A 72,089-nucleotide genomic window follows, 5' to 3' on the forward strand; every position below is an offset into this window, starting at 1 on the left:
AGGTTCAGGGCAGAGTACGCGCCGGCGGTCGAGCTTCAGCAGCTGGCCAGGGAGTTTCTTGACATGAGGCAGACGACGGAGACTGTGGCGGAGATCACCGCCAAGTTCAGGGAGAGGGCTTTGTTGGTGCCCCAGTATGCCGGTGACGAGGACATGAGGAGGACTCGTTACCATGATATGCTACGAGCTGACATCCGGGAGCATGTTAGCTTTTCGGCTTGCCCTACCCTGGACTCCATGATTGCCAGGGCAAGGGAGAGAGAGATAGATTTGGAGCACATCCGGAAACGGAAACTAGAGGAGGGTCAGGCAGGAGGGGCTTCGGGGAAGAAGCCCAAGGGATCAGATGGTAGGCCGAAAGGTCAGTCAGGACCGAGCCGCTGCAGGAAATGCGGCAGGTCGCATGTGGGGGCATGTAGGATGGGTCCAGTTTCAGCTATTCAGACATCGGAGTTGCTGTGTTTTCACTGCAATCAGAGGGGCCACAAGAAGGCCAATTGCCCCCAGTTGACAGTTTCAGCGCCGGTGAAGGCGCCAGCTCCAGCGACCCTGCGGATCACGGATGGTCGGCAGGGCAAGGCAGAGGTGTTGGATAAGGTGTCTAAGTCCATAACTATTTCGGGCTTGTACTTGACCCGACCCGGCATGGTCCATTTGGGTTGCATGGCACCATGCAATTGGTTAGACTAAATGAGAGAAATAACACTTGGAGATTATTAATATATTATAAGTTCTAATATATTAATAATATTATTTGATTAGTTGATCAAAGAATTAATTTGGAATTAATTAAGTGATCAAAGGATAACTAATTAAATATATGGGTTGATTATGTAAATCATCCATATCTTGTATAGTGGGCTAAGAGGCTCCATGGATTATTAAGTTGGGTTCTACCCATAGGATGCTCCATGGATGCTCCATGGGAGTTACAAACCCATGGGTCATGGAAATGAAGAGTCATGACACATTAGGTTTTACATGGTGTAACCCTAGATGTGTCAACACTATATAAGAAGCATATTCTCCACCAAAATCGGTTACACTAAGAAACAAGAGGGCTTGGCCGATTTTAAGAAGTGTGTGTTATCTCAAGAGTCTTTCCAAGAGCATTTGGTGTTGTGTGAAGCATTTGAGGCATCACACTTGGGGTGCTAGGCTCACAAGGTTTCAAGGAACACAAGCAACAACAAGGTAAGTTATTCTATCTATGATTCAAGTTAAAATTGTTCCCCATGTATGCTAGATAGGAATATAACCTTGGAAATTCAACTTTGCATGATAATTAGACAAACATAGATCCAAGGTTATTAGGGTTGCATGTACACTTAGGAAGTGTTAGAATGCTCAAAACCCTTCAGTGGTATCAGAGCCTAGGCTTGTTTGTTTGTTATTTGTGCTTAAAAGCTGAAGAAAGTCGAAAAGTCTGCTGTCTGACTGATGGACTCGGCGAGTCCATGGGGAGGACTCGTCGAGTTCATGTGTATCTTCAACCTACTCGGCGAGTAGGTTTATGCACTCGGCGAGTAGGGTCGACAGAGTGCAGAATTTCGACTTGAGTTGCTGGAAATGGATTAGAATCATTACCCTAAAATGTTTTGGTACTTGAAAACTTGTTTTAGAAGGTGTAATGTCTTTTCTAACTCATTTACAACAACTAGTTATCAAAATTACAAAGATTAAATGTGATTTTGATTCTTGAAAGTGTTAATATTCATATTCTTGTTCTTATGATGTTTAGATGATCATAGGAATTATTTGTAACCTATGTGGTAGATTAATTCATGATCATAATGTGTTTTAATGGAGTCCATAACTTGTCCTCAAGTTATGGAAAACCAAAAGTCTCTTGGATTAAAAACCATTAAAAGAACACAAGAGTTAGGAAAAATGAAAAGTCCTCATTTTATTACTCTATTAAACTCATAAGTTACAAGAAATGAAAAGTTTTGAAAGTTTACAAAACTTGCCCTCAAGTTTTGGAACAAGTAAAGTTAAGTTAAAACTTTAGTTCCAACCCCTAAAATTTTAAAAGTTAAAATTCAACCCTTATACTTATATTATTATGATTTAATAATTATATATATATATATATATATATATATATATATATATATATATGTATAAGAACAAAGTCGTCTTACCGCTAGTACGCCTCATTCACGAAGCCGGTCTATAAGGTGGGTATAAGGTTGTTGCCTATAAAATGGTGACTTAATGGGTGTCCACTCTCACCCACCGCTTGCTTGATCGGTGGAGGGTCGTTAGCCGAACGGGTAAGACAAGGACTTATTAATTCTCATTCAAAGTATGATGAATATTATAAAGTAACTAAATGTTTTATTAAATTCCCAATCTTAGTTACTTTAGGAAAAATGTGAATAAGGTGCTATTCCATGAAATTACACTTTACACTTTGATTAAGTCGTTGGTGGAGCGTGTGTGGTTAACCGGCACACTAACTTGGACTTAACAAGGTAGGTAAAGGGTGACTTAGGGTTTATTATAGTATCGATGGAGCGTGTGTGGTTAACCGGCACATCGATTGAGTGATAAACTTTAAGGGTACCAAGTGATTTGCATGGTTACTTCACACCTCGTTTTGTGATCCTCGGTATCCCAATCACAAAACTTGGAGGGCACACTCGAGATTGAAACATGCCTTTGAAAAGTTCATTGAATCTCAAAGAATCTAGGAATTTCTAAGAACCATTCAAAACCTAATACTAAAATATTGCGGTTTTCGTGGTGGAAATTGGTGAATCGTCATTCACCTACCTTTCAAATATGATATAGCTTAGATTACGGCATACCTCTTCTAAGTTATATTATATTGTGATTGGATCCTAGCCTTAATATTACATTTGGGTGTTTTATTAAGGACTCTCTTATATCTAAACTAATCTTGTTCTCTTTCTTCAGATGTCTTTCAACAATGCTTCTGGCTCTAATCCTAATGGCTCCTTTACCCTTATGAACTTGTGTGGGAAAGTCACCTTTGATGGATCCAACTTCAATGAGTGGATCAGAAACATCAGGATGATTACCCGCTACGAGGACAAAGAATATGTCCTTGACAAGGAGCTTAAGGAGATTGATGAGTCCACTGCAACTCCTCAGGAGATCGCTGAATTTCGGGCACATGAAAGGGATGCTACGAAAGTGGCTTGCATCATGATGGCCACGATGACAGCGGAACTCCAAAAGTCTTATGAGGATTTCTACCCTTATGAAATGCACCAAGATTTGATGGAAAGATACCATCAAAGTGCAAGACAAGAAAGGTATGAAATCATCTGCTCCATGATAACAACCATGATGAAGGATGGGGAATCCGTCACGAGCCACATGCAGAAAATGCAAAGGTATGTGGATCGTTTGCTGAAGCTTAATGTGAACTTCCCGGAGGATCTTGCAATAGATATTATTTTGCATTCCTTACCATCGTGCTATGATCAATTCCGCATGACATATCACATAAACAAGGAAGAAGTCACCCTCAGCAAACTTCAGGGACTTCTCAAGACCGCAGAATCAGGTCTTAAGGGGAAGTCGGTTGCTATCACTCCTACTCAAAACTCTACTCCGGTTTTGGCAATCGGGAAAAGTCGAGGGAGGAAGAGAAACAGCTCTTCTAAGGGTACCAAGGTTCAGAACCTTGATGGCTCTTCTTCAAGTGGAACCAAGAAAGGTTTCATTACTCCTTCTTCTGACCCAAAAGAGGCTGAATGCTTCTATTGCCATGAAAAAGCTCATTGGAAGCGGAACTGCCCAAAATACCAGCAAGATGTGAAGGATGGGAAAGTTAAACCCAACCATGCAGGTATTTACACTATCATTTCTAATAACTCACCCCATTCTAATTCTTGGGTCCTTGATACCGGGTGTGGTATTCATATTTGTTGTGACTTGCAGGGACTAAGAAGAAGTGAGGATGTGGAGCAAGGAAGGATAAACTTGATCAGGGGGAATAGGAAAGCTATACCTGTTACCAAGATTGGAGTTTATACTTTATCGCTAAGTAGTGGGTTTAGTTTAGATTTGAATAAATGTTGTTACTCGCCAGGAATGGCAAGAAATATTATTTCCTTTCATGCTTTGTACAAACAAGGGTTTACCTTTTCATTTAATAATGAAGTTGGTTCTATTGATGCTTTCTTTAATAATATTCTTTATTTTAAAGCATTACCTTGTGATGGTGTGTATGAAGCTGTATCTGTTGTAGATAACTTAGGAAATAATGTTTTGTGTATTGATTCTACCAATAATAACTTGGATAAAGCATCTTTATGGCATTGTCGTCTTGGACATATAAGCAAGAAACGCATAGGCCAACTCCAAAAGGATGGAGTTTTGGAGTCGTTTGACCTAAAGTCAGATGATAGTTGCGAATCATGCTTACTTGGAAAAATGACAAAGTCACCCTTCACAGGTTCGTGTGAGAGGGGTGAAGGTTTGTTGGACCTTATACACACGGATGTGTGTGGACCATTCAAACATGCCACAAGGGATGCTAATCGTTATTATTTGACTTTTACTGATGATTATAGTAGATATGGATATGTCTACTTGATCAAGCATAAGTCAGAGACTTTCGAGAGGTTTAAGGAATTTAAACAGGAAGTTGAGAATCAATTGGGCAGGAACATTAAGATGCTTCGATCCGATCGTGGTGGTGAGTATCTTAGTTCAGAGTTCCTCGACTATCTAAGGGAATGTGGGATAGTCTCACAATTGACACCTCCCAGGACACCACAGTTGAATGGTGTGGCTGAGAGGCGTAATCGAACCTTGTTAGATATGGTTTGTTCCATGATGAGTCGAGCTACGCTACCAATCTCATTATGGGGGTATGCCTTAGAGACTGCCGCCCATATTCTTAATCTAGTCCCTACAAAGAAAGTTGCCAAAACTCCTCACGAGATGTGGACTGGTAAAGTACCTAAACTAGACCACATCAAGATTTGGGGTTGCGAGGCTTTCGTGAGACGCGAGACTCATGATAAGCTCGAACCTCGAAGCGAGAGGTGTATTTTCATCGGTTACCCACAGCGATCCTTTGGTTACCTCTTCTACAGACCTAGTGACAATGTGGTCTTTGTAGCAAGAAGAGGAGTCTTTCGAGAAAGAGAATTTATAAGCCAAGGAGACAGTGGGAGGCAAATTGATCTTGAAGAAATTCAAGAATCAAGCGGTGAAGGAACTTCAAACTCTAGCCCTCAACTTGAGGAGGAAACTCCTGTTGAGCCAATTGACAAATCTGTACCTCTGAGACGTTCCACGAGAGTTAGGAGTGCACCTGAGCATTACTATGGATTCCATATTACTGCAGAATGTGAGACACTTATTAGTGATGAAACACTAGTAAGTCAAGATGACCCTAACAGCTACGAGGAAGCCATGGCAGGCCCCGAGTCTGCTAAATGGAAAGAGGCTATGGATAGCGAGATACAATCCATGTATGACAATCAAGTTTGGAACTTGGTTGAGAATGTACCAGGTCGTAAGACAGTAGGGTGCAAATGGGTCTTCAAGAAGAAGACCGACATGGATGGTAAAGTACACACTTATAAGGCTAGACTGGTTGCAAAGGGCTTCTCTCAAATTCCTGGAGTGGATTATGATGAGACCTTTTCTCCAGTAGCCAAGATTAAGTCTATTCGGGTTCTGTTAGCCATAGCTGCATTTCATGATTATGAAATATGGCAGATGGATGTCAAAACCGCTTTCCTTAATGGAAAGTTGGCTGAAGATGTTTACATGAGTCAGCCAGAGGGTTTTGTCAGCAACGAGTACCCTAATAGAGTGTGTAAGCTTGAGAAATCCATTTATGGATTGAAGCAAGCACCTCGCAGATGGAATCTTTGCTTTGATGAAAAGGTCAAGGAATTTGGCTTTTCTAGGAGTGAAGATGAATCTTGTGTGTATGTCAAGGCTAGTGGGAGTATAGTTAGCTTTTTGGTATTGTATGTGGATGACATACTACTCATAGGAAACGACATTCCAACTCTGCAGGAAGTAAAGTCTTGGCTTGGGAAGTGTTTCGCTATGAAGGACCTTGGTGAAGCTGCCTATATTCTAGGGATAAGAATCTTGAGAGATCGGAGTAAAAGACTGATTGGACTTAGTCAGAGTACCTACTTGGATAAGGTGCTGAAGAGATTCAGCATGCAGGATTCCAAGAAAGGAGAGTTACCCATCCAGAGTAACACCAGATTGAGTAAGACACAAAGTCCCAGCACTGAGACTGAGATAGCAGAAATGAGTCGAACACCTTACGCTTCGGCTGTAGGATCGATCATGTATGCTATGACGTGTACTCGACCCGATGTAGCTTTTGCCTTGAGCATGGTTAGCAGGTATCAGGCGAACCCTGGCAAGGCACATTGGACTGCGGTAAAGAATATCCTCAAGTACCTACGGAGGACTAAGGACTGGGTTCTTACCCTCGGTGGGAGTGATGACTTGAGAGTTGTAGGGTATAGTGATGCTAGCTTCCAGACTGATAGGGATAATTTCTGCTCTCAGTCGGGCTGGGTCTTTACCCTAAACGGAGGAGCAATTTCTTGGAAGAGTTCCAAGCAAGAGACAGTAGCAGATTCTACTTGTGAATCAGAGTATATTGCAGCTAGCGAGGCAGCAAAGGAGGCGATATGGCTGAAGAACTTCATTGGAGACCTTGGAGTTGTACCAGCTATTAAAGAGCCAATGGAAATTTTCTGTGATAGTGAAAGTGCTGTTGCCTTAGCCAAGGAACCAAGGGATCATGGGAGATCCAGACACATCGACAGAAAATACCATTTCATTAGACATCGGATCGAAGAAGGACACCTCGTGGCAAAGAGGGTATCATCAGATGAGAATCCGACAGATCCCCTCACAAAGGGACTGACTCGGGTTAAGCATCTTCAGCATGCTCGGAGCATAGGGCTGAAGGATGATATTAGATTTAGTAGTTAGATAATCTCGAAATTTGTAAAGTGTAATTGACATTTGATGATGAATAAAAGTGTTTTATTTATGAGTAAAGTGTTGCTATCTCTTGTCGATCGTTTACTATATTTCTTTTGCATGTTTTGACTTCCAGAATAATTTTGTTTGGTATAACATATTATTCAAACCTCCACAGTCGGTCATATGTTGGAAGTAGATATGAATCAAGACTGTCATGTTTGGTTGTAGAGGTCTTGGACAAGGCTACAACAATCATGAGTGCTCATAAGTTCTGAGCATTGGACTCAACCCACGCTCACTGGAATCACTTCATGGAATTCTATCTCGAGTGATCGTGAGACGGTAATATCATATAAGTCTTCAAACCTAGAGATATGATTTGTTACTTACAAGTTGGTTATGCATTGACTGTACGAAACCGCATTGGTAACTCGATGTTATAAAACGTACTTTTGTGTGTAATTCAATGAGTGGTAGAACAAACATATGAGTCGAAGTTTATCTGTTCCTTCTTGGATTAGAAGCTGATATCTGGGCCCCTCGATGATTTTGTTTTGACCCATGTACCGGGCCCGGTCAGAACTAAGTTGATGTGTTCAATTAAGTTCTATGTCAAACAAATCGGAAATCGGGAAACAAATGCTGGACAATAAGCAAGACAATGTTCCATGTATTTTTCCGGCTGATATCTAGAACAGAGGATTATATGATCACTTATCTTAAATGGCGTATCATCATCTTCTCAGTTCCGAGAGACCTTGAAAGAGCTACGATTGCCGGTCAGTTCCTGAAGTACTAGAGATATAGTTATTAGACTTATCCAAGTGGGAGACTGTTGGATAAGGTGTCTAAGTCCATAACTATTTCGGGCTTGTACTTGACCCGACCCGGCATGGTCCATTTGGGTTGCATGGCACCATGCAATTGGTTAGACTAAATGAGAGAAATAACACTTGGAGATTATTAATATATTATAAGTTCTAATATATTAATAATATTATTTGATTAGTTGATCAAAGAATTAATTTGGAATTAATTAAGTGATCAGAGGATAACTAATTAAATATATGGGTTGATTATGTAAATCATCCATATCTTGTATAGTGGGCTAAGAGGCTCCATGGATTATCAAGTTGGGTTCTACCCATAGGATGCTCCATGGATGCTCCATGGGAGTTACAAACCCATGGGTCATGGAAATGAAGAGTCATGACACATTAGGGTTTACATGGTGTAACCCTAGATGTGTCAACACTATATAAGAAGCATATTCTCCACCAAAATCGGTTACACTAAGAAACAAGAGGGCTTGGCCGATTTTGAGAAGTGTGTGTTATCTCAAGAGTCTTTCCAAGAGCATTTGGTGTTGTGTGAAGCATTTGAGGCATCACACTTGGGGTGCTAGGCTCACAAGGTTTCAAGGAACACAAGCAACAACAAGGTAAGTTATTCTATCTATGATTCAAGTTAAAATTGTTCCCCATGTATGCTAGATAGGAATATAACCATGGAAATTCAACTTTGCATGATAATTAGACAAACATAGATCCAAGGTTATTAGGGTTGCATGTACACTTAGGAAGTGTTAGAATGCTCAAAACCCTTCAAGAGGCTCCAGCGGTGAGGAGCCGGGCATTTCAGCTGACTACCGAGGAGGCACGCGCCGCACCCGATGTGGTGACGGGTATGAGTCTTTCCCTCTATCTTATTTTTTATGATGTTATGATATTGATATGTGCTCTGTATGCTTTAGGATCGTTCCATGTGAACGGCATCCCAGCTCAGGTATTGTTTGATTCGGGTGCATCCCGATCGTTTGTTTCTCTTGCGCTTAGCAAGAGGTTTCATGAGACTTCAGGAGAGTTAGATTGTCCGTTAGAGGTAGAGATTGCTGATGATCGTTCGGTGCGAGCATCGATGGTGTTCCGAGATTGTGTTCTGCGGTTGTTCGAGGAGCGTTACTTGGTAGACTTGGTTCCCATACCGTTGCGTGGGAACAAGGTGATTATTGGCATGGATTGGTTGAGCCCTAATGGGGCGGTGATAGATTGCGCGCAGCAGCTAGTGCGGGTCAGGACCCCAAGTGGGGGGGAATTGGTGATTCATGGAGAAAGGCCGCAGTGTGGACCCGCTGTATGTTCAGCAGCGAGGGCTAGGCGCTATCTCCAGCAGGGATGCGCAGGTTATGTCGCGTATGTGATGGATACCCAAAAGGCGGGTAATGCATCGATGAGCGAGGTTCCGGTGGTTCTGGACTTTGTAGACGTCTTCCCAGAGGAGCTTCCTGGGATACCTCCGGAGCGACAGGTGGAGTTCAGGATCGACCTTGTTCCTGGTGCGGCTCCGATAGCCAAGGCACCGTATCGGTTGGCTCCTCCCGAGATGTAGGAGTTGTCTACGCAGCTGCAGGAGCTGCTAGACAAGGGGTTCATTCGTCCGAGCAGTTCGCCCTGGGGAGCCCCGATTCTGTTTGTGAAGAAGAAGGACGGGTCGCATTGGATGTGTATAGATTACCGGGAGCTGAACAAGGTAACGGTGAAGAACCGTTACCCGCTTCCGAGGATTGATGACCTCTTTGACCAGCTTCAGGGCGCATCTTGGTTCTCCAAGATTGATTTGCGTTCGGGTTATCATCGGATGAGGGTCAGGGAGGAGGATATGCAGAAGACCGCGTTTCGGACGCGCTATGGCCATTATGAGTTCGTGGTGATGCCGTTTGGGCTCACCAATGCTCCTGCCGCGTTCATGGACCTCATGAACCGTGTATGCAGACCGATGCTGGACCGGTCTGTGATAGTCTTTATCGATGATATCTTGGTTTATTCCAAGACCCGGGAGGAACATGAGGAGCATCTGAGAGAGGTGTTAGAGACCCTGAGGAGGGAGAGCTTGTATGCCAAGTTCTCCAAGTGTGAGTTTTGGTTGCGCGAGGTGCAATTTCTGGGACACCTCGTCAACCAGAACGGGATTCTGGTCGATCCGGCCAAGGTCGAGGCCGTGATGAGATGGGAGGTTCCGAAGTCTCCATCTGAGATTCGGAGTTTCCTGGGATTGGCAGGCTACTATCGGAGATTTATCCAGGATTTCTCCAAGATAGCCGTGCCCCTGACGCGACTGACGAAGAAAGCCGCGGTCTTTCGGTGGGGACCCGAGCAGCAGGCTGCATTTGAGACGCTGAGACAGAGATTATGTGAGGCGCCGATCTTAGCCCTGCCAGAGGGCGTAGAGGATTTTGTGGTTTATTGTGATGCGTCCATTTCTGGGTTGGGCGCGGTGCTGATGCAGAGGGGGCATGTCATTGCCTACGCTTCGAGGCAGCTCAAGCCTCACGAGGCGAACTACCCGACGCACGATTTGGAGTTGGGGGCGGTGGTATTTGCCCTCAAGATTTGGCGACATTACCTCTATGGGGTTCGGTGTACCATCTTCACGGACCATAAGAGTTTGAGGTACCTCATGGATCAGCCAAATCTGAACATGAGGCAGCGTCGGTGGTTGGATGTGGTGAAGGATTATGATTGCGAGATCCTTTACCACCCGGGGAAGGCCAATGTGGTGGCCGATGCGCTTAGCCGCAAGGCGGCGCCGATCAGGGACGTTTGCATGCGGATGACCGTGGTGACTCCCCTGTTGGAGCAGATTCGGGAGGCTCAACAGGAGGCTATCAAGGAGGAGCATCGGAGGAGCGAGCGTGTAGTAGGTCAGGTTTCCTCCTTCGATTATGATAGCCGAGGGTTATTGACACTACACCATAGGGTGTGGGTGCCGTATCGCGGAGGCGTGCGCCAGATTTTGATGGAGGAGGCGCACAAGTCCCGATTCTCTATTCATCCCGGGGCGACGAAGATGTATAGGGATCTTCGTCTAGACTATTGGTGGCCCTGCATGAAGCGGGATGTGGCATGGTATGTCGAGCGATGTTTGACCTGCAGGAAGGTCAAGGCCGAACATCAGAGACCGCATGGCAAGATGCAGCCGTTGGATATTCCACTGTGGAAATGGGAAGATATCACGATGGATTTTATCACGAAGCTTCCCAGGAACGCACGTGGAGTGGATTCGATTTGGGTCATCGTGGATAGATTGACCAAGAGTGCTCACTTTATTCCGATTCAGGAGAGCATATCGGCCGAGAAATTGGCCGACATCTATATCAGGGAGATTGTGGCACGGCATGGGGTGCCGGTATCGGTGATCTCGGACAGGGATGTGCGTTTTACTTCCAGGTTTTGGAAGAGATTCCATGATGAGTTAGGCACTCGTCTGCATTTTAGCACTGCCTTTCACCCGCAGACGGATGGGCAGAGCGAGCGGACCATCCAGACTCTGGAGGATATGCTGCGGGCGTGCGTGCTAGATTTCGGTGGTAGCTGGGATACCTATCTTCCCCTGGCCGAGTTCTCCTACAACAACAGCTATCACGCGAGTATCGACCGCCCTCCCTTCGAGATGTTGTACGGACGGAGGTGTAGGACCCCGATATGCTGGGGTGAGGTTGGCTAGAGAGTCATGGGAAGCACCGAAGTGGTGCTCAAGAAGACTAAGAGGATCCAGCAGGTCCGGAGCAGGCTTCAGACTGCTCAGAGTCGGCAGAAAAGTTATGCCGACAAGCGTCGATCCGATTTAGAGTTCCAGGTCGGGGATATGGTTCTCCTGAAGGTGTCGCCGTGGAAAGGCGTCATCCGATTCAGGAAGCGGGGCAAGTTGGGCCCGCGATTCATCGGACCGTTCAGGGTCTTAGCCCGGGTGGGCAAGGTAGCATATAGGCTGGATCTGCCAGCCGAGCTTAGCCAGATCCACAGCACTTTCCATGTTTCGCAGTTGCGAAAGTGCCTAGTGGACGATTCTGCAGTAGTACCTTTGGAGGATATTCAGGTTGATGACAGCCTGAACTACATTGAGCGCCCAGTCGCAATCCTCGACAGGAAGTCGAAGGATTTGAGGAACAAGAGGGTGGAGCTAGTGAAGGTGCAATGGCAGCACCGCAAGGGTTCGGAGTGGACTTGGGAGCCGGTAGACGAGATGATGGAGCATTATCCCGAGCTGTTTCAGGATCGAGCAGCAGACTTCGAGGACGAAGTCTAAAATAAGTGGGGGAGATTTGTAGCACCCGGTTCCTGGTACGTAAATGTTATTGAGTATTTCCTTTCTTTTTGCCTTGGACTCGGCGAGTCATAGGTCCGACTCGCCGAGTGGATGCGGGACCCGGGACACGTTTAAGTTGGTGACTCGGCGAGTCCATATCCTGGACTCGGCGAGTCACAGCTGTTGGATGAAACCCTAAGTTTCAGGGGTTTGCACCCTATTTAAAGGACTTATCAGCCCCAAGCCGGCCCCCATTGACCCTTAAAGCCCTGTATCTCTCGTTCTAAGCTATTTCTTTGAGGGTTTGAGGTAAGTGGGTGTGTTTTTGAAGGCTTTGAAAGAGGAAGGAAGTAGATCCAGAAGAAGGGAAGCCATCCAAGCATTATTTGTGTCCTTCCAGCAGTTCCTTTGAGGTATAACCCGTTTTCCCCTTGATTCTATGCTTAAAACTTCATTTGGGTCCTTCTTGGTCATTTCCCCAAGCTTGTATGTGCATTGTATGTTGTAATAAGGTGTTTGGCCTTTGGATCTAGGCAAGATTGAGCTCCAGGGGCTCAGATCTGTTAGCTTTTTGGCCCCATGTTGCTTGTTAGTCCTAGATCTACTCTTTTGAGACATTTTGAGCCCTAAAATCCATATTGGTGAATATCCACACGTAAAGTTGGAAACTTTACGTGTGATTCGTGTCCTAGAAGTCCAGATCTATGAATGGCATGGACTGGAATCGAGCAAATCGGTATATTTAAGGAGTGCATGGCAACGACTCGGCGAGTCGTTCATGTGACTCGGCGAGTCTGCTCGCGAGTCTCCGAGTTTGTCCCCCTTTTTATAGTGTCGAGTGAGCAGTGAGTCACAGAGTGTGACTCAGTGAGTCAGAAGCTTAACCCATCTATGGAGGTACTCGGCGAGTCGATGCCCCGGCTCGGCGAGTTCAAGGCAATCTCCTTAGATCAAGAACAGACTCGACGAGTTGTTCATACAACTCGGCGAGTCTTAGCATGAGTGTTCTTCGGATGAAGATGGACTTGACGAGTTGTTCATACAACTCGGCGAGTAGGATGAAGGACTTGAATATTGGTCATGAAGGCGAACCCGTCGAGTCGTCGCCTAACTCAACGGGTAGGATCGGGATTCAGGGCAGTCGTTTGCGTAGGGACTCGGCGAGTCGGAAAGCCAACTCGGCGAGTCGAGGTCAACTGAAAGTTGACTCTGACTTTGACTTAGGGCAAGGTCAGGGGTAAAATGGTCATTTTACCCAAGGTCAGTGAGCAGTGTTTGATTGAGTATATTGTGGGAATTGCAGCCGGAGGGTTTCCGGAGCAGCAGCAGCAGTAGTAGGTGATCAGTTCCCACACAGACCAGCAGCTATTTCGAGGTGAGTTTCCTTTCCAGTAGGAACGGGTCTAAGGCACCAAGGCCGACCCGTGTAGACGAGATGCTAGTACTACAGTGTGGGCCGAGCCCGTATCTCTGTTGTAGTTAAGTATGATATATGTGTTAACATGATATAATTGCTTATACTTGTTGTCTGTGTGATACTTGTATGTTATGGGTTGGTGGTTGAGTGTGGGCAGGGCCCGTATCTCTCCGAGGTCGGAGTGTGGGCAGGGCCCGTATCTCCCAGATAGCGAAGTGTGGGCAGGGCCCGTATCTTCACAAGTGTGGGCGAGGCCCGTATCTCCCGGCTAGCGAAGTGTGGGAGGGCCCGTATCTTCCCGAGTGTGGGCAAGGCCCATAACTCCTAGCTGAATAATGATTGTTATATGTTGCATGGTATGTGGTATTATGGGGGAAATCACTAAGCCTTGTGCTTACAGTTTTCAGTTTGGTTTCAGGTACCTCCTCAGCTAGGGGAAAGGAGCCGGCGCGGTAGCGGCACGTCACGCACACACTCTCCGATTTCCGCATTTACGAGCTTCACTGGGATTTGTACTCTGATATTTTAATTAAATGTATGAATTGGTTTTTAGACACGGTTCACTGGTGTGATATTTTGATCAGACAATGTTTTAGCCTTTTATATTTTCTAAAAGTAATGTTTTTAAAACGAAATTTTTGGTCATGAAAATTGGGTCATTACAAGTGCAACACATAACACATATATAGCATACAAACACTGCATCACATAACTCTAGTTACCTACTCAAGGTAAAGTATATTGAGAAGACTCACCTCGCATATCTCGATAACTCGTAAATCCCTGAAATCACTCGTGCTCGATCCCCCGAGCTATAATCCTCCTATTATACAAGATATCTCTAATTAACACTTTCACAACTAAGGTTGACTAACCCTATCAAGTCAACAATGGTCGACTCTGGTCAACGGTCAACTTTGACCGGACTCGGCGAGTGCACCAAAGCGACTCGGCGAGTCTATACATGTTCACTGACTCCCTCGGATCCTCTCTTGACACGTCGAGTACTTCCCTAACTCGACGAGTTCCACCTGGCATGAATCGCGGGGCCACCACAACTCAACTCGCCGAGTCTCAAGAACAACTCAGCGAGTTCCGGCTTGACTCAGCCCCATACTGACTCTCCTGACTCACTAGGCCATCCCCCAACCCGACGAGTCTACTCGCTGAACACTTTACGTGAAACCCCAACCCTACTCGCCAAGTCTCAAGAACAACTCGGTGAGTTCATGCCATGCACTAACTCTATTGGCCTTTTGAGGTCAGATCTGCTTTCCCAAACCATAGATTTGGCCTTCCCAAGCATGAATGTCACGTAAAGTTTGAAACTTGATGCTTGTATAACCCCCATAAGGCATCAAAAGGAGATTTGGTCCCAAAAATAACCACCTAGGTCCAATGACTCCATAATAACCCAAAAAGCTCCAAGGGTTAGGGTCTCTGGACCTCTTTGAGTCCAGATCCAAGGCACAAACTCGAAGAGGGACCATTTGCTTCACATAATCACTCTCCAAAGGGGTTATAAAACCCTAACTCTAAAGATCAACCCTAAAACTGAAGGAGATTCGAACCATTACCTCAAAATGAAGCCTCTGGACTCTGGATCTGCTAGAATCCCACCTCCTCCTTGCTCTTGCCACCTTCTTCTTGCTAAACAAGGAATATAAAGGCCCAAAATTGACTTCCTCTCTCCCAAAACAAATTAGCTCTCTTAGGGTTCTCTCAAGGGACTGGTAGCCGCAATGGGAGGCTATAAGTGCCCTTAAATAGGCTCCAAACCCGGGGAATTAGGGTTTCATTAAACAGCGTGGACTCGTCGAGTCCACTCCTTGGACTCGCCGAGTCCACACGCGAACCCGCGTCCAAAACCGCGATCCTACTCGGCGAGTTTGAGCTCCAACTCGCCGAGTCTCCTCACAAAATACCAAAAAAATATAAGAATGAATAATACCTGGGAATCCGGGCTGTTACACAAGCTATATTATGGAAGAAGGTAGATATTGTTTTCTTCTTCCTAACAACATACATTCACACCTCTCAACACCACCATAGGCTTTGATCATTTCCTTTATTATCCACCTCTCTGTTAAGCTCCACTAAAGGCATGTCAACATCACCACTAACACGCCAACCTCTTTCGTCGATATCAACAACGGTCACTGCTACGCCATCTCTGACTCAACATGGTCTTCACCAAAACCAAACTTTTCGACCCCAATCACCTTCTCCATGTTTTCAATCGATCGATTCATCAAATTGATACTACTCAAACCCTAAAATCTTTCTTTATTCTCACTACGCTTCTCTGTAACTCCAGTTAGTCAAGACATGATAGTATTATGTTGTGGAAAATGATTAGAACCAAGGTTCTAAAAGGCGTGAGGTGTGGGGTAGCGGCAAGGCCGAGCCTCAAACTTAACGAGTTATGGCGAGCCATGGCGTTTTTCAAGGCGTGATGTAAGGAGGCGATTTTGTATTAATTTATAATTATATTACCACATATATATATATATATATATATATATATATATATAGATTTATATCAAATATAACTAGTTTTTAGAAGTGTTACATCAACAAATAATAACCAAAAGTTAACAAAAACACAATACTTGTATGTCCGATTAGAAAAGGTATAAAAAAAGAGCAAAAAAAGTGTCTCAAACGAAAAAACATGCGACATAACACGATCTTTGGTGTTGGGCACTTGATGGCCATGTAAGATCATAAAATTGGAAACTTTATGGTCAACGACATCATTTTGGACTTAGATTTTGAAATTGGACTTAAGGGCTTAAGGATTAAGCTCTTAATGAGTAGATTGGCAGTCAGTTGCGTACGTTGGGCGTACAAGGCGTACGACGTGCGTACACAATCAACAAGCATGTACCTGGTCAACCATCGAGTACGCTGGACATACAGATGAGTACGCTGGGCATACTCAGTTGGGTTGACTTAGTCGACTTTTTGGAATTTTGAGTTTTACCTGAATTTGAACAAGTTTGATCTAAGGGTATTTGGGTATTTTGGATTGTGTTTAAGAATTGGTCATTCGGATGGATAGGTGACCTATAGAGGGGTGTTCTCAACCAACCTTGGGCTTTGACTTTTGTTGACTCCGTTGACCACCGACTTTTGACCAAGTTTGACTTTAGGTCAAACTTGAGGGTTTTAACTGGTGAATAAGATTTTATATGGTTCTGATGTTAGTGGATCTGCGGGAGCAAGCAGTGTATCAGGGAGCGTATCACAATGTTCTCCGGTTCCTTCATTTCAGGTGAGTTTCACCTCATTGTACCGTAGGTCGAAGGCACCAATGTCAGCCCACTAGTTATGGTTATATGTTAATAGAAGGATGCCTTACGGACTGTATATAGTCATGTAGGATAGACTGAGGACTCTTGGTCTAGGCTCTCTCACATGTTCCTTGTTTCGTTGTGGTTCTAGAGTAGGACCACATGTCCGGGTGGCTATCTTACCTCTGAGTATATATGGTTATCTATTCTTGGTGCGGTAATATTTAGTATGTTGCTATGTTGTAGTGACCTGCTAGATCTGTATCCTTGTATCGAGTATGTTACTATACTGTAGTGATCTGTTAGATCTATATCTTGGTGTGTAGGATGTTGTTATGTTGTAGTGATATGTTAGATCTGTATCCTAGTATGTAGGATGTTCCTATGCTGAAGTGATCTGTTAAATTGGTATCCTGGTATGTAAGATGCTGCTATGCTATAGTGATCTGTTAGATCTATATCCTGATATATATATGATGTTGTTATGCTGAAGTGATCTGCTCGTTTGCTATGCTAAAAGACTATTATTTAAATAGGAAAAAATGGTGAGGTAGGTAAGGTAAGGTGAGGGGGTGGGGTGGGGTGGGGTTGGGGTGTATTTATTTAAGTAAATAAAAAAATCAATGGCAAAATAGTCTTTTTAGGTAAGACATGGATCAAACACGTAAAAAAAACAAACAGCAGGGACCTTTCGAGCTAAAAAACAAGTTAGGGACCAAACACGCAAATTACCCTAAACCATAGGGACCATTGGTGTAATTTACTCTAAAATTAATTTTCGGTGATTTTCGATTCGATCTTCAACGATAGATGATTTTAGTAGCTTGAGACATTCTGAAAGTAATTATGAATATGATATCTTTAATATACATTATAAACATAAGATTACACACAATTGGTCCTTAATACATAGCAGTTCGTGGTGGTTTGACCATCGAACACCGACTAATTGTTACCAATTGTTACAACAGCTGCCACACAGTGGCAACCCTTGCCCACGTCGTGGCGGTCCAATAAAATATACGTGCTTTTATTTAATCCCACGTTGTGGGCATCCTTGCACCATGTCGTGCCACAGGTTTTCCCCCAAAACTCCATCTTTACCTCCTAAAAATATAAAGCTAAACTAGTCTTGAACACAGGTGTTATAAAGGTCATCATTTCTGATCAATATACTTACACAACACTCATAGATGGGCTATCCAAAGCAAAGAGATTGGAAGATTCAAATATGGTTTTAGAAGATATGTATATTACTTTTTTTTTTGTGGCAAATTTTTGTGATGATTAGGAAATTTGTGAGGTAGTGCTGGTTGTGATCGTGGCAAAAAGAGCAATACGATGGTGGTGTATGGCTACATGATGGGGATTCAGAGACCCTAAAAGCGTTTTAGGTAGCTTCTATTTAAATATTCAATGAACCAGATAACTGTCTTATTTGAAATAATATTATTTTATGTTCAAATCATGGTTTCTACATGTCTCCTACTCAACTATAAATAGAACCTTATACTTTGGAATTTTCAAGTACTCTTTTTTTAGATACTAGATCCAAAAATTGATCCTCTCTCGCCTCTCTCCTAATCTTTCTATGGTTCTTGTGTTGTGGTGTGAACCATTAGAGGCTCGCACACAAATAGAGCTTGTTTTCAAAGATAATTCTAGATTGCTTTGTTGGAATCAAAGATTTGTTTACAATAACAAATAAAAGGTATGCAATTTTGTGAATTTTGCTTTCCATTAGTGTTTAGAAGATTTGATGTTCAATAATATGTTGCTTAAATAGTGTTATGACATAGATCAAAGTAGGTTGCACGTACCCTTAAGAATATAATGATTTTTCCGTATTATTACATGTAAAACCTATCAATATCTTATATATGTTAACAATGACAAAAATATGATTAAAGTCACCAGATAAATTCCTCGTTTGATATGGTCCTCAAACATAAGATTTCATGAATATAGCATATAATATCCTAAAAGGAAACCTATTATAACTTTTCAGATGGTAAAAGTAATATGATTATTTGTTACATGTTTTTTATTCATTTGGTGATGATATTACTAGCTTATTAAAAAAATCTATTATCACAATGTTTTTTCAATCTTATTCATACAACAAGGAACAATGCCCAAATTATTCGTAAATAAATTTCATTAAAGTATATTTCTGGTATACCGGAAAATACCCAACCCGAATCATCAACCCGGATACCCGAACTATAAGACCCGAATTGTAAATAGTTTAGGTTTCGGTTCATATTATTTTATGAAAAAACTCGAATTACCCGAAGCTCGAAAATTACCCAATCAACAGACCTAATTAGCAGTAGTGATTAGTAGTAGATAATAAGCAATAAAGAAAAGATAAAACTAGGGAAAATTAGTCCTATGCTAAAAGCATAACATCTAAACGGTTAGATTTTACAATCCTTCTCCATTTATATTGATAGATAAGCACTCTAACATTGTTTCTTGAAGACACCATTCTTTTTCAATTATATTGGATTCAGAGTCTGAATTCCAGTTTTGATCCCCAGACACTTCAAATACTCTTTCTTTTACTTTCCCTGAAAACATCTCCTGCTTACACTTTTTTCCTTTGAGGTTGTGAATGTTCTTCATTTTGCTTTCCTTATTTTATAAATGTAGTAATGCTTTGTTGACAATCACTTTCTTCGAACCAAACACCACCACACTATGTGCTCTGGACCAATGGGATCACCCTCAAAATTTAATAGTAAACTTAAAAATGCCTTTTCAACTTATATTTGAGACAGGATGAATGAGAGTTATTTTGATCTCGATGATGATAAGAATGTGATTCAGGTCATGAAAGGTGTTGATCTTGAATATACAACAACTTGGGATATAGTGTTTAACATGGACCTTTCAAGCAATAAACTTGTGGGAGAAATACCGGTTGAGCTATCTGCACTTTCCATGTTGGTGGGTCTGAATCTGTCTAATAATCATCTGAGAGGGGGTATTCCAGAGAGCATTGGAAAGATGATGAATTTGGAAACTCTTGATTTCTCAAAAAACGAGTTGAGCGGGAGGATCCCTTCAAGCATGGCGGCTTTGACTTTTTTGAGCCATTTGAATTTGTCACACAACAACTTGTCGGGTCAAATTCCAACAGGAAATCAACTGCAGACGCTTACCGATGATCCATCAATATATGCTGGGAACAAACATCTATGTGGACCTCCATTGCCAAACACTTGCTCAAATCATCAAGATTCAACAACAACAACAAGCAAGAAGAAACACAAAGCAGCTGATGAGAAGATGGAGGTATGGTTGTTTTATGTGGATATAACGAGTGGTTTTGGAACAGGGTTTTGGGGTGTTATTGGAGTTCTGATGTTCAAGAAGCAGTGGAGACACAAACTTTTCATGTTTGCTGAGGAAACCATGGATAAGATATACGTTGCAGTTGTGGTAAGAGTTGCCAAGTTCAAGAGAGGAAGAGAATAGCTGCATAGATCATTTGGAATGCAAGTAGTTCTTGAATGCATGTTATCAGTGATGGTTTTGCTTTTGAGATATGCTTATTCTAATGTATTACTATTTGGATTTTGTATTTGTATGGCCTTTGTGATATCAGTGTTGTTTAGAGGTGCTAATTTACAAAAGTTCTTTTGGATTTGGTATTTATACATGATCAAGTTGTAGATTTAGATTACTATGTATTTGAGTTGTAGATTTTTTTTTCTTTTTAATTCTCGACCTTCTGCTGCTGCTCTCACTCCCAACATGCGGTTGCATCCCTCAGTTTTCCTCTACATTGGTCCAAGTAAGTAAGAAACATGTAATTGACTCGTTATTTATTTCTTCATTTGTAAAATTTCTAGTTTTTTCATGTATAGAAAGAGGATCTTTGGGTGAAAGGTGGAGTTTTGTTTTTTGTTGGATTTGGTATTTAGATAAGACTATGGTCTAGTATGAATCTGCAATGGGAGTGATCTTGGTTGATTGTTTGATTATATTCTTATGAGTCTGCAAGTTATGAGATTAGATTAGGGTTAATCTCATATTTTTGTGTTTGTTTGTATGGTGTTCAGTCTATTCAGACAATCACTCTGACTAACATGAAGTTGTATTGTATGTATTTGTTGCATTAAACTGGTGGTCCATTTTACCCTTCCTGAAGAGTAAGATGGTTTTGGATAGGATAGGATAGCTATGTTTTTCTCATCATCATTTATGTTATGTAATCCTCAACAAGGCATATCATCATTGACAATAGATGTAAAGAGGGTCATAAAGTCACTTCTGATACTATATTATTTCTAAGTTTATGATATTTTGTCAGTTTTTTTCATTTTGGATTTTTCTTGACCCATCCCCCTTTCTACTTATGTGTTTTAAGTTTTTCATATACTGTATCATGAGTAACCTTGTTCTTTACTTTATAAATTTTGTTTCTTAATTTAGATCATTTTGAGTGCATCATCGCATGGCTCTTCATGATTGCTCCTCTCCTCCATTAAACCATGTTAATTACTGGTGAGTTTTGTTGTGTACTTTGAATTGCTTCAAGTGGATAAAATATTTTGCCTGAATCATATAATTTGAAAACACATTGTCTAATATATACCACAGCCTGATTAAATAATAAACACAAACAAATAAATAAAATGAATGTTGCATTCAGTTAAGGGAGCCCATGGTTTAAGGCTTAATACAATGTAAAAAAATGATAATAGAACAAATAGGTGAACTTTGGAGGCTACTTTATCGACTTCAAATTCATAGGTGAGGGCTACCGTGAAATTAATTAGACTTCTTATGAATAGATTTAACTAGTTATCCTCAAAAAAGCATTTTTGTTCCAAAGCAATAAAAAAATTTGTTGCAATTTTGGTGGTTATTTTGATGTTTTATAGCAATTTTGGTCATGTTCCAAGTAATTTAGTTGCTACCTACAGTCAAAGTCAAACCATTCTTGTTCCATTCATATATGTTTTTTTACAGTTAAGTTTCATCATGTGCATTGTAGCAATTATTCTAATAAACGTTTATGGGTTGTGTTCTTTAATGGTTGCAGATCTCGAAGTGGTGGTTCGAGGGACTCACAAAGTGGGAAACGAAAGGAAGAACAAACGAAGAGACCGATAAGGGTAACAAAGTGGGTGTGATAAACTCATTAGGACATCGCTTTATTTATATAAGGGGGTGTCCAATCTTGGGGAACAAGGGTTGACTGTGGACCAGAGTCAATTGCCACATAAGTTGTGACTAGGCAGCCACCTCACCGTTTTTTTACTGATTTGTCATGGAAACTTTTTATTACAGGTCAAGGGATCATTTCAACCGGTCAATTTATATGTCGTTCCCTTAATGAACAAAAAAGATTAATTGGGTGACCTTTTAAAACAAACTCGACAAGTTCTTTAGGATAACATGACATTTTCCCTTTTCCTATTAACAAATCCACATGTTCGTGTATCTCATTTCCGACTTAGATATATCGAAATCATAATATCGGTATTTAAATTTACAATTTCGTGTATCATTTCAAGAGATTGTAAGTATTAGATTACACTTTGGATAAGTTTCAACGTGCTCCCAACCTGTTTCTTTCTTTGTCACTTTAGCCCAACCAATTTATCACTTTTATTTTAAAAATTTTGTCATCTTATTATTATTATTATTATTATTATTATTATTATTATTATTATTATTATTATTTTGCATATGAAGGGAACCAACTTGTGTTTTACCGGCTAATTAAGGTAACAAACCCATTATAACCGGTTAGGTTTGTTATTTGGCTTTTTTATTTGGCTAGAAAGTGTTGACATGTAGCTTCGTCATTCTAATTTCTTCCCATCTGTCAAACTTTCATCTACATATCAATCATATGGCGGTTGGTTTAGTGATAAACTGATAACAATTATAAAGTCTTCCCATATGTGGAGATAAAGGCAAGAGAAAGGCACGCACACACACACATACATATTGCTCAGTTTCATCCCCTGCCTCCCCCATTACCAAAACTCTAGTGTACACAGAGAAGATCAATGGAGAAGTACTTAGGAAACACGTACACAGGAGACGCATGTGTTCATACACATCTCTTACCTTTTCAATTTTAGTTATTTCTAACATTTTCCTCAATTTCTCGATGCCTTCCTTCGATTGTGTGTTTTGTCCGTTTAGTTTCTCATCGAACATAATCACTCTATTTCTATTTTAGGTATAAACAAATTGAGATTTTCTATTAGGGATTCTGATCATCAAATTTTATAGAAATTGTTTTCGTTCCATGTTTTGGAGTCCCATGGAAATTTAACTTGAAGTTCAATATACAAAAAGAATCGCTAGATATAAATTTTGTGTTCTTTTTGCTCGTTAGTTTTCAGGATGAATTTGGGAATGGTTTCTGGTCAGTGGTCAGCCAACATCAGGAAAATTGATTATCATGTTCAGAACCATCAAAGCTCCTCCCATGTGTGTTACCTGAAGGAGGTCAATGTTGTCCAAACACTGTGGCGATTGAGTTGAGTTACACACAACGGTGATAAACGACCCCTACAAAGAATCTGGTAACTCCACCTTTTACTAGGCTTTTGTAATCGTAGGAGGCGGTGGTTAGATCAGAGGGCGACATCAATGGGGGTTGTTGGAGATGATAACAAGGAGACATTGATTTTTGAGAAGATTGATCACCAGCAAAGCAATTTCGAGTAGTCGATGATCTACAACGAGTATTTTGGTCTCAGAGTGTGTGAGAACGGTTGTTGACAGTGCAGAGGACATATCTGGTCATCAGAACAGCAAAATAAAGTTCTTACATCATCGGAACATTTGGTGTCAACGTTGCTACCTGCAGTGGCAGCCAGGATACAAAGAATCATTGTGGTGCTCGTGTAAAGAACAATATGCAGAGGAGTAAGATGTTGGTGATTTTAGTGTCACTATGTCATTTTATATAACTTGAATTAGCATGTGAGCTAAGGGGCTTCTTAATTTGTTTTCTAATATGTGTACGGGTTGGTACGGAGTGCACGCATGTATAAGATCAAATTAGTAGCCAGTTCGACGACTAGTCGGGGGTCTGGGGGCAGCGCCCTTGGGTCCGGGGTTTCTAAAGGGGCAGCGCCCCTGGGGTCCCGCTAGTGTGATATTTCGATTCTTGAGGGTGATTATGGTAAAACTAACGAAACTCGTTAGTTTTGGTAACCCTAAATCCCCATTAAAATCTGGATTACCCTAACTTGCTTCTAAAGGAATCCATAGCGGCCCAACCCTAATGAAACCCTAATATTGTTTATTATATAAACGACTCTTCTTTTCAGAAAAATAGGATGATCTTAAGAACTCGTTTTCATCATAGTTTCAAAAATCCTCTAGCATATTGGCTTACGATTTCTGTGCCTAGAATCGTAAGTGTCCACTATGATTATCCTAGGATGAATTTCTTGTAACTCAGGCATAGGGTAGAAATATTAGTTCGGAAAGTGATATTATGATCCAAGTTGGTATCTAGATCTCCACCATAAACCCTAAATTTCCCAACATTCAAACTGATATTTACTATTCTTGGAGATGGGTGACTCATTCTGCGAGATGACCACTAAGTTTGCAAAGCTGGAGAAGTTCGAAGGTGTCGACTTCAGGAGCTGGAAGAAGAAGATGCACTTCATGCTGACTAATCTGAAAGCAGCATACGTGCTGAATACTCCAAGACTAGCGGAGCCAGATGAAGGTGTTGTTGAGACTATTGAAAAGATAAGAAGGAGACAGAAGTAGGACAACGATGACTACATCTGCAAAGGTCACATTCTGAACGGTATGTCTAATGCTTTATTTGATATCCACAATGAAGCCTTGTGTGCCAAGGAGTTGTGGGACACCCTTAAGTTGAAGTATATCACCGAGGATGCTTCTAGCAAGAAGTTTCTGGTCAGTGACTTTAACAATTATAAGATGGATGACTCAAGGTCTGTTACTGAACAATTCAATGAACTCCTTGGCATATACGGTCGGTTTAAACTGCACCATATGAATATGGATGAGTCCATTGTTGTGTCAACTATCATTGACAAATTGCATCCATCCTGGAAAGACTTCAAACACAAGTTGAAACATCAAAAGGAGGAACTGTCTTTGGCTCAACTTGCTAGTCACATTCGTGTTGAAGAATCTCTTTGTGCGAAGGAAAGTGACAAATCTGAAAAACCCAAAGGAAAAGTTGAGCCTGGACAGCCCTCAGTTCATATGGATGAAAACAAACCAAGGAACCAGAACCACAAAGGACATGGCATACGTAAGCAGGAACATGTCCCAAGCAACTCCAACAAAAAGAGAAAGGATCTGGTTTGTTGGAGGTGCAATCAGGTTGGGCATTGCAAGCATGACTGTCGTGTAAATTTGGGCAACAATGGTGCTGGAAACAGTGGAGTCAATGGGAAAGTGAATGGGTCTTCGGCCCAAGTTAAAGGAGGTCAGTTTTTGACTAACTTTGATATTTCTAATCAAAATTATGTTTATTATGTTTCATTTATCCCTGAATCATTCTATGTGTAGGATGATGATGTTGCTTGGTGGATCGACTCCGGAGCAAAGAACCATGTATGCAAGGATAAACGGATGTTTGAATCATTAACTCTGCTTGAAGATGGCTTGGTGCTGAAAATGGTAGACGATTCTTTTATTCCTATTTGTGGTTTAGGTGTCGTGTGTCTTGAATTTACGTCTGGAAATACAATTAATTTATTTTATGTTTTGTTTGTTCCCAAGATTCACATGAATCTTGTTAGTTCTAGTTGTTTGAATTATGCTGATTTTAAACAAGTTATTGAGTCGGATAAGTTTGTTTTGTCTAAGGGTGGAATGTTTATTGGCTTTGGATGTTTAAATAATATAATGTTTCATTTAAATCTTGTTGACAAATCATTACCTGTTCAAAATTTTGCATTTTTGTATCTTTTGTTTCTAATGTTGATAAATCTATGTTTTGGCATGTAAGATTAGGTTATGTCAACTTTAGAAGGATGCATGAGATGTAAAACTTGCATGCTTACAAAAGTGACAAAACATCCCTTTCCTAGTGTCACTAAAAATCCAGCTATTTTGGAACTTATACATAGTAACCTGTGTGATTTTCACTCCACTCCTTCTTTGGGAAATAAAAAGTATGTAGTCACTTTTATTGATGACTACACTCAGTTTTGCTACGTGTATTTGTTACATTCCAAGTATGAAGACTTAGATAAATTCAAAATATACAAAACCGAGGTGGAATTGCAGTTGGACATTCCAGTTAAATGTCTCAGGACTGATAGGGGAGGTGAATATATGGATCCCATATACTTCCAATCAGTGGGTATCATTCATGAGACCACGACACCTTACACGACCCAACAGAATGGTATTGCTGAACGTAAAAATCGAGTTTTAAAGGAAATGATAAACTCGATGTTGTCTTACTCGAGATTGAGTGAAGGATTATAGTGAGAGGCCATGTTAACGGCCTGCTATTTATTAAATAGGGTTCCAAATAAAAAGAACAAAACAGTCCCATTTGAACTTTGGTTCAAGAAAAATCCGAATCTAAGTTATTTTCGGGTTTGGGGATGCCGGGTAGTTGTAAAACTCACTGAGCCCAAAAAGAAGAATTTGGGAGAACGTGGAATTGATTGTATATACATTGGATATGCTGAACATTCTAAGGCATATAGGTTTTATGCAATAGAACCTGATGATTCGGTTTCGGTTAACACTATTATCGAATCACGAGATGCAATTTTTGATGAGATGCGGTTTACATCGATTCAAAGACCTAAGGATCTGACTTTTGGTGCTCATAAAGAGCAAAATTCAGAAAGTCAAGATGGTGGTAATGTGCAAGAACCACAAGAGCTTCGTAGAAGCAAAAAAGGCCATATTGCGAAAAATTTCGGATTTGACTTCCAACTGTATTTGGTGGAAGGTTCAAGGGATGAAATTAATCTTGAATACTCTTATTGCTATAGTATTGAAGATGATCCTAAGACTTATCAAGAGGCCATGGAGTCTCGTGATAGTGCCTTTTGGAAGGAAGCAATTGATGATGAAATGTCATCAATTCTTGAGAACAACACATGGGTGTTGTCTGATTTGCCTCCAGGTTCTAAACCATTTGGTTGCAAATGGAATCTCAAAAAGAAAATGAATGTTAATGGGACTATTGACAAGTTCAAAGCCCGGTTAGTCATTCAAGTTTTTAGACAAATACTCGGTATTAACTATTTTGATACGTATGCTCCGATTGCACGTATTGCTACTATTAGATTGTTGATTGCTTTGGCAAGTATCCATAACCTGGTTATTCACCAAATGGATGTGAAAACAGCCTTTTTAAATGGTAATTTTGACGAGGAAGTTTACATGAAACAACCTGAAGGTTTTATTATGTACGGTAAAGAGCATATGGTTTGTAAACTTGTCAAATCTTTATATGGGCTGAAACAAGCGCCTAAACAATGGCATCAGAAATTTGATGAAGTTATTTTGTCCTCTGGTTTCAAGACAAACCAATGTGAAAAATGTGTTTATAGTAGATTTGATGATGCTACAAAAGTTGGGGTGATCCTTTGCTTATATGTAGATGACATGTTGATTTTTGGTACCGACCAAAATCAAGTAGATGAAACAAAGAAATTGTTATCATCTAAGTTTTCCATGAAAGATTTGGGAGAGGCTGATGTAATTCTTGGAATAAGAATTAAAAGGATGAACAAAGGTTTCGTGATGACTTAAAGTCATTATATTGTGAAAATTTCCAAGCGGTTTAATTTTACCGATTGTTTTCCTGTGAGTACTCCTATGGACCAAAGTGTGAAATTAATGCCAAATAATGGCGCTCCCATTTCACAATTGGAATACTCTAAGGCTATTGGTTGCTTGATGTAAGTACAAGACCTGATATTGCTTTTGTTGTGGGTAAGTTGAGCAGGTACACTAGTAATCCTAGTGCTTAAGATTGGCAAGCAGTGAATAGAGTGTTTAAGTATCTCAAAGGAACCATGAATTATGGTTTGAGTTACTTGGGTAGTCCTTCAGTTTTAGAATGTCATTTAGATGCAAGTTGGATAACCAACATGGAGGACCATTCCTCAACTTCTGGTTGGGTATTCTTGCTTGGGGGAGGTGCCATTTCTTGGGCTTCCAAGAAGCAATCTTGCATTACAAACCCGACAATGGAATATGAGTTTGTTGTGTTAGCAACTACTGGTAAAGAAACAGAGTGACTAAGGAATTTAGTCTATAAGATTCCTTTGTGGTCTAAACTGATAACACCTATTTCTATTCTTTGTGATAGTGTAGCCGCTTTGGCTAAGGCATATAGCCAGGTTTATAATGGGAAGTGTAGACACCTAAGTGTTAGACATAGTATGATTAGAGAACTAATCATGAATGGTGTTATTTCGGTTGAGTTTGTGAAATCGCAACAAAATTTGGCAGATCACTTGACTAAAGGTCTGACAAGAGACTTAGTGCACAAGTCTGTAATCGGGATAAGATTAAAGTCCATTTAATTTTGTAATGATGAGACACCCAATTCCCTCCTAATATAATGTTAGGAGTTGAATTCAATGTGGAAAGCTCATACTTATAGATTGGAACATATGAAGTATTTGTTGGATTAGTGTCTAAGTCCATAACTATTTTGGTGTGTACTTGACCCGATGGTGCATGGTCCTTTTGGGTTGCCTTCACCAAAGCAACTTGATAGGATGAATTATGGAGAGAAAGGATTAATTATGATTTATTAATATATTATGAGAATAATATATTAAAGGAAAAATCATATTGTTTAATTAATATTAGTCAATGATTAATTAGGAATTAATTTTGTGGCTAAAAGACATTTATTAAACTTAAGGGACTAGAACTGTCAATTGTATGATAGTTGAATATTGAGCTAATGGACTCCATATTAGAGGGGTGGACGAATTATATGGGGAAACCCATTAGAAATCATCCTAGGCCTTTAAGGAAGGAGTCTATGGGTTGCTTAGGGCCTAAGCATCCAAATTAGGGTTTCCTTGTTAGATAACCCTAATAGCCTCACTATTTAAAGATCCCTAGAGCACCAAAAACGTGTGGAAGTAACTCCTTAGGGATTTGGACGGTTTTGGGCAGCCTCCTCTCTCCTTGTTCTTCATCCTCTTGCTATTGGTGTTTGTGAGCCATTACAGGAGTGACAATTGTGACTCTAAGCTTTCTAAAGTCATTACAAGGAGGAATTGAGATTGTTATTGCTACATAACAATCAAAGGTAATTCTCGAAACCCTAATTTCAGTTTATAATATGTTAGATTTAAGATTGTAAGTCTTGGATACATTGCATGTACAATAGAGAAACCTAGATCCAAGCATTAGGGTTTGCATGAGCACATAGGATGTTCTTATGGCTAAACCCATCAGTGGTATCAGAGCCTTCATTGGTTTCTGTTGTATGTGATGCTATGTTGAATTATTTACTGAAAATCGATTTTTTTTGGCCTCTGCCCGACTTGACTTGGCGAGTCAGTGGATGAACTCGGAGAGTCTGTCTGACTCGGCGAGTCTAGTCCCTGACTCGGCGAGTCCAAGGGTCAGACAGAGGGAATATCGGGATTTCTTGCTGTTTTGCAGAAGGATTAATACCAAAAACGTATTTTTATGATAAAATCCGATTTTTATTATATTTGGGTGATTATCCTTCATAAAACAAAAGATAATTTCAAATCTTTTGAATAATAGTTTCCTTATATGATAAATATGGATTATTTAATTTATTTGGTAATTATCTTATGAGATTAGGTCAAATATAGATAATGACAAAATTAATTGTTTAATTTCTATTATTTGTTATTTGATCCTTGTGTTGTGAAAAAGTTTCAATTATGCCCATGTAAGTTTTATAGTTTAAATTTAAACTCAAAAGTTTTTTTTTGTAAATAAGTTAAACTCTAATGTTTTGAAATGTTTCAAAACTTGCCCTCAAGTTTTGGAATTTAAAAGTTGATTAAAAGTTTAATTTAGAAATGTTAGATTCTAAAACCCTAGTATAGTTTTGAAAAGTTCAAATCACACCCTTATGGTTTTATTAATTAATTAAAGTGTATAATTAAAAGAGATTTAGTAAATCCATAAAGTTTTGGTTTACAATTTAATTAAATTAAAGGTATGATTATTAAATTAGAACACCTAGTATTTTAAAAGTGTAAAATACACCCTATACTATACATAACATTAAAAGTCTAATAGTATATATATGTATGAGTAAAAGTCAGTCTTACCGTTAGTAGGCCTCATTCACGAAGCTGGTCTATAAGGGGTGTTTAAGGAAATTGCCTATAAAATGGCGATTGAATGGGTATCCACTCTTACTCACCGCACTCTTGACTAGTGGAGGGTCGTTAGCCGAACGGGTAGGATAGGATAGAAACCTTCCATTATAAGTATAATGAAATACAAAAGTAACTAAATGCTTTTATAAAATCCCCAATCTTAGTTACTTTAGGCAAAAGTGAATTGATGCAATCCCATGAAATTACACTTTGTGCCCTTGCGAAGACGTTAGTGGAGCGTGTGTGGTTAACCGACACACTAAATGGTTCTAAGCAAAGGTAGCAAAGGGTGACTCAATGTTTGTCATAGTTCGGTGGAGCGTGTGTGGTTAACCGGCACATCGAATAGGTGACTGTAACATGTGGGGAACCATGTAAGTTTGCATGGTTATTCGCACCCGCTTTGTGATCCTCGGTATCCCAGTCACAAACTAGAGGGGCATATCGAGATTTAAACATGCCATTGAAATGTTCAATGAATCTCAAAATATCTAGGAATTTTCAATAGATTTAAAACTTAAATTTCTTTTTCGTTTTTCATGGTGGAAATTGGTAAATCGTCATTTACCTACCTTCAAATATTCTGCAACTAGATTACGGCATACCTTTTCTAGGTTGTAGTGTATTGTGTTGGATCCTAGCCTCGATGTTTCATTTGGGTGTCACATCGAGGATTCTAATCAACTAACTTGAATTTGTTTTCTCCCGTTTTGTATATGTCAAAGTATGACAACTATGGTATTCCCAAATCCCGTGGAACAAGCTTTCCACATGAAGATGATATTCCACGATTCGATCGAGGAACAAGAGATCATGCTTCACTTCCTCCACCTCCTCCAATTATTCTCCCTAACCCACAAGTTTGAAGGCTTGAAAAGTTCAAGCTCACTCAAGCCCTTTTGGCAAGTAAACATGGAAAAGGAAAGTCAGTGTGTGCATACATCCTAGAGATGAAGTCATACATTGATAGGTTAAGAATGTTGGGATCAGTTGTCTGTGAGGAGCTGGCTGTTGACTGGGTTCTTCAGTCACTTCCGGACTCATATAGTGAGTTCGTAAGAGAGTACTATATGATGAACCACGATGTGACCGTCATCGATCTCACCAATATGCTTGTTGCTGATGAATCAACAATGGTTTGGCGCACAGGAAAAGCAAAGTTGATTGGTGAATCTACCTTCCAGACCTCTATGGATATATGCAATGGCAACGAAAGGCATGCCATGATCGAAAAGTTTGATCATAAAAGAAAGGCAAAGTCAGAAGTAGTTTCGTGTGCTGTTCCAAAAGAGTCAATTTGCTTTTATTGCCAAGAGAAGGGGCATTGGAAACGAAGCTGCCCTATTTACCTAAGAGATCTAAGAGATGAGAGAGTCAAAACGTATGGATCTGCTTTAGGTAAAATCCATTAACTAACTCTTTTAAGTTCCTATTCTAGATTCTTAATACATGATGTGATAAGATTACATTTTGATGTTTTGTAGGATCAAAGAAAAGAGAGGAAGCTTAAGGGAAGAAGTGAGCGGAATCTAATCGTGAAGAAATGGATTACGATCGCATTACTTGAAGATTAGAATCTTAAGCTACTACTTGGAGTTAGAATAGATTGCTAAGAAATATGTATTAACATAGGTTTTCAATGAATTTCATTGTAAGGACTAATTTTTCCGCAATAAAAAAATTGATTTTGTTTATTTATCCTTGCAATGGCGTGTATGAAAAATTGATGTTTGAATTTTATTATTAGCAATAATGGATTTGATTCTTAATTATGTTATTTGTGGAAAGGTCAAGAATTTACCAAATAGGGAAAGTTTCTCATCGCCCAAGTTTCAATTAGATAGAAACTTGAAATCATGCAACGTGTATGATGAATGAAAAACTTCCACATTTGGAAATTAGACTAATTCGTTGACAAAGTGTCAAGTGAAAGACTAAGAGATCGAGTACACAAAGTTGTGTGTTCATCAAGTCCACCACAAGAGTAACAAAGATATTCGTCATGATTTACTAAAAGTTTTAGTAAATATGATTATATTTATAAGATTAAGTGTAATTCTGAATTGATTAAAAGAGTTTAAATCAATAGCAGAACGAATAAGAAGGATCAAGTAGGCAGAAAGATAAAAGTTTCTCTATTCTAAGAAGAAGGGAGAGTACTTTTTATTATGCTTTATGATATGTCTTAATGATTAAGAACCATGTCTCAATTGATCCTCTAAGTGAATCTTAGTACAATTGTATGTCTGAGAAGAGGGATCAAGAATTGAAGAAATGGTTAAATCAAGAAGTCAATCATACTTTGTTCCAAAACAAGTCTTAGAGTTAAATTGTGACATTGAGTGACAAGTCTTAAGAAGGTAGAATTTGGAAAAAGGTTTTCTTATTCTTGCACATTTGAAATTGGTAAGTTGTGATGTCTTGGATTAGACAAAGACCAACGAGGACCAATTTTGTGAAGTGTTTTGTCTTGATAAAAGCTACACTAACTCTTGAATATTTGTTTGTCAAGAAATGTTTATTGACAAGAGAATCTTATATGTCAAGGAGTCAGTGGGAGTCTTAATGGTCTTGAAAGGGTTCAAGATAAAATCAAAATAAACCTTATCGAACATCACTAGCACACGACTTGAGGTTTACAACCTATCGTGTTGACACTATCTTATTTCTGTGCCGTTCCAATCGAGTTAATTATGCATATGAGCTCTATGAGTTCTCATTTCAACACATAAAAGGCAAGCACCTTGATCAATGAAAACTACATTGATAGGAAAATGTGAGCTGCTTAACTACTTGGAAGACATGGTGAGCACTCGTGTTATCATAAGGCAAGAAATCAAGATTGAGAAGGTTCGGTCCATATGAGTTTGAATTTGTCGTAAACTTTGGTTTTGACAAATTCACATGGATAGGAACACATACACCATTAAAATCTAAGTGTCATAAGATTCCTTCCTTCATAAAAATGACTGTGAGGAAATGCTTTCACTAAGAGAGATTTTAAGAAGATAGTGATTGTGAAAATTGGATTCTCGAATTCGATTATGGTTACGGTATCCCTTTCCATGATTCGAATTGTGAAATTTGGCAATTAGTCTGAATTGTTTAGACACATATATGAGTTATCTAAGGCAAAGGTGTATAAGTTTAAGAAGCTTAGATAAAGGATTATCATGTCAAAGCTAGTGGGAGCATAAATGTTATGCATGTATGATTATTAAAACAAATATTGCAAATTAGTAATATTAATTATAGAAAACAAGAGTTATCCTTTGCAAAGTCGTAAGGATTGAAAAGCTCTTTTGCTATAATTAAGGGAGAGAATGTTATGCTTCATTTCAAATCTAAAGGCTTAGGTTGTGGAATGTTAATAAATTTAGTCAAGGATACATAGTGCGTTCTTAAATTTCAATTATGATCATAGAATCCCTCTTCATAGTTCGAATTGTGAGAACGTGACACATAAAATATTATGGCAAAAGATTGATAAAGTATCATATCTTTATGTAAGACATTATGCATCGTGTCCCATACGCTTCGGGTATAGGATCGATTGCAAATGCTATAATATTTGACCATTCTAAAATTTTCCAAATGTCTAGCGCATTTAGAGGGAAAAAGGAAAAGAATCGGTTTTGACTAAGATAATTAAACAACTATCAAAGGACGATCCAAAGCTCGCTGAGGATTGGTCGCTTGTGAGTAGTTGGAAGTATGATATTGGATGGATCATATCGACATTATTATGAATAGATAAGATTCTATTAAGAATGATTTGTCATATGGCAAATATGGAAATGTTTCCATATTGGGAGTTGGATATTGAGAGTCTATGTCTAGATTAGAAAATTTTATGCAAAAGGATGTTTAAAGGAATGTACTTTGAGTGAGAGACATCATGTCTATAGAATTGTATTGTAACAATCTCAGATAGAGGACTTTGTAATTTCATTGGCAATAGTCATTGTGACTTTTGTACTATGACATTGTGAAAGGATCATTGCATAAAATGTTAGAATCTAGCATATTCTATAAGTAGCAAGAATTTGATATTCTTATACTTATGATAAGGATTGGGAGTTGTGAAATGAGTATGATTGGAAATGTGTTCATTTGATCTATTTCACAAAGTAAGGACCGTAGGTAAACATTGTGTGCATGCTGAGAGCATGGGACAAGTGTTGTTATAATTCAAGTAAGAAGTTGATTACCCGAAACAACAAATAATGAGTAATTGATATGGTGATAAATAAAAGATGTTTTATTTATACTCAAAGGTTTGAGGCCATATGGGATTAGTATTATTCTTGTGTTTCACTTTGCATGTTTTGACTTCCTAAATAATTTAATTTGTTCAGAACAGTCAAATTATTCGAACGGACCACGGTCGTTCATATGTTGGAAGTAGCTATGAATGAAGACTGTCGTGAATTGGTGTGTGGATTGTCTAAAGTGTATTAGACATAAGCAATTGTTTGCTGCAACGTTCACGAGTGCTTATGAATATGATTTGAGCATTGGATTAAACCCACGCTCACTTGGATCACTTCATGGATTTTATCACAAGTGATTGGTGAGACGATAACATCTTATATTCTTGAAACTGAGATGTGTGAGTTGTATCTTGCGATTCGGTTGCACATTGATAATATGTAAACGCACCAGTAACTTGGTGTTATATAACATATTGTTGTGTGTAATTAGGTAAGTGAGTGTAAGCAAGCATTGAGTCAAAGTTTATCCGTTCCTTTTATCCAAGGTAGGATAAAAGCGATATCTTTGGGCCCCTCGATGATTTAGTGATGGCACCTGAGCACTTGGCCGAGCCGGGACTAATTTGATGTGATCAATTGTAATCTGTTGTCAGTCGTCATAAATCAGAAGTCGGGAAATAGTATAGAGGGAATGATTAAGTTCATGTCTCATATCTATACGATATCTAGAATGGAGGAATATATGATCCCTTATCTAAAGGACACGCGTATCTGATAAGATCAGAGTTGACAGCGGCTTTGGAAAGCTACGATTGCAGATCAGGATCTGAAGTCATACGCATAATAGTTTTTAGACTTATCCAAGTGGGAGACTGTTGGATTAGTGTCTAAGTCCATAACTATTTTGGTGTGTACTTGACCCGATGGTGCATGGTCCTTTTGGGTTGCCTTCACCAAAGCAACTTGATAGGATGAATTATGGAGAGAAAGGATTAATTATGATTTATTAATATATTATGAGAATAATATATTAAAGGAAAAATCCTATTGTTTAATTAATATTAGTCAATGATTAATTAGGAATTAATTTTGTGGCTAAAAGACATTTATTAAACTTAAGGGACTAGAACTGTCAATTGTATGATAGTTGAATATTGAGCTAATGGACTCCATATTAGAGGGGTGGACGAATTCTATGGGGAAACCCATTAGAAATCATCCTAGGCCTTTAAGGAAGGAGTCTATGGGTTGCTTAGGGCCTAAGCATCCAAATTAGGGTTTCCTTGTTAGATAACCCTAATAGCCTCACTATTTAAAGATCCCTAGAGCACCAAAAACGTGTGGAAGTAACTCCTTAGGGTTTTGGATGGTTTTGGTCAGCCTCCTCTCTCCTTGTTCTTCATCCTCTTGCTATTGGTGTTTGTGAGCCATTAGAGGAGTGACAACTGTGACTCTAAGCTTTCTAAAGTCATTACAAGGAGGAATTGAGATTGTTATTGCTACATAACAATCAAAGGTAATTCTCTAAACCCTAATTTCAGTTTATAATATGTTAGATCTAATATTGTAAGTCTTGGATACATTGCATGTACAATAGAGAAACCTAGATCCAAGCATTAGGGTTTGCATGAGCACATAGGATGTTCTTATGGCTAAAACCCATTAGTATTCATCCCAGGTATGTGTTCGGTTCTGCATGTTAACCAGGTTGAAGTTTAACTTCTTAATAATTCATTTGATAAATGTATGTGCAGATACATGGAAAGGAGTTACCTATGTCATTGTGAAGTGTAGCTGCATTTCAAGAGGTTGTGGATTTGACCTTGATACGATCATGAGAGAATTGGGATACACGACTTTATAGAAGTGCCAAGTTATAATTTGCTAGAAATTCAATAAACTAGTATGTATTTTACTTTCTAGTATTCAAATGGGTTGATGGGTTCAATTCTTAGAACACCCTGATTCTCGAGTATTTGCAAATGTATGATACTAATTGGAAATTCAATCGTTTCGATATTTTTTTTATGTACTAGTTTGGATTGTTTGATAAAGTTATGTCTATTCAAGGGTTACACTAAAATGGGGGAGGATTATTGGTGATTTTAGTGTCACAATCTCATTTTATGTAACCGGAATTAGCATGTGAGGTAAGGGGATGCTTAATTTTTTTTCTAATATGTGTACGGGTTGGTACGAAGTGCACGTATGTATAAGATCAAATTAGTAGTCGGTTCGACGACTAGTCGGGGGTCCGGGGGCAGCGCCCGGGGTCTAGGGTTTCCAAAGGGGCAGCGCCCCTAGCGGGGTTCAAGGGGCAGAGCCCCTGGCTAGGTCCCGCTAGTGGGATATTTCGATTCTTGAGGGTGATTATGGTAAAACTAATGAAACTCATTAGTTTTGGTAACCCTAAATCCCCATTAAAATCTGGATTACCCTGACTTGCTTCCAAAGGAATCCATAGCGGCCCAATCCTAATGAAACCCTGATATCGTTTATTATATAAACAACTGTTCTTTTCAGAAAAATGGGACGATATTAAGCTCTCGTTTTCATCATACTTTCACAGAATCCTCTAGCATATTGGCTTACGATTTCTGTGCCTAGAATCGTAAGTGTCCACTTGGATTATCCTAGGCTGAATTTCTTGTAATCCAGGCATAGGTTAGAAATATCAATTCGGAAAGTGATATCACGATCCAAGTTGGTATCCAGATCTCCACCATAAACCCTAAATTTCCCAACATAAGATAGTGATGAAGTGTGACAAGTATAGAAAGTTTGACTGGGTTTTCCGGTAATAGGTTAACAAATTAAAAAATAAGGACCTTTTAAAACTTAAAAATCAAGTTTACACCCTTAGGATGCAAAGAAAGAAAGAAAGAATGAAAGACGAGGGACCTTTTAAAACAAAAAAAATGATAGTTTGTTGGGCTAGAGTGACATTAATCATTTCATTAGAAAGACAAGGGACCTTTTAAAACAAAAAGTGATAGTTGACGAGGGACCTTTTAAAACAAAAGGCAATAGTTTTTTGGGCTAGAGTGACATTAATCCTTTCATTTTTAGTCAAGTTTAGATTTTACCCATTAGGTCTAGGATGGACCTGCTCGCTCTGATACCATGAAACAAAAGATGAAAAACTTTTCAGTCTATTTCACAACTATTTATATACATGAAAAAATAACATAAAATAGGAAAGAGATAATCTACTATAATTACAGAATTAAGGTCTTAAAATACATCTAATATAATGGCAATTACAGAGTTAATTTAGGCCAATATACAACTCTTAAATATAGCAGTCAACAACTGTAATATTTCCAACATATATATATATATATATATATATATATATATATATATATATATATATATATATATTATTTAATACTTTCGTTGGTGTTTTGTAGGAAAATAGCCACACTTTTCCAACAGAATATGTAGGGTATCTATTCTAGTAGGTACTTTGTTGGAATTTTGTTGCATTTCACTTTTGTTGCAAGTTTGTAGGAAATTAGATGGATATTTCCAACAACATTTTTTGGTAGGAAATATTTGGAAGGTAAAACCAAATTTTCTAGTAGTGCTAGTAGCCACACCACCTCTAAATTTTTCCGCCTTATTCATGGAGTATAAATGGTAATTCGATTGAAACCGGTAAATGATTGCTCAACTTCTGAACCAGAGGTAAGAAAAGGGAATTACTCTATTCTTTTTTCATCTTTTTGATTTCTTGGTTCTCTCTTAGTCTTTGGGTATAAATTATGAATCGATTGAGTGATTGCTGAAGTAGATGACCAGAACCATTTCCAGAACAAGTAAATCCGAGTTCAAAGTTCAAACATTTTTGAATTTTCAGACTTCAGGTAATTTTTTTTTATTAATTTTTCAATATTTTGGCATTCTAGTGTATGTGATTACTAAACTCTGGGGTTCTAGGTGATTTGATAAAATCGTATATTCTAGAAAACTAGGATTCTCCACATTGTATGCTATGTTATTGGTATAAGCATATGTTTTTGTTTTACTCCAGTGAAGTATATAATAACTCTTAAAAGTTATATTGCCCTTCCTGATATGAGTAAGATGATAGTAAAACAATGTAATATCAATGTTTCCACTTATACTACTTTAAAGAATGTTTTTTTTACTAAAGTATGAAAAGCACATCTATGCAACTTTCCTTTTGTATGTGATGTATTTTTCTTTGCTTGAAAAAGTTTCTTTATTTGCTCACAAAAGCTCCTGTTAATTTAGTAACTTCGGCCATCTTACATATATATTTGATCACCTTATATGTAGTTATTGTTGTAGCTCTGGACAATGTAGGTTTCACATAGGGCTGAATCATCAAGAAAACATGTGAGAGCTCTTCATAACCAATTTTGCAAGGTCCGTGATCTTTATTGTTTCAATTGTAATAATTTAAGCAGTTATCAACAGTTGGGTTAATAATCAGTTTTTTTTCTTTGAATCAGAGGGTTAATCATACTCAGTTACAGAACCACCCTGATGAACTTTGGGAAGATGAAGTACGTGACTACATAACTTACGCCTCAAGAATTTTGGTAATGATCCAAATTTATATCAAGTCTGCAATTTATATATTATTAAAACTCTAGTCTAGTCTTTCTTTGTTGTTTCAACATTTTGTACTTATTATATTTTTTTTATTATCAAAACTCACACTTTTTTAGATGGTACATTGACATTTGACCATTCTGATAAGAATGTGATTCAGTTCATGAAAGGTGTTGATCTTGAATATACAACAACTTGGGAGAATGGTTTATAACATGGACCTTTCAAGCAATAAACTTGAGGGAGAAATACCAGTTGAGCTAACTGCACTTTCTAAGTTGGTGGGTCTGAATCTGTCTAAGAATCATTTGAGTGGTGGTATTCCAGAAAGCATTGGTAAAATGACTCAAATATTTTCTCTTGATTTCTCAAAAAACAAGTTGAGCGGGAGGATCCCTTCAAGCATGGCAGCTTTGAACTTTTTGAGCCATTTTAATTTGTCAGACAGCAACTTGTCGGGACAAATTCCAATAGGAAAGCAACTACAGACACTTACTGATCCATCAATATATGCTGGGAACAAACATCTTTGTGGACCTCCATTGCCAAATTGTTCCTTATATCATCAAGATATAACAACAAGAAGAAGCAAGAAGAAACACAAAGCAACTGATGAGAAGACCAAGGTATGGTTATTTTATGTGGACATAATGAGTGGTTTTGCAACAGGGTTTTGGGGTGTTATTGGAGTTCTGTTGTTCAAGAAGAAGTGGAGACAAAAGCTTTTCATGTTTGCTGAGGAAACCATGGACAAAATAAGATATATGTTACAGTCATGGTAAGAGTTGCCAAGACGAAGGGAGGAAGAGAAGCCGCATAGATCATGTGGAATGCAAGTAATATATGTTATCAATGATTGTTTTTCTTTTTAGAAATGCTATTGTGCTTATTTGCGTATATTACTACTTGTATTTTGAATTTGTACGACTTCTGTAATATGGATGTTTTGTTCAAAGGTGCCGATTTATGAGATTTCTATTGGATTTGGTATTTGTACATGATCAAGTTGTAGATTAGATTACTATGGATTTGAGTTGTAGGCCTTTTTTTCCCTTTTATTACCAATTTCTTGCTTTCAACCTTCTGCTGCTGTTGCATCCATTGGCTTTCATAAGATTAGTATTCGGCTATATGCTTCGGCAGAGAGAATCATTATGATTCTTCTTTGAATGTCTTGTTTATCCATTTGAATGAAGAGATTTGTTTCTTAGTTACTATCCTCCTGTTAAATCCATTTATCTGTGCAAACTAGTATCTCCATTCTTATCAATGTACTATGAATATCTACCAAAGGGAACCTTGAATCTGCAATTTCCTATTCAAGATTTCAAGCCACCAATTTCTTCAACTTCAAACTAGATTCCAAAAATCAAAAATCAAAAACTCAAAATGAATGGTATTCTTCTTGATGATGAACAAGAGGACAAGGTAAGACCAGATTTCATCCTGAAATTGTTCCTAAATCTACAATAGAGAAGAAATTGGCATGATGTTGTTTTTCTACATAAAATAAAGAAAGGTATTGAACTTTATTTCCATATCTTAAGCTCTCTATAGGCTCCCAGCTGTCTTCACCCTTTCACAGGATCAATCAAACAAAGAAAAAACAACAGAGTCAGATCACCAAAACACCCTCAACTAGCTAGTATTAGTTATGATAAAAACATCAAGTGTAGACAAACAAACTGTACCTCTAAATCTTTAACATGCATATTAATAAAAATTAGCAACCACTATTTAGGATTTGGTCTTACAAAATCTAAAAGCTCTCAGGAGCTCGAATGATAAACATGAAACAATACTTACTTAAGGTAACATGCTTTATATATAGAAGACCCAAAGCAAAGAAGCAACCAGTCCAGACCCAAGTTTCTATTTGATCCGTAAACAAACATATAGTTATGAGAAATGGATCAACATCTATTCTTTCAAGTACATACCCATGTATACTGATACTATCCTCTTTTATTGGACACATGTTCAACAACTTGGCATTCTCAAGTATTCATATAAGAATGAGATGAACACTAGTACTAATACTAATATAAAATTTATCATTAGTTAGATCACAGGGCTTCACAGGGCTTCTATACTACATCATTGAGTTCTCAGTGAACAAGATTTCACTCTGGCATTTCATCAAACACATAATTATTCGCATATAAATCTACCAAACAAGGCCTCCTTCATCTTCAACCATTATACACAAACAAGACACTCAAATCGAATATTGTTGTGACAAAATATGGATAACAGAGTGCTAACCTAATAATATTTTGGGCTTTATTTTGTATTGGGTTTTATGATTGGGCCTTTTCGCTAGGAAACCCTAATTAACTTGTCTATATATTATGTATTTCCTTTTCATTGTATTTGTACTTCTCTTTGATAATAATATGAAACCCTAGCCGTTATATGTATTTCATTTGTTAGTTTTCACGGTATCAGAGCTCGGTTGATTATCTGTAGTTTTTTCGTTTTTTTTTGGGCGAGTACTGTTCATCGGGACGATTATTGTTCATCGGAGTTACTGTCCATCGACATTGTTCATCGCGATTACTGTTCATCGACACTGTTCATCGCGATTACTGGTCATTGAGTTACTGTTCATCGCCACTGTTCACCGACGAGTACTGTTCACGGTTACTATTCATCGGTACTATTCACGTGTACTGTTCATTTTCACCATTTGCAATTTTGGGGTATGCCTTTTTTGCTCGTTTATGTATTTGGTTTGGTTTGATTTGTTCGTTTGTCGGTTTTGAGGGTTTCGTTTTCGTCTAGCTTTGTTGATTTCGAGATCTTGATCATTTTTTGCTGCTACTCGTATTTACTATTTGACTGATATTGAAATATGGCCCCAAGAGATGATTCTCTTCAGTCCATTAGTATTCAACTTGATGGCAAAAACTATGCCTATTGGAGTTATGTTATGAAAAATTTCTTGCGGGGCAAGACTATGTGGGGGATTGTTACAGGTGATAAGAAGAAACCAACAGACGAGAAGGCCGCTAATTATGAAACCTTACAGGATTCATGGGAGACTGATAACTCCAAGATCATTACTTGGATTAATAATTCTGTCATCCAGTCTATTGGTACTCAGTTGGTGAAGTATGACACGGCAAAGGAGGTTTGGGATCACTTGGCTAGGTTGTATACTTAGTCTAACTTTGCAAAGCAGTATCAGTTAGAGTTTGATATTCGATCCCTCCAACAGAACAATCTTAGTGTTCAAGAATTTTATGAAACTATGTCGGATTTGTGGGATCAGTTAGCTCTTACAGAACCTGATGTGTTGAAGGCTTTTAAGCCTTATATTGATAGAAGGGAAGAGCAATGTTTGGTTCAGTTCTTGATGGCATTATGTTCAGATTTTGAAGGTCTGCGTGGATCAATCTTGCATCGTACACCTCTTCCCACTGTTGATTCGGTTGTTCACGAGTTGATTGCTGAAGAAACTCGTATCAAGTCCTATGCTAACAAAGCTCCCAAGACAGCCACTCCTGCTGTCTTTGCTGTTTCACAACGACCCCAATCTTCAAACCAAAATCGTCCCAGAGTTGCATTTGATGAGTGTGCTTTCTGTAAGAAGAAAAACCATTGGAAGGCAAATTGTCCTTTACTGACAAGCAAGAGAAATCAACAACAACAACAAACAAGATCACCAGCACACTCTCAGTCTTCACAGCAGAACAAGTCTTCTGGATAGTCATGTCCCTCTTTTTCATCTTTTAGGCCAGCACAGTACGCTGCTGCTACACCTTCAGTTGAGAATGAAACAGATTTCACACCACCATCAGCCTTGGATCCACAGATTGTTGAGCAGTTCAGATAGTTCTTAGCTACCAATCCAACTGCCATGTCAGCTTCCATGTCTCATTCAGGTCTGTCATCATCCAACACGTCAGGTATTCCTTCATCCTTGTGGATATTGGATTCTGGTGCATCTCATCACATGTCACCACATTTTTCATCTTTTCCTTCATTATCTTCTCGTACACCTGTATCTGTTATGTCTGCTAGTGCTACACCCATGTCAGTAGAGGGTGTTGGTTCTATTGTCACTCCTTATATATCTTTAACATATGTGTATTACATTCCTACACTTGCTTTGAATCTTGCATCGGTCAGTCAGTTGTGTAAATCTGGTTGTTAGGTCTTCTTTTCTGATTCATTCTGCTGTGTACAGGACATTCAGTCTCGGAGGGTGATTGGGATAGGCCATAGACTTGGGGAGCTTTATGTCTTGGAGCAGCTACATGTTGCTGATGTTGCTGCATCTAGTTTCGATTTGTCATCTTTTCGTTTAAACCCTTCATCGTCTCCTTTTTATCTTTGGCATTCTCGTTTGGGACATGTTTCAGCGTCTCGTTTATAGTTTTTGGTTTCCACTGGTGTGTTAGGCTCTTTGAAATTTGATGATATTTCTGATTGTTGTGGTTGTAAACTGGGAAAATTTTCTGCTTTACCGTTTAATAAAAGTGTCACTCGTTTTGTTGCTCCCTTTGATATTGTCCATTCTGATGTGTGGGGTCCCTCTCCGATAACCTCCAATTCAGGAGCTAACTATTATGTTTCATTCATTGATTATTACACTCGTTATACGTGGGTTTATTTTATGAAGCGGATGTCTGACTTTTTCACCATATATAGTGAATTCAGAGCTATTCTCAAGACTCAACACTCTGCTATCATAAAATGTTTTCGGTGTGATCTGGGAGGAGAATTTACCTCCAATGATTTTAAACAATTATTGGCATCTGATGGCACTATACATCAATCATCTTGTACAGACACTCCTCAGCAGAATGGTGTTGCAGAAAGAAAACATCGACATCTCCTAGAAACTGCTAGATCCTTACTACTCTCTGCTCAAGTTCCCAATATGTTTTGGGGAGAAGCTGTTTATACCGTTACTTATGTTATTAATCGCATTCCTACTGCGTACACTTCGGGGAAGTCTCCTTATGAAATGTTGTTTGGACAACTCCTAGATTATTCTTCATTACGAGTGTTTGGGTGTACATGTTTTGTCTTGAAGCCTCATGTAGAGAGAGATAAGTTGTCATCAAAATCAGCTCTTTGTGTTTTTCTGGGATATGGTATTTGTCAGAAAGGTTATCGGTGCTATGATCCTTCAAATCAGAAACTGTATGTATCTCGCAATGTCACCTTTTTGGAGCATATTCCATTCTATAGCATTCATGTTCAGTCACATGATGCAACCCGAGAGGAGCTCTGTACTATTGATCCGTTTAGCATTGACATTGATGATCCACAACATGTCACTGATCCACCACTTGCTGCTGATCCACCACATGTGGCTGATCCAGCACCTATCGTTGATCCTCTGCCTACAAATCATCAAGACCCCCCTCCATCGAGACCTTATCGTAATAAGAAGTCCACAAAGCTTCCTAAATTTATCTATTCCTCTTACTCACCGGCTTTTGCCTCGTTTATTGCTAATGTACATCGTCTCTCTGAGCCAACATCCTATAAAAAGGCCATTTCTGATCCCCTTTGGCAGACCGCTATGGCTGAGGAACTTGTAGCTCTTTATCAGACTCATACATGGGATCTAGTTCCGGTTCCACCTGGAAAACACACGATTGGTTGTTGTTGGGTTTATAAAATCAAAACAAAGTCTGATGGATCCGTTGAGCGTTATAAAGCCAGACTTGTTGCGAAAGGGTACGCGCAAAAGTATGGTATGGATTATGAGGAGACGTTTGCTCCTGTTGCAAAAATGACGACTGTTCGCACCTTGATTGCAGTTTCTTCCATTCGTCAATGGAAGATTTATCAAATGGATGTCAAGAATGCTTTCTTGAATGGCGATCTTCATGAAGAAGTATACATGTCTCCTCCCCCTGGTATTGCTCACCGACCAGGTGAAGTTTGTCGACTTCGGAAGGCTCTATATGGCCTCAAACAAGCCCCTCATGCTTGGTTTGAGAAATTTTCTACGGTGATTACTTCTCTTGGTTTTCAACCAAGTAACCATGATTCGGCTCTATTTATTCGATGTACGAATGCAGGGCGGATTATTCTTTCCTTGTATGTCGATGACATTATTATTACTGGTGATGATCATGATGGTATAGAGTCTTTAAAGCGTGATTTGGCTCACGGTTTTGCTATGAAAGACTTGGGATTACTTCGTTATTTCTTGGGGATTGAAGTTGCTCAATCTCCAAAGGGTTATCTTTTATCTCAAACGAAGTATATTTCAGATTTGTTTGAACGTGCACGACTCACGGATAATCGAACAGTTGATACGCCTATAGAGAGTAATGCAAAGTACTCTCCAACTGATGGTGTCCCATTATCAGATCCAAGTCTTTATCGTACCATTGTTGGGAGTTTGGTTTACCTGACTGTCACTAGACCGGATATTGCTCATGCAGTTCATGTGGTTAGCCAGTTTGTCACTGCTCCTACTACTGTTCATTGGGGAGCTGTTCTTCGTATTTTGAGATATTTACGTGGTACTTAGTTCCGCACTCTTATGTTTCCTTCTTCATCCTCTCTTGAGTTGCGTGCCTATAGTGATGCAAATTGGGATAGTGATAGTTATGATCGTAAGTCCACTACTGGGTATTGTGTTTTTCTTGGAGATTCATTGATATCATGGAAAAGCAAGAAACAAGATGTTGTTTCTCGATCTTCTACAGAATTTGAGTATCGAGCCATAGCTATCGCCACTTGTGAGATTGTTTGGTTGAGATGGCTTCTTGCAGATATGGGCGTTCACATCTCTCAGCCTACCCCTTTGTATTGTGATAACGAGAGTGCGATAATGATTGCCAAGAATGCAGTGTTTCATGAGCGCACAAAGCACATTGAGATTGCCTATTATTTCACACGTCATCATCTCCAGAAGGGCACTATCTCCCTTCCTTATGTTCCTTCCTCTTTGTAGATTGTTGATATTCTTACGAAGCCGTTGACTGCTCATCGATTCCATTTTCTGTCTGACAAACTCTCAATGCTTATTGCTGTTGCATTGTGAGTTTGAAGGGGGATGTTAACCTAAAAATATTTTGGGCTTTATTTTGTATTGAGTTTTATGATTGGGCCTTTTCGCTAGGAAACCCTAATTAGTTTGTCTATATATTATGTCTTTCATTTTCATTGTATTTGTACTTCTCTTTGATAATAATATGAAACCCTAGCCGTTATATGTATTTCATTTGTTAGTTTTCACAGAGTAGAGAACACAATACAATATGTACCTTCGATTAAAAACAAGGCTGAGTTTGGTTTTTTACACCAGTTTTATCAAGCTGGTTTGCAATCCATGCGTAGACTATACCCAGTTTGGCCTTTTGGAAAAAAAAAATCTAACAAATTTCAGTGTAAATGGGTCCAACTTGTCACCTCTAATCAATCCGCAATGCATTTCACAAGACCATTATTTTTTTACACTAAAGATAGGAAGAAAACTTTATTTCGAATTACATACATTATTTATTGACATATCAACCTTGTTAAGTCATATAATAAAAAAATTAAAAAAAAAAATCTTATTCTGCGAGAAATGAAATGTAAACCCATTTCCAAGTAAATGAGTCAATATTTATTATCCTTTACATCCAATAATAATAATAAAACAACTTATTTTCTTATAATAAGTTTGTAAATCAATAAACATCAAAATCAAATTTGAAATTTGTAACTATCACTTACAAAAGTTTTTAAATTATATTTGATTTCTCGATAATGGTACTTGTCAAATACTGTTTTTTATTCTATTCATATTTTGTTATAGAATCGTTGTTAAATACAAATAACAGTGCCATGGGGAATAGACTTGGTCATAAACAACTTTTTTGACCACAAGAATATGAGTCGGTGGATACAAATTCTCCATTGACTTCCAAGTCTTCTAATATTTTATCAAGCTATTCTTCACTTATGACTTTATAAATCTACTAATTACTTTGATCATAAGAATCCATCAATTCATCATAACAAACCATCTTTCCACTTCAACTTTCTTCTAAACTAAACAGAGTTAAGGTTGTTAATGGGTAATTGGAGGGGTTTGGGGTTTCATTTTATTTTTGTATGTGTTTTTTTAATTACAACAAAATATACTTGTTTGGGTATTGGAAATGTTAGTGTCGTTTGCTCTGAGCATGAGCGACTTACCCTTCTCAACTTCAAACTAAGTGTCCACGATCCTTATGGAGTGTTGTCATCATGGGTTGGAAATGAGTGTTGCCTGTGGGAAGGAATCCAGTGTGACGCTGTCACAGGAAATGTTCAACGCCTTCATCTCATAGCATCTAACGCCTACAACTACTTAGTTGGTAATACAGTGAGCTCGTCTTTGGCAGAGTTGAGGCATCTCAAATACCTCGACTTGAGTGGGAATAGTTTTCATGGAAGTCAGATACCTGAGTTCATTGGATCCTTGAAACATCTAAGCTACCTCAATCTCTCTTATGCTGGTTTTCAAGGTATTATTCCTCCTCACATTGGAAATCTTTCTAACTTAAGGGTTCTTGATCTTTCGAACAATGAGCTGAAGGCATATGATATGGCATGGGCTTTTGGCCTTTCATCACTCGAGCTTCTCTACTTGAATTCAGTGAATCTTAGTGGAACACAGAATTGGAACATGGTGCTTCACATGACTCCCTCGTTAAAAGAGTTAAGTTTGTCAGGTTGTAGTCTTTCCAATGTAAATCTTGGTCCTTTTCTTAATTCGAGTAGAATACTTCCCAACATCCAACACCTCAATCTTGGCTACAATTCTTTCAAAGGCCCACTCCCTGGCCTTTTTCAAAATATGTCATCCCTAACTTTCCTCGATCTTTCTGGATTTAATCTTAGTTTGGCATGGAACTTTCCAAACCTACTAAGCATGATCCCTTCTTTATCAGAGATTCATTTGTCAGGTTGTGGGCTCCATAAGACATGTCTATCTTCCCCTCTTCTTAATTTCAGTACACTTTCTAACATCCAGCACCTCGATCTTGGCAATAATCCACTTGGAGGAATATTTCCATCCTTTTTGACTAACATGAGTTCCCTAAGAGTCCTTGAGCTTTCAAACACAATGTTGAATTCATCGCTTCCTATTCTGCCTAAACTTCTAGTACTTCATCTTTCTAGTAACAAGTTTAAGCAAATTGAGCATGTTGGTATCTGGAGACAGTGCCACCTGAAACAATTAAGTGTAACAGATAATGAGTTTGATATGGAAATGACTGACCCACCAAAAAACGCATCAGAATGCTCCCAATATGCTTTGGAGTTTCTGGAATTAAGTTGGAGTTTAAAAGGTAGAATTCCAGAAACACTTGGAAGACTGACGAATTTAAGAGACCTTGACCTATCGGATAACGGAGTGACTGGTACAATCCCTGAATCTCTAGGAAGATTAAGTTTTTTAGAAGTACTTGATCTATCTCAAAACCAATTGACTGGTCTCATTCCAGAATCCCTTGGAAAATTGGCAGCTTTAACAGATATGGATCTATCTAATTTGTTAAATGGGACTATTCCAGTTTCAATTGGGCAACTTGCCAAACTTCGTTCACTCTATATCTCTAGAAATTATTTAGAAGGAGCAATTATTGAAGCCCATTTTGCTAACCTTTCGATGTTAGAGCATTTGGATACTTCTTCTAACAGTAAGTTGACTTTCAATGTTTCACGTGGGTGGATACCTCCATTCCAGTTGATATCTCTTTATCTCGGTTCTTGCAATATTGCGAATGGATTTCCACGGTGGCTTCGAAATCAAAGGAAACTTCATATGTTAGATCTGTCCAATTCCACAATTTCGGGACCTCTGCCCACATGGTTGCAGGAGATGCCCATCATTCCTTGGTTAGATCTCTCTCACAACAGACTCAGCGGACCTTTGACAAACCTTCCTAATGGGGGAAATGATAATGTTTTTATATTTTGGTCTTACCCCGTATTATTTCTAGAATATAACCTTTTCAAAGGATCGATTCCGAGGTCATTGTGCAGAAGGATATATTTGCAAGAACTTGATCTTTCCAGAAATATGTTAAGTGGGAAAATTCCCAACTGTGTCGGGAATCTGCAGAGTTTGACAACCATGAGATTAAGCTCAAATTGGCTCTCTGGTGTCATTCCACGTTCATTACCTCTTATTCCATCATTATTTTGGTTAAGTTTGAACAATAATGACTTTATTGGTGAACTTCCTCAAGAATTAGGGAATCTACAAGGTTTGGAAGTCTTAGATTTGGGTGATAATAAGTTCTCTGGAAATATACCCAAATGGATCGGGAAAAACCTTACATCTTTGTTAGTTTTGAGGTTACGCAAAAATAACTTCACAGGTAGAATTCCTCCATCTCTATGCAAAACTTCAACTCTTCAAATTTTGGATCTTGCATACAACAACTTAATGGGAACCATCCCTCGTTGTGTAGGAAAGTTAAATGGCATGATTGAGAGTCACTCAAGAATTGTGTATCCTTTCGATATCGATAATGATAAGAATGTGATTCAGTTCATGAAAGATGTTGATATTGAATATACAACAACTTGGAGAATTGTTTTTAACATCGATCTTTCAAGCAATAAACTCATGGGAGAAGTACCAGTCGAGATAACTACACTTTCTATGTTGTTGGGTCTGAATTTGTCTAACAATCATCTCAGTGGGGGTATTCCAGAGAGCATTGGAAACATGACACAATTATTTTCTCTTGATTTGTCAAAAAACAAGTTGAGCGGGAGGATCCCTTCAAGCATGGCATCTTTGAACTTTTTGAGCCATTTGAATTTGTCACACAACAACTTGTCGGGACAAATTCCAACAGGAAATCAACTGCAAACACTTACTGATCCATCAATATATGCTGGGAACAAACATCTATGTGGACCTCCATTGAGAAGCAGCTGCTCAAATCATCAAGATCCAACAACAACAAGAAGCAAGAAGAAACACAAAGCATCTGACAAGTGGATGAAGGTATGGTTGTTTTATGTGGATATAATTTGTGGTTTTGGAACAGGGTTTTGGGGTGTTATTGGAGTTTTGTTGTTCAAGAAGAAATGGAGACAGATGCTTTTCATGTTTGCTGAGGGATCCATGGACAAAATATATGTTGCAGTCGTGGTACGAATTTCCAAAATCAAGAGAGGAAGAGAAGCTGCATAGATCCTCTGGAATGCAAGTAATTCTCGAATTTACGTTATTAATGAATGTTTTCCTTTTTAGAAATGCTATTGTGCTTATTTATGTATATTACTATTTGGATTTTGTATTTGTATGACCTTTGTAATACTGGTGTTGTTTAGAGATGTCGATTTACAAAATTCTATTGAATTTGGTATTCATACATGATCAAGTTGTAGATTAGATTACTACGGATTTGAGTTGTTTCGATTCTTTTTCTTTTTAATTCTGCTCTCTTGCTTTCAACCTTCTGCTGCTGCTTTCGGTCCCACCATACTGTTTGCATCCATCGACTTTCATCTACATTGGTCCAAGTAAGAACCATGTAATGGAGTCATTTATTCTTCATTTGTAATTTGAAGTTTTTCATGTAAAGCACGAGGATGGTTAGATGAAAGGTAGAATTTTTTAGTTGGATTTGGTATTAAGATAAGTTTGTGGTCTTATGAATCTGCTAGTGGTCTTCGTTGATTATTTGGTTCTACTCTCATGAGTTTTCAAAGGAGATCCATTACTAGATTGTTTGACAAATTGGAACATAATTTCTTGACTTTGTTCCCTTATAGCACGAAAACATGTTGTTTATTGCTTAAAATTCCGTAGATGCAGTTATTTTTGTGAAAACATCATGTGCAGTTATGCTTTCGTAACGTGGATGAAAGATCATATGTTAAACTTCGTTGTATCTTGGATTTGGGAAATGAGACCCCTTTCTTGCAGTTAAATTCTACAACGGTTATCATTTTTATTAACAACAAAACTGCAAATTTAGTCCTTGTGGTTTTCAAAAACCTTTGGATGGGGTCCAAAAAGTATCCAACTTGCATCGAAGATCCAAAATCAAGGTTTTTTTTTGGGTTTTTGGTCCCAGATACACTTGAAAAGATGATTTTACCCTTTTCAGTTTATTTTTCTATTTTATTTATTTATTTTTGTATTTAAATAATTAAAATAAAATAAAATATCTCTCTCTCTCTCTCTCCCCTCTGGTTTGCATCTTACGATACAAATACTACCCCTCCTCCTTCTTCTTCATTCACAGCCAAGAAAATCCACCGCAGGTGGAGCCGTTTTTCCGACCACCAAGACAACAACAACCCAAACACCCCCTCCTTTGTATCTCCTGCCCTACTCCGACCTTCTGTCACCTTCCCATATACGCCTCTCGTCATTCTTGTCAAGCAGAAACCCGGATACAACAACAGGAGGCTGCCAGAGCAGCTTCTGCCACCCACAGCCGCCACTGCTTGTGGTCGTCATTACCCTCCTACCACCACATTTTTTGACCACCACCAAACTCTCCCCTCCTCCCTCGTCTTCCCCGTCGTGTGCTGCCAGACGCAAAGGGAACGAGGCAGTGGAGCTGCTATCGCTAGCCACCCGTCGCCAACCACCACATCGTTGTTGCCACTGCTGTGAACCATCGCCACCTCCGAATGCTGCTTCTGTCGACCCTCTTTGTCCAGCCATCACCCTAATTTAAAGGTGATTGCCTTCCCCCTCGTATTTGCTTCGTCCGATCGACACAAGAGACTCACTTGTGAATCTCCATTTTTGTTTAAGAAAACCTACAAGTCGATGTGGACTCAATCCTATTGATGAGATTGTTTCCAATCGATGTGGGTGCTTTGCATTAGAATGTGCGTGTTTGTGTGTTTGGGCTTCAATTTCTTTCTATTGCTTGATTTTGGCTTTTGTTCATCAATTTGGGGATATCAAAAGATGAATTCCATGAGAGAGAGAGAGAGAGAGAGAGAATAGTGGGTGGGGTGGGGGATACTTTTTTCTTTTTTCTTTATTTTTTAATTAAAACATCATTACAATAATTATAAAAAATACAAAAAATAAAAAATAAAAGGGCATAATCGTCTTTTTAAGTTTTTTTTGGACCAAAAACCTAGAAAAATATTGATTTTTAACCTTCCATGCAAGTTGGAAACTTTTTGGACCCCATCCAAAGGTTTTTGAAAACCACAAGGACCAAATTTGCAGTTTTGTCTTTATTAACCTTCAACCAAGATCCTAATGATGCTGTTGAATATTATGCCTTCTCACTATTGGTGATTTGACATTTCTGATATTAAGGTTAGTAAATCTGTTTATTTTTGATTAAATGTATTCTATAAGTATTGAAAGACCACTACCATTGCAAATTAATACAAGCAGACCATAATCATATCTAAATACCAAATCCAACAAAAAAAACTTCAAGCTTTCACCCAAACATCCTCTAACTCCCCATTATCAGCCCTAACTCTAGTTTAGTTTAGAAGAAAGTTGAAGTAGAAATATGGGTTGTGATGATGAAGTGATGTTTATTATGATGAAGTAATGCATTTATAAAGCCATGAATGAAAAAATAACATGTTGCGATATGGGAAGAGTTGAATGACAATGGAGAATTTGTATCAACCAACTCAGATTCGTGTGGTCAAAAATTTGTTTATGATCGAGTCTATTCCCTGTGCCACTTTCATGACAGTATTTCACAAAGATTCATTAACAAAATATGAATTGAATAAAAAACGATATTTGACAACAAGTTCCATCTTCTAGAAATCAAAGATAATTTATAAAATTTTGTAATATGATTGAAATCAGAATATATCAGTGTATGTTTGACCATGATCTAGAAAACCACAGAGAAAGTAAAGCTGGCTCTTCCAGCTCTCGTATCCGGGAAGCTGGTTCACCTTCTCTCCTCCGTTACAACATAGGTCGTTCATCGGTCGGCGGCAGCTATGCCAAGAAGGACATCGTATTTAGTGGTTGGCAGCACGTCCATCTCAATTTCTTCAGTCTCCGATTCCAACACTTCCTCCATGGCAGATGTTGTGAAACTTTTTTTAATGATTCCTTGGGGAAAGAACAACGGCTTCTGGCATTAACAGGTTCTGTATCATCTGCTTTGGATTAAGAATTATGCGTTTCAAAGCTTTGTCATGTCTTACTCTTCCAAATGGTAGCTGAAGACCAGCGCAAGTCGTGGCGGTGGCCAAGTAGTGGTGGCGGCTGAGGAGTGACATCCAATATATAAAAAACGAGATATTAAATATCCTCCTACATATCCTCCTACCCATCTTAAATGATGACATGTGTCATCATTTAATGAAAATAATAATATTTTAATATATTTGTATGGCACATGTAACCATTTAAGATGGGTAGGAGGATATGTAGGAAGAAAACGTAGGAAGATATTTAATTTCTCATAAAAAAATCAAAGAAAAAAAATATAATAGAAAGGAAGGTGTTCTAAAAGATTGTTATGGTTTAGCGACATGTATCATAGCTCTAAAGCTTGTAGGCTTGTATTTGATACACCTAATATTAACTTGAGAAATAGTGTAACGCCCGTAGATCCGGGCTAGTCAATTTAGAGGCAATAGAGGTCGAAAACGACTTTTCGACAAAAGATTATTTAGAATAAATAATCTTAACCAAGTTGTAGAATATGTCACAAGGTTTCCGTACATATAAAAAACGCCGAAATCCGAGTTATAACGAAGAAGTTATGACCCGTCGAAGTTTCGCGTCGGAACCGGCACGGCACCGGAAAGCGTAAATAGTGAATTTACGATAGAGCGAGATTTAGCCTTAGCGCTCTAAATGAAATTCTTATAATATGTTAAACTAAGAACATCGATAAAAAGAACGCCCAAATCTGACTTCGTATGAAGAAGTTATGATTTTTCTAAGATTCGGCTTAGCAGTGCACGGCCCGAAACTCGAATTTTAGTTCGAGCGGTTTTTGGCTTACGCGACCTAAATGAGAGTTGAATATCTCATTAATAGGAACTCAATGGTAAAAATATGGACGAAAACGGAGTTCGTATGAAGGAGTTACAAATTCTTCGCGGTCATTTAACAGTCTAAACGCCTCCTACTATTAAATTTGATATCGGTCGAGAATTAGCCGATGGAGTCTAAACAAAAGTTGTAGATCTTGATTTTACCTACGCGTGGATATAAAGAACGTCGAAAACGGAGCTCGTAAACGAGAGTTATGATTTTTCTAAGTTTGAAGGCTGATACGCGATAGGGGGTGATGTGGCACCACCAGAATTGGACACGTGGCACCACCAGAAGGTTGCCACATGCACCAACTCGGCGAGTAGGTCAGTCAGCACCCCTATAAATAGAGGTGTCGGGCATTCACTTCTCTTCACACCTCCCAAACTCACTTTCTCTCTCTAGTTTCTCTCTCTAGCCTCCCTAACCCCCCTAAAAGCCTAGGTAAACCCCCTAGCACCCGAAGGAAGCCCCGAGGCTCCCGTAGCCCCGAGAAAAAGGGTCTTTCGGCTCGGAAACGCTGCTCCAGCGAAGCCCGGTTTTCGAGAAAACCCTTGTAAGTGAGCTACGCCTACCCTATCTTTAGCGTAGCTTATGTTTCGATATAGTAATGTTATTAGGTCTTTAAAATAATTATTTGGACTATTATTATGAGTTATATTGAGTGTTATTTAATGCTTATATAATAATAATAATAGCTAGACTATTAATTAGTCGCGGTTATCGTTAGACTAAACCCTAGTGGTGTTGATACTAGGTTCTATCGAAGGAAATTGTTTTGAGAGTATCGAAGCACTGTCCGAGTGCTGAGTCACCACCTTTCAGGTGAGTGCATGGTCCCTTTCATCTTACACATAGATATGAAGTATTTTACACAAATTACGTGCTATGTGTGCATATTATATGAATACTTGTTGTCTATGCTGGATGAATGATTTTATACATGTTTTAAATGATTTAAACTGTATATTTATTTTATATATACAAATATATTGGGATAAAACATGGGTAGATGAAATAGTTGGTGTGTGATGAAATAAAATAATGAGAGATAGGTGATGATAATTAGGTGAGGATAGATAGGTGATGATGAATCGGTGATGTAGGATACTACAACCTTGTCCGACAATTTGGAGATGTAGTCATCTACCAGAGTATAGATGGCGACCACGGACTATTATAGACAACCCCGTGGAAACACCAGCAGACTCATAACTTGTAGGTGATGAATTACGAGTTCAAGCGATGTTGTAACTACATATTCATGCGATGATACTCTAACCCCTTACTATGAATTACGAGTTCAGGCGATGTTGTAACTACGTATTCATGCGATGATACCTTAACCCTTGTTGGGCACGTATTGAGGGAGTAATCCCTGAATCAATATTGTCTATGCGACGTAGGCGACGATCCTTAGGGAGAGTCCTTAGGAACAAACATATAAGGAAATGCAATGTAAGGAGATGAGAGGTAAATATGATGTAGGAGACGACCCTTAGGATAAGTCCTTAGGGAAGGTACTTAGAAATAAAGAAGATAATGGGGATGGGTGATTGGGTTAATTGTTTGATGATTGAACATAATAATTATATTATTGTGGGTTGAAAACCCTATGTACTCATCATGTTTCCCAACCTGACCCACTCAGTTTATTTATATCACAGGTGACGATATGAAGTGACATTACACTGAGAGATTTAAAGAGATGTAGATCACTAGTGTAAATAATTGTAAGTTCTGTTTATGCTTATGTTTCTGTATTAACGATGACATCCCAAACGTTGTAAAATTAAATAAATACGTTTCTTCGAAAATGTTTTAATAACGTATTTATCATGTTTTTCTGGGAACAAATTCTACAACATTTTTATTAAAAGAAGTACTCTGATTTTTATAAAGCATAAACAAAAATCGGTCTTTTCTGGCCGTGAAAAATGGGGATGTCACAAATAGCAAACCTAGAAAAATATTATTAGGTCATTCGATATACAATAAATTGTACATTACGGTGGCGTATGTGGCGTTGCAATGTGCGGTGCACACAACACCGACCCCTTCAAGTGCACTGCGGTCTCACCGCTGGAAGAAGCTTTATCGTGCCTTCTTCTTGCCTTTTGTGACTGTTGAGCCTCAACCGATATTTATTTATTTATTTATTATGTTTTTAAACTTCACTATAAATATAAACAGTTATTTCTCGTTTTACATCACAAAACAAACACCAAATTAACTCTATATACAACTTCTTTTTTATTTAAAAATGTCTTCATCATTGTCGTCCACTTCATCGGATACATTGACTTTGCTGGAATTTGGGTTTATCGGAAACGTTATGCGAACAACACCAACATATCTACAAGAAAATAAAGCTGAAAGTTTGCAACCGAAACTTAGAAATCCTCATTTACGGAGAAATCATGAAGTCAGGCACAGTCAACCTGTTAATGACTACTTTGTCATGTTAATGACTACTTTGTCAATGATGCAATGTATGCCATAAAATTAAGACGTCGGTTCTGGATGATGAATGAATTATTTTTACACATTGTTGACGACATCAAAAATTGATTTCCATATTTTCAGCAACAGGTTAATGGAAGAGGTCAGAAAGGTTTCTCCTCAATTAAAAAATGTATCGCTGCAATTTGTCAACTAGCATTCGGCATGAGACCGGACTCATGGGATGAGTATTTGAGAATGTCATAGCGAACAATGAAGGAATATGTATACAAGTTTGCTAGAGTTGTGATTATTCTCGAATGTGGTAGCTATTTGCATAAGCCTACAATAAGCGACATCCGCCAACTATATACAACACATGAAAACAAGCATGGGTTCCCTAGAATGTTTGATAGTATTGATTATAGAATGCTTGATAGTATTGATTGTATGCATTGGGTATAGTCAATGTGCCCTAATGTGTGGCACGGTCAATTTACACGAGGTGATAAAAAGATGTCAACAATAATTTTAGATGCAATAGCGTCGTATGATATTTGGATATGGCATGCCTTTTTTAGTTCTACGGGTTGCACAACGACATCAGTGTTTTAGACCAATCGTCAATATTCAACGACATCTACCTTGGGAAATCGTATGATGTGTCGTTTAAGGCAAATGTGACATCGTACAAGCATGGATATTACCTTACGGATAGGATATATCATGAGTTAACTACGTTTGTGAAATCATTCTCATGTCTAAATGATGAAAAGCGAATAAAGTTTAAGTTGGCCTAAGAATATGCTAGGAAGGATATCGAGATACTCGCAGCACCCGCACGATCTATGGTGCGCAAATGAATAAGTAGTCTTATATATGCATGTATTATATTGCATAATATGATTATAAAAGATGATGAGAACGTAATTCGCCACTACAATGAAAAATTATTTGGATCAAACCTTCGTGCGAATTTGGTGGAACACATCTTCAATGCTCGAGTGAATTTCAGTGTTGACAATTTTGATGAAGACAATTTGTTCGACTCTACCGATGATGAGTTGGAAATATTTGAAGGAGATTCGGATGTGATTATGATGATGTGGCTAGTGACAATGATTAGATAATGTTTTTTTCGATGTTTTGAGTATGTTTCTTTATTTACGTTTTTAATGTAGTTTGTATATTTTTTAATAATGAAGTATTTTCTTTTTATTAATTTTATATAATTATATTTTATTCCCTTAAAAAAGTGTGGTATGGTACCAATCAGTTTTGTGGATGAGGAGAAAAATGATGTTGTGATGACATGACACTACAATAGTGTGATGAGTATGGTATGACATCCTATGACCTTATAAATGAACACTGCACTTTGCATTTCATATTTTTTTATGGTTGTCACAAAAGTTTTGAATATTTACATATTTAGTTTTTATAATTTTTAGTATACAGAAAAATTCACTATCAGGTTTGTTTATTTTTTTATAAAAACAATTCATATGTTTAAGATTTTCGTATCTTGGCAGGTTTGCCCATGTGTATGCAGATGAACAATACATTTTTACACTTCATATTTTTGTCAGTTGCCACAAACGTTTTGGATAATGGTAGATTTAATCCCTATAAATTTTTAATTTACAAAAAAGGTCCATGTAAAGTTTTTGTTTATAGAAACAATCCGTATGTTTAAGATTTACATATGTTAGCAGGTTTGGCTCCTGTGTAGAAAATAAATCACAAAAATTTTCCCCGTAATTTACAGAAAAAGCCCTTGTGTAGTTTTTTTTTACAAAAATGGTTTATGTGTTTAAAAAATTACAAAATAGTCCCCACCTAATTGAAAACTTTTAGGCTACCCCACATGCCCCTTGTAATATATTGTCTATTTCATCCTTGCACTTTTTTGGTTTCACAACTTGGCAACATGACTTTAGTATATGTTTGTTTCATATGCTTTCGTAGTTACGCAAGGTTGTTCATGTAACATCTCGACTTCCAGGTATGAGATTTATCCCTTAAAAGGAAAATTCTCCTTGGAACTCGTCAAGTTGATGGCCTCAACTCGACGTGTTAGAAGCTTTTGGGTTGTTCATATTTTTTGTAACACTCGAATTCCCAGGTATATTATTTTATTCCTTTATTTTTGGAGGTTGGGAGGGGACTCGGCGAGTTGGTGTTTAAACTCGCCGAGTATGGTCGCGGATTCTTATCCGGGTTCACAGCTGGACTCGACGAGTTCATGAGTGGACTCGGCGAGTCCACGCTGTTTTATGAAACCCTAATTTCTTGGGTTTGCGAACTATTTAAAGGCCCTTAGGGCCGTCATTTGCGGCTACCAAACCCCAGAGAGAAACCCTAAGAGATCTAGAGCGTTTGTGAGGAAGGAGAGGCCATTCTTGATCATTTTGTTGGTGTAATTGCAAGAAGGAGGTGACCAAGGCAAAAGGAGGCTAAAGGAGATGCGATTCTGGTGACTTCAGAGTTCAAAGACTTCATCTTGAGGTATTTATTCGGACCTTCTTCAGATTTGGTGTTGATTCTTAGAGTTAGGGTTTTCTAACCCCTTTGGAGGATGGATATGTAGAGCAATTGGTCCCTTCTTAATTTTATGCTTTGGATCTGGACTCAAAGAGGTCCAGAGACCTTAACCCTTGGAGCTTTATGAGTTATTTTGGGAGCCATGAGCTTAGGATGTTATTTTTGGGGCTAAATCACCAAGTGAGACCATCTAGATGTTATATAAGTGTCAAGGTCTGAACTTTACGTGATTATCATGCTTGGGAAGGTCAGATCTATGGATTTAAGGAACAGATCTGACCTCAGGAGGTCAAAGGAGTTTGTGCATGGCATGAACTCGCCGAGTCTGAAGAACAACTCGACGAGTAGGGTTAGGGTTTCCCGTAAATCACTCAGTGAGTAGACTTTCCGAGTTAGGGAAATAACTCAGTGAGTCAGAGGGGGATTAAGGGACTGGAGTTCAAGTCGGAACTCGCCGAGTTGTTCTTGAGACTCGGCGAGTTGAGTCGGGGTGGCCCCGCGATTCATGCCAGGTGTGACTCGTCGAGCAAGGGGAGGAACTCGACGTGCCAAGCGGGACTAAAGAGTTAGTGGACATGTGTAGACTCGCCGAGTCGCCCAAGTGCACTCGATGAGTCGGGTCAAAGTTTGACCGTTGACTTTTGTTGACTTTTAGGGTTTGGTCAACAATGTGGCCTTTAAGTCAAGAGAGGGGTAAAATGGTCTTTTACCCTTCTGAGGGTGCTAAGATAGGGTTGAGTATAGTATATTTATGAGAGTATTTACTTTATGTGATTAGGCGGAGGCTAGATCGTATTTCTACCGAGTCAGAGATTTATCGAGACATCTGAGGTGAGTCTTCTCACTATACTTTACCTAGTGTGGTAACAGAATTATGTGGCAGAGTATTTTAGAGTTATATGCTAGTGTATTTGCATGTTACTATGTGTTGTGATTTATTGTGATATGTGATATGCATGATTCAGAGTTTACAGAGTTAGGACCAGTGGGTCCACAGAGTTATGGGACCAAGAGGGTCCCACGGAGATATTCGACCAGAGGGTCAACAGAGTTACAGTCTTGAGTGGCTGATATGTGTTTATGTAGTATTTTGGGGAACTCACTAAACAATTATGCTTACAGTGTTATGTGTGGTGTTTCAGGTACCAGCGATGATCGCGGGAAGGCGCCGGCATGACTCGTACACACGCACACTGGAGTTCATATGTTTGATCTTGGGGTTTTGTATTGGGATGAAGTTGATACAATGTTTTGAAAAATGAATGTGAATGATGCTCTATGTTTTCTTTTAAAAAAAAGGGTGAATAAAATTGTTAAATTTTACGGTGTTACATTTTTGGACCAACTTGATGGTTTGTTGGGGAAAACTCGACGAGTTGGTGGCTGATTAAAAAACCTTAATTTTTAGGGTGTTGCACCCTATTTAAAGGCCTGATATCCTTTGGGTGGCCTCCTTATCCGCCCCCTCCGTCTAGAAAAACCCTAGTTCATGCATTCTCTCCTATTTTTGTGTGTGTGTGAGCTTGAAGAGTGATTCTTTGTGTTCTTTTTGAAGGAGCTTGAAGTTTGAAGTGGTTTGATTGAAAGGAAGGCTATAGATCCAAAATCTTCTCTTTTGTTGCAGTCATTTTTATGTATAAAGTCAACACATTGCTTATCTATTGCTTAGATCTCTTTCTTGGAAGTTTATTGTCATATTTGGCTCATTTCTGGGTTTATTCATGGGTTGGGTATTTCATGAAGTTATCACTTCAAATCTGGATGTTTTATGGCCTCATTGGACTTAAAGTTGCAAGCTTTAGCAAGTTCTAGGCCTCCTTCATGCTTTAGGTCCCTTATTAAGCCTTTCTTGAGTCTTGGAGCCTCTTTGTGGCATGCATAGACGTAAAGTTAGCAACTTTATGTGGTATTTCAGCTCTTGGGTATCAGATCTATAGTTTAAGGTATTAGATTTGATAAGAATGGGCTGAATATGTTAAGACTGGGAAAACTCGAAGAGTTGTCCTCATAACTCGACGAGTTGGCTCGGCTTTTCCCGCTTTTCTGGATACTGTAAGAACTCGACGAGTTATCCTAACAACTCGACGAGTTTGTTTGGGTTTTCCCTGCTTCTCTGAGTACTGTAGTAACTCGACAAGTTAGTATGTGCACTCGATGAGTTGGGTCAACATGGACTGTTGACCTTGACTATTGACTTTGAATTTGACCATGGTTGACCAAGTTTGACTTTGAGGGAATTTTGAGTATTTCGTGCTTTTGATAGAAATGGTCACATGGTGGTTGTAGGCATTTGAGTCTGGAGCTGAGTTTTGGAGTTGGATTTTACCAATTCAGCACTACTTGTGATGTGAGTGTTCCTCACTGTACTTGTTGGTCGAAGGCACCAAGGTCAACCCTTCGGATTGCTATCCTGATTATCGTATAATTGAGTATTGTAGTAATCGGTTAAATCTGAATCCTGGTAGATAGGATGATGTTATGCTTATTGATATGTATGATTTGTGCTTACTTGTTGATTGATTATGTGTTCATGAGTGATGTATATGTCGACATATGTGTGTGGGTGGTTGGGTTGAAGCGGTTCTGCTTTGTGCTGAAGGCTAATAGACCCAGGGCGAGCCAGATAGACTGAAGGCCTACGAGGCGGTCCAGTCAGGTTGAAGGCCCGATGAGCGGTCCGGATAGGCTGTAGGCCCTACGAGGAGATCTAGTCTTGCCGAAAGCTCGGGGGCGATCCAGATAGGTTGAAGGCCCTGCGAGGTGGTCCAGTTAGGCTGAAGGCTCATTTATGCATGATGTTGTCTGTTATGTTTATGTGGTGGTATTTTGAGGAAGACTCATTAAGTTCTAGGCTTACAGTTTTTGGTTATGTTCAGGTACCTTAAATGATCGCGGGAAGATGAATGTTTGATCGTGCACCGCCTCGTATTTTGTGTTATGATTTCTGTGAAAACTTTGATGTGAAACCTATTTTGAAACCAATATGTAATAAATGATGGTTTTTAGATTTATGTAAAATTTTTAAAATTTTATGGATGTTACAGTTCCCCCCCCCCCCCCCCCCTCCCCTCTCGAGAAGTGAAAATAGCAACTTATTAGTTTAAACTAAAAAAATAAGAAGCGTCATTAAATATAACATGAATAGTATGTGTTTTTTTTTGGGAAATATGTTTAATTGAGTTTCGATTAGGTGAATCAGTTCAATGTATTATTTTATAAGGAGATTTTTATATATATCCTTATTAGACATCAAAATATTATATTTATCCGGTCAAAAATCTAAATATAATATTTATTCTTCATAACTTCAAAATATCATATTTTCTCAAATCATTTTTTAATTATTTTTTTAACATTTTATAATAAATTTGGATATTTGATTTTAGTAATGGAATATTATACCTTTTATAAATTCGACAATAATAACTAATTGAACTTCAAAATCTCATCTAAAAGAAAGTTGGGTTAGATCATTTATGGAACAAAATCTAAGTTACAAAACTAGCTAAATCGCTAGCTTCTTGCTTTAAATATTTGGAACAAGATCAAAAGTGCATAATGTCTGGTGAATTCAATCCCTCTTAAATTGGTTCTTAAAATCCATTACTTGTCAAAGTTGGCTTTTTCATCCCTAGATACTTTACCTGGTTCAATAACAAATTCATTTTTAAACCCATTTTATAATTTTCTTCCTCACACCTAAAACCTTAAAAGAATTGTCGGTTTATATATATATATATATATATATATATATATATATATATATATATATATATATATATATATATATATATATGCAGAGATCTCAAACAAAAAAGAACCATTATTCTTGTTCCAAAAATCATTTCAATCAACTTTCTTTTAGATGAGTGTTTGAAGTTGAATTGGAAATTTATGAACATGATATAATAGTAAATTGATAAATATAAGGATTTAAAAAAAGATTATAATTTAAAAATATATATATATTTAAAAAAAGATTTGGAAAAATATGATATTTTGAATTTTATAAATGGTAAATATGATGTTTAGATTAATTTGTAGTCGGATAAATATGATATTTTGATATTTAAAAAGACATACGAAAAAATTTCTTTTTATTTTTATCTTTAAGTACGAACTTGGTTCAAACATAAACATCTAATTTTACATGACTACTAACCTACATTTCCATAAGTTATAAAAGAAATTCTCGTAAATACTAAAATACCGCATCTATCTTGATATTTTTTTCTTCAAAAAGAACAATCTTGGTAAAGAGCTTCCCATACAAGTAATTTTACAATTCTATGTTTAAAATAATCCAAATTTCTGGTTTGACGGCGTTAAAGGTTTTCATTCAATAATAATAATATTAATAATATCAATGGAAGTAATAAGATTATCCGTATTCACACTCCCAACTCAACACAATTTTTCTTAAAAACTATTTTTTTCTTTCTTCCATCTATACAACCCAACTAAATCCAAATTTTCATACCCATTAACAACTTAACCAAAAACTATTTTTTTTAAATAAATAAAATTTATAATTTTTTTATTATAATAACTTTTTTTCAAAACACCTAACCTGTTTATTTAAGATACAAACATATTAAAAATAGACATAAAAATATATAACATTTATCTAGATATAATTTCTTGGTTTTCTAAACTTAAATTGTATTGAAAAATGATATTTTTTATTTCTATTCTAAAACTATATACAAAAGTAACAAAGCAATTTTCAATAAAAAAAATAGGCCAAATGATGTTTGAGATGGAGTAGCATACTCGGTAGTATTTTGAGGACTTTTGTTTATTATAATATTTATATACCAACCAACCCATTCATTTATTCATGAATGGGGATGGTCCGCATCATCGTCCTCTTTGTCTAAGTCATCAAGGGTTGAGACCAAGAAACTAGCAAATTGATTTAATTCAGAAGGTAAAAAAAGATCTGGTTTTTTTATGAAATTACATAACCTTTTTTTTTTTAATTATAATTGTTTCTTAAAAAACATGACAATATATAGTTCTCTTCTTCAGATCATGAAAATAACATTCATACTACATGCATCACAATAAAAAGTAATAAAAGCCATCCCATGAAAAAGGAATAACTAAGAAAACACACGCCTAGAAAAGCTTCAAATACAACATTAAAAAGCTTAAAAACATAGGTAGCGAGTCACTAACGACTTCGTACTAAAAGTCTGAGAACACCCTTTGTCGAGCTAATTAATTATGGTTGATGGACATCGCGACTATCAATAATACTTCCTATACACGTCGCTAGTTTTAGCAACAAATGCAGGTCGTGCATAACGCTTCTGTGGTTCTGTTGGTTGTGCACGTGTGGAAAGCTCATCAAGTACTCCTTTTTGCCTTGGATCTGAACGTGGAGAATGCTTCATGGATTCCAATAAGCCCAAAGCCTCGTTAATATTATCAATCTTAGTTGAAAGAGCATGATGTGTCGTAGGTGGACTCTGTACAGATTTGTACTTATTTGGGCTTGAAGGAAGATATTTATTTGGGCTCGAAGTGTCTCTATTTTTCATGGGCCAATTTCCTTCATTGTGGAATTTGGGTGGGCTTGAGTTCTCATAGTTGAACCCAGTGTTCGGGTTGAAACCTATATTTGGAGATTTTGGACTACTAGACATGGTTGGGGAATGAACGTATTCATTTAGGAGCTCCATTTTTGAAGGGGAACCAACAAAATCGGTGACCCCAACACCCGGGGCACGAACCCGCTCAATGGTCTTGGTCTGAACTGCATACTGGTTGACCGGGTTTCTTGGCCCGTGATCATAACCACCCCGGGTCGGAATGTCAGTGTAGGTCGAGTAGCCTTTGGTCACATAGGATTTACCTGCCATTCTTGGTTGGATGATAAGATTGTGTGTTTGTTTTGTTTGATTTTGCTATGTTTGAGGATCGATATATGTTGTTCAGATGTTGTGTCTTATATAGTACAACTACACAAGAGAAAGATATTTCCAAGTGTTAGATATTTCCATGTGTTGCACTGTTTCAAGATTTGGATTCTTTTGGATGGTTTGAAGATCGGATTCTAGTCAAGATATTTTGTTACAAGTCGAACATATTCCTACTTAATGGGTTTATGGGGAATTCGAATTTTACAGAAAATAACACGTCTGATGTTTTGGTTGAACTGTTTGAGATAATTTCGTATAAGTTAAGTAAGTTATTTTGCGTCAGGAATAAGATTATAGATTATCTAGGTTTTGGAATCTAACATGTGTATTTATATGTATGCATGTTCTTTGAGATAGGTTGGGGTGGAATGTTTATCAATATAGTATCATGTAAAGAATATTACATTTTTATATACATACATATAAGTATACATTTTTCTGAGATATGTCGGAATGTTTATCTATTTTTTAAAGATGTTTATTCTTTTGAATGGAATGTTTTTTTTTTTTTTGCTAGGGGTGAGCATAATAACTAAAAAACCGAACTATAACCAAATTAATCGATATAGCTGAACTAATAAAATCGAACCATTGCTGAAAATGATGCAGCGGTTTTTTTAATGGTTCGGTTTTGTGTTTTCTATGAAACCGAACCATATATAACTGAACCAAACCTATGAAAAATATTTTATATATTATAGAGTTGGTAATTATATTAATTATTTAGAGAAATAAATCAGTTGGAGGTGTTTATTCTTGAATGAGATATACAGTTAGCTAATTAGGTACACAACGATTAATCAAGTCAACAAAGAGTGTGATTACAGATTTTAATACTCAATTACACATTAGTGTTTGAATAAAGTTTGTGATTCTCAATTAATCGACTATTGCACACAATAAATAAGGTACGCTCTCAAATCAAATCTTCAGTCTCCGTATTTTTTGAAAACCATTGTTCTCCGGTTTAAAGCTTGATTAAATTTTTTTATTCTTAATTACACATGAATGTTTGATTAATGTTTTTGATTGTCAAATGAAGTTTTCTTGCCATATTTGTTGGAAATCATTGTTCTGGGGAGTTTTGTTTCAAGGTATGATAGTTTTTAAAAATAATTACCAAATCATAGTAGTTGAAAATTTAATTACCAAAACATTATAGATCACCCTTCTATTGATTTTGTTGTCCTTTTTAAAAATTATATATGTATCTTTTAACATAACCACAACCACCGCCATTGTTCCCGTCAAAACTCAAAACCATTTTTTATATTTTGGACGTGTTTGGCATGGAGCTTTTCGAAGCGTTTGGGAGCTTTTAGCTTTTAGCTTTTGACAAAACGCTTTAGTTTAAACAAAAAGCTTCGTTTGGCAGTACGAGCGTTTAGCTTTTAGTTTTAATAAAACGCTCCAATTTTAAAAGCTACTTCATGTAGCGTTTAACAAAACACTCCTGAGTTTTTGAAATCAATTTCCATAATTACCCTTAAAAATATATTTATATATTTATTTATTTTTAATCAATTGTCATTTTATATAATTTTATATATTTCAAAAGCTTCCAGCTATTTTTGTCAAACATTCATATAACAAATAAAAACTATAGTTTCCCGCTACCAGCTACCTGCTACACACTACCAGCTTACCGTTACCCGCTTTCAGCTAACAAATACTTTTGTCAAACACACCGTTTGTGGTCATCGTTTTCTCTCTGTTTTCTCTATAACTACAAAACCAATAAAAAAGAAACTATATGCAAATTTATGAAAACACAATATTAATTCTTGAATTCTATACTCACACGGCCTCGATAATTTCCCTAATTTTTATTCTTAATTACACATGAATGTTTGATTAATGTTTTTGATTGTCAAATGCAGTTTTCTTGCCATATTTGTTGGAAATCATTGTTCCGGGTGGTGGAATCTCTCCTTTCTATTCCAACCAAGGTTTAGTACCCACAAAACAAAAATTCCAAAATCACCTTTATGGAAAAATAATAGTTTACCGGACTTGCGTTGGATCTTTGAGAAAATGTACGAAAAAAATTATGCATTTTACATTAGATGTTAATTTTAACTTCCATGTAGGCTAACATGTATATTCAGTTGGTAGTTGGCGTGTATGATTATCTTTTATTTTTTGTATTTTTTTTGTTTTATGTGGCAGCATACTTTCTTATTTTTTACTTTTTAGTTTTTATAGTAATATTAAGGGATATTAACCGTTAACAAAAATCATTAAGTGATTAAAACCATTAACCATAATTATTATTAATCATATTCAATGGCTACCAAAATATATTAATCGACTGCAAAAATTAATGATTATGATTTGGTTGTGACCTATAACCGAACCAAACCACTTCATACACATCTCTACTTTTTAAACTTATGTAAACAAATAACCCTTTGTAACAAAAACTCAAATATGATAGTTAGAAGCAATTAGTCAATGGATAAGATCTATTAACTTGATGTATAGATTTATTGTTTAGTTCACCCTTACTAATACAATTTAAAATATATTTATATAGGTTGTCAAATCAATGTACGGTTTTTTGTAGAATCAATGACAAATGAATTTGTAAGGTAGCGTAATTAATATATATATATATATATATATATATATATATATATATATATATATATATATATATATATATAGCTATGTTTTTACATAATTTACTTTAAACTCACAATTTTTTTTATAAAAAAAATTCTATTTTAATATTGGTTTAGTCGATTTAACTGTTCAACAAACATCATTGGGTTACAAGCAATTTTGTAGGTTTATATGATTAAAGCTAGAATTACAAGCAAATAGTGGAATTGGGTTTTTAAACCAAGCAAACAAAATTAGCTTCAGTTTTTATGTTACTAAAACTGAACCAAGAATAAAAAAAATCAACTATATCTTCAAAAATTCAATTTTTAATCAGATTAGACTCTCCAAAAATGATGTCATTTCAATATCGCCAAATCACCCATAAAATCGTCTGAATGATAGACTTCAATGCCACCTTTTTATTAACCGAGAGCTTAACCGACTCCAACCAAGAAAATAAATCATGTAAAGTATCCGCACCCAAAAGCACCAAATCCACCCCTCTAAACACCCTTTGCCAAAAACATAAACTTCTTCAAATAATACGAAAACATGATCTGACTTTTCCACCTTTATATCACATAAATGGCAAAACAACAAAGGAATATCCAAGCCCTTGATGCTACGATTCCACATAGAAGGTAAACAATATAGCAACAATTTCCAAATAAAAATGTTTACCTCTTTAAGAACAAAACGATTCCATCTAGTCGCATAATTTCCATCCGACAAACACTCAATATCAATATGTTTTCTAACGTACCAAAAGGTTTCTAGCCTAGCAGTATCCGATGTTGTCTCCCTCTTTAAGTTTGCAAGTTCAAGTCCTGCAATGGACATTGGTAGAATAATTTAGGAGTAGTTTAGTATATTTGCCGTCTAAAAAAAATGCTTTCTAACTTCATTCATTATGAACCGGAGAACACCATTCAAAACCCACTGGCAATCATCTTCCTCTTGGTTCGATTAAAAAGACCGGATCAACATCAATAATTCTTCAAATTGTCTTTGAAAAACTCCACCTTCAAAAGTATGATTCCAAAGCCAATAGTACCCATCATCCTATCTATCCGCAATAAAACAATCACAATTTTGCTCTAGATAAAACAAACGAGTAAACAATCTTTTAAAGGAACATCCCTTGTCCAACTATCCAACCAAAACCGATTGGTTCTCCAATTCCCTACCGCCTTCTTGAGACACGAAAAAGAAATTATACCCCTTTCGTGCATGATATTTATGAAAGCAACAATGTGATACCAAACCCCCGAAATAGTAACTTTATGATTACTACAAAAATCACCACTCGGATAGTCTCCATTTTTGAATCAAAGCATGATTAATAGCCTCAAAACTCCTAAAACCGAGACCAACACTGAAGTAATGGGATATCTTTAGAAAAGTCCAATTTTGGGCAAATTTTTAATAAAGTCCTAAATTTTATTATTTGAATAAAAAAGTCCTGACTTTTTCACCTTTTGAGTAGAAAAGCCCAAGAAACCGGCTAATTTATTCACTTTAGCCTTTTTTGACATGTTCAGCAAGTCATGGGACCAAATTGTTAATTTTTCGAAAATAATAGGACTTTTTTGCAAATTTCGTCAAAATTATTATATAATGTATAAACATATTTTTTTTTACATATCTATATCTATTTTTACGTATTTGTGTATTTTTTATGTTTTTATATGTATATTTTTATGTATTTTTATATATTTTAAATGTATAAACATATTTTTTTTTACTTATTTATATGTATTTTTAACCATTTTATATTATTTTTTATGTATTTTTATGTATTATGTATTATGTATTTATATGTATTTCTACGTATTTATATATTTTTTAAAGTTTTTTATATAGATTTTTATGTATTGTAAATGTATAAACGTATTTTTTACGTATTTATATCTATTTTTAAGTATTTTGCATATTTTTTATGTATTACATATTTATGTATTTTTTTTAAGTGTTTTATATAGATGTTTTTATGTATTTATGTATTTTAAACATATAGACATATTTTTTACGTATTTATATGTATTTTTTAAGTATTTTACATACTTTTTGTGTGTTTTTATGGGTTTTTATGTGTTTTTTTTTATTATGTATTTATATGTATTTTTGCGTATTTATGTCTTATTTTGGTTTTCTTATATAGATCTTTATGTTTTTTTATGTATATTAAATGTTTAATTGTATTATTTTTACGTGTTTATTTATATGTATTTTTGAATCAAAGTGTGATTAATAGCCTCGAGACTCCTAAAACTGAGACCAACACTGAAGTAATCAAACCAGATCTTTTACAAATCTCCCCTGCCATTTTTTCCAATTAATCCAAGAAAGTTTTTTTAGAATTACCATCAAAACCCCAAAACAACTTAGCCCGAAGGGATTTCAATTTTTTGTAACATGCATCGGCATCACAAAAAGAGACATATACTAATTACCCAACGATCCCAATACTAAAGTAATCAAAATAGATCTACCACCAAGAGATAACATATTTGCCCTCCAACTAGATAAATTTTTTTCTCAAACTTATCAATCAATGGCTTCCAACCTTTAACCAAAGCCACCCACCAGTAAAGCAAGTAAGAAAAAGGAAGCCTAGCAGCTACAACCAGTCAAACTGTAACAACCGTTTTCCAGGATAGAATGACAGAGGGTTTAAAAGGATCAAAAGAAAGGTTTTTGGGAAAAACCTTATGCACGACGTGGTGGTTGGAGCACCACGAAGTGGCATGCCAAATTCATGAATGCTTATCCAGTATGGTTATTACGACGTGACGAAAGGAATGTCACGACATGACAGCAGCTGCAGCCCAAGGCCATGATCTTTTTGGGTTTCTTCCATATTTAAGCTTCTAAACTTAAGGTTTAGAGCAACCTCTTCAGCCTCCAACCCTTTTGAATGAAACCTTAGCCTCCATTGTTGAGTTCTTAAGCTTTTGGTGGTGTTTTTGGTGTCTTGAAGGAGAAGGGAGTATCCTTAGTGCATAGATCCAACATGCAAGTCTCATCATCATCACCTTCCAGCACTTACTCTGGGCCATTATGAGTGTTCAAGTTCCAAACTTTATGTTATATGCTCTAGATCTGGGCTTTTTGTGCATTTTCTTCATGTTTGGGAGATTTTGAATGGATGGATTCCAAAAAGTTGGCAACTTTATAGATCTTTGAGGTTCTATTGAGGTTTAGTGTTCCAGATCTAAGATTTTGTTAGGTTTTGGCTCATGCATGAGATTTTTTACCTCATTTCTACCATTGTTATGACTTAGCTTTAGGAAAGATATGCATTGGACATGCATGAATATAAAGCAATGATTTTTATGACTCGTTGGGTGTAAGAAAGACTTTTGGAGGAGATGAGTGTGTGGCTTAACGGATTAAGAGCTTATTTTATTAAGCTGTCCAGAATCAGTTCCCACAGCTTGACGATATGCCCGTCACATCGTGGCATAGGAGGATCTCTCAACTGTTTTGTTCGAACGATGTGGCCAAGAGTCCTCTACGTCATGGTGGGGTTTGACTGTTGAATTTTTATGACTAGTTTGACTTTGGGTCAAACTTGAAGGAATTGGGTTATTAATTAAGGTTCTACCTTTTTTTGGTGCTAGCCGATTTACAGGAGCGGTCAGTATAGGGAGTAAGCGTCTTGCTCTGTTTCTTGGGTCTTCGATTCAGGTGAGTTTTCTCACTATATTACCTATGTCATAGTATGGAAATGCTAGACTAACTGAGTCTTAGTTGTTGATGGTTGTTAGTTACCGAGTTGTTAATAACTCCATGACTATTGATAGTCCTCCCGAATGATGATAGTCCTAGGGTTGCTGATAACCGATAATTGTTATATTGACATATGGGTAGTGGTATTCTGCTTAGAGTACCGGGAGGTCGGTGATCGTCTAGTTGAGTGTCTTATGGTTTGTATGTAGTCATGTAGGATAGCCTGAGAACTCTTGATCTGGGCTTTCTTGCCTATTCCTTGTTTGATTGTGGCTCTAGAGTGGGATCACTTGTTCGATTGTCTATCTCACCTCTGATTATATATAGCTATGCATTCAATAGTGGTTTGCTAATGGTGACGTAAAGTACTGTGTGAGGCTCGGTTAGCGGTAGTGAGTTGTTAGTCCGGTAGACAAGTATAGGCGATGCTTGTGTTTAAGTTCTAATTTGTTGATTGTTGTTATGTGATACTGAACTGTTGACCCACAGGGCGTGTTGTTAGCCCATTGGAACTATAATAGTCCCAGGGTTGCTGATAACCCATAGTTGTTTATATTTTTGTGTCGTATGTGATATTTAGGACCGTTGATAGTCCTAGGGTCACGGATAACCTATAGTTAATTATTATGTTGTGTTGTATGTGATATTTTGGGGGAACTCATTAAGCTTTGGCTTACAGTTGTGGATGAAATGTTTTTCAAGTACTATTGATGATAGTGGGAAGACGAAGGCACGACTATACACACTCAACAACATCCATGGATATTCTACATTAATTATAATACTCTTATTTCAAACCACTATATTTGGAACAGATGGGTTTTTATAATTGGGGTTTTATGTAAATGGTTATTTTACCTTATTTAACAATGAAAATTTTGATTGTGAAAATGGGACGTTACACAAACTAGCAACCATCATAACCTCAACAAAATCGACCCATAGACCAAAAAGATTGGATTTATGTAGATTTATTCGAAGA

The 72,089-nt window shown here is 37.6% G+C and overlaps 6 protein-coding genes across 6 annotated transcripts; all 6 read left to right on the forward strand.

The window, feature by feature from the left end:
* The first annotated feature begins 19,536 nt into the window (after positions 1-19,536).
* Positions 19,537-20,235, forward strand: LOC145067071 (receptor-like protein EIX2). The gene has a single exon (XM_079014286.1). The coding sequence runs from the start codon at positions 19,537-19,539 to the stop codon at positions 20,233-20,235; it is 699 nt and encodes a 232-aa protein (XP_078870412.1).
* Positions 20,236-24,558: 4,323 nt separating this feature from the next.
* LOC145067072 (uncharacterized) lies at positions 24,559-27,507 on the forward strand. Its single transcript, XM_079014287.1, has 4 exons — positions 24,559-25,179; positions 25,294-25,404; positions 25,507-25,577; positions 26,448-27,507. Exons 1-4 carry the CDS (start codon positions 24,559-24,561, stop codon positions 27,505-27,507), a joined length of 1,863 nt encoding a protein of 620 aa, XP_078870413.1.
* Positions 27,508-37,939: 10,432 nt separating this feature from the next.
* Positions 37,940-39,666, forward strand: LOC145067073 (uncharacterized). Its single transcript, XM_079014288.1, has 5 exons — positions 37,940-37,990; positions 38,633-38,695; positions 38,782-38,871; positions 39,001-39,003; positions 39,055-39,666. The coding sequence occupies exons 1-5, from the start codon at positions 37,940-37,942 to the stop codon at positions 39,664-39,666; spliced, it is 819 nt and encodes a 272-aa protein (XP_078870414.1).
* Positions 39,667-41,738: 2,072 nt separating this feature from the next.
* On the forward strand, positions 41,739-42,596 carry LOC145067074 (uncharacterized). The gene is made up of 2 exons (XM_079014289.1): positions 41,739-42,017; positions 42,159-42,596. Exons 1-2 carry the CDS (start codon positions 41,739-41,741, stop codon positions 42,594-42,596), a joined length of 717 nt encoding a protein of 238 aa, XP_078870415.1.
* Positions 42,597-42,746: 150 nt separating this feature from the next.
* LOC145067076 (uncharacterized) lies at positions 42,747-43,265 on the forward strand. Its single transcript, XM_079014290.1, has 2 exons — positions 42,747-43,013; positions 43,077-43,265. The coding sequence occupies exons 1-2, from the start codon at positions 42,747-42,749 to the stop codon at positions 43,263-43,265; spliced, it is 456 nt and encodes a 151-aa protein (XP_078870416.1).
* Positions 43,266-46,866: 3,601 nt separating this feature from the next.
* Positions 46,867-50,229, forward strand: LOC145070875 (uncharacterized). Its single transcript, XM_079017835.1, has one exon. The coding sequence runs from the start codon at positions 46,920-46,922 to the stop codon at positions 50,043-50,045; it is 3,126 nt and encodes a 1,041-aa protein (XP_078873961.1). The 5' UTR covers positions 46,867-46,919; the 3' UTR covers positions 50,046-50,229.
* The last annotated feature ends 21,860 nt before the right edge of the window (positions 50,230-72,089 follow it).

This window comes from Lactuca serriola, chromosome 8, assembly GCF_051521515.1.
Source record: "Lactuca serriola cultivar US96UC23 chromosome 8, Lser_US96UC23_V15, whole genome shotgun sequence".
Classification (NCBI taxonomy): Eukaryota; Viridiplantae; Streptophyta; class Magnoliopsida; order Asterales; family Asteraceae; genus Lactuca; species Lactuca serriola.

Coding starts and splice junctions, on each gene's coding strand:
- LOC145067073 (XM_079014288.1), top strand. CDS start 37,940: ATGGTAATTCGATTGAAACCGGTAAATGATTGCTCAACTTCTGAACCA. Junction 37,991..38,632: donor GCTCAACTTCTGAACCAGAG/GTAAGAAAAGGG, acceptor TGGACAATGTAG/GTTTCACATAGGGCTGAATC. Junction 38,696..38,781: donor TTCATAACCAATTTTGCAAG/GTCCGTGATCTT, acceptor TCTTTGAATCAG/AGGGTTAATCATACTCAGTT.
- LOC145067071 (XM_079014286.1), top strand. CDS start 19,537: ATGAATGAGAGTTATTTTGATCTCGATGATGATAAGAATGTGATTCAG.
- LOC145067072 (XM_079014287.1), top strand. CDS start 24,559: ATGTCTAATGCTTTATTTGATATCCACAATGAAGCCTTGTGTGCCAAG. Junction 25,180..25,293: donor ACAGTGGAGTCAATGGGAAA/GTGAATGGGTCT, acceptor TTCTATGTGTAG/GATGATGATGTTGCTTGGTG. Junction 25,578..26,447: donor CAAGTTATTGAGTCGGATAA/GTTTGTTTTGTC, acceptor TAAGGCATATAG/GTTTTATGCAATAGAACCTG.
- LOC145067074 (XM_079014289.1), top strand. CDS start 41,739: ATGGCCCCAAGAGATGATTCTCTTCAGTCCATTAGTATTCAACTTGAT. Junction 42,018..42,158: donor AGTATGACACGGCAAAGGAG/GTTTGGGATCAC, acceptor TTGTGGGATCAG/TTAGCTCTTACAGAACCTGA.
- LOC145070875 (XM_079017835.1), top strand. CDS start 46,920: ATGGGTAATTGGAGGGGTTTGGGGTTTCATTTTATTTTTGTATGTGTT.
- LOC145067076 (XM_079014290.1), top strand. CDS start 42,747: ATGTCAGCTTCCATGTCTCATTCAGGTCTGTCATCATCCAACACGTCA. Junction 43,014..43,076: donor TTGCTTTGAATCTTGCATCG/GTCAGTCAGTTG, acceptor TGCTGTGTACAG/GACATTCAGTCTCGGAGGGT.